A 72,089-nucleotide genomic window follows, 5' to 3' on the forward strand; every position below is an offset into this window, starting at 1 on the left:
TTAATAGTGTCAGAGACAGAAGCAGATATAGCATCCATAAAAAAATTAACATATAATATACATTATTATTTTGACTTTTGAAATAAAAGTCTGAATGGAAGACTTTTTGGAAGACTCCAAATAAATAGCAGTTGAAGAGTTGGAAGATTCAATTGAGGAATTATCTCCGAATGCAGCACAAAAAGATAAAAGATATGGGAAATATGAAAGAATAGGTAAGAAACATGAGGGATGGATCTATAGGACCCAATGTTTGTCTAATTCTTATGAGAAGCAAAAATGGTAAGCATGGAAGGGAGGCGATATTTAAAGAAAGAGTAGCCAAGAATATTCCAGAACTGAAGAGGCTCGCCTAAATTCTCAGATTACGGAAGAGTCACACACAGATATCTCAAGGTGGCCCGTTTTCTCACCCACTGAAGAGGGACTTGATTTGGGAAGCAGCAAAATGTCTTTTGAAGCCAAGTGTGGCAAAAAGACAAATGATCAAACTCAATTCTTATTGATGGTGAAATGTAAGTTAAATTAGATGTAAATTTAAAATATTTTTGCAAGACTCCACTATTAGTACCCACATACGCAGTTTAGCTAGCAAAATTTTCCATTTTCTCAAAACTTGTAAGTTTCCTTGTATGGGAGTTCATGTATGCTAGTTTCCTAGCATAGAAATACATGATCAAACTACAAGTCATGATGCCAAGTAAGAGAAGGATGCCTCTCCCACCCCTTCCCTTGGCTTTGCCACCCCTACAAATAGTTCCTCCAGGAGGTAATAATGCTTCCAGCATGAATCTGAAACTGAAAAAGCTGGTGTTCGTGCTGCCTGTCACCTACCAGACCCAATAAGCAGGGACAGGAATTGAATCTTTATGGGTGCTTTATTCAGATGGCCAGCAACCTGAGAAGACAGTGGGTTTGTGACCTAACAGACTGTCTTCAATTCCATTTTAAACCCACCCTTTTTTTTTTTTTTTTTTTTTTTTTTGCCCTGGCTGGTGTTGCTCAGTGGATTGAGTGCTGGCCTGGAAACTGAAAGGTCACCAGTTTGATACCCAGTCAGGGCATATGCCTGGGTTGCGGGCCAGGTCCCCAGTAGGGGGTGTGAAAGAGGCAACTGATCGATATATCTGTCACACATTGATGTCTCTGTCCCTTTCTTTCTCCCTTCCCTTCCCCTCTCTCTAAAAATAAATAAATAAAATCCTTAAATGAAATCATTTGACCCTTTTACAAGGAGAAAAAAAGTATAGGTAAGGGATTGGGAATTCAGGGAAAAACAGTAAGATAAAAGCTGCAGCATTCTTTCATCTGTGCCCTGGGCAGTGGCCTTTATCGGTGTCTGGGCCTGGGTCTGGGCCTGGGTCTGGGTCTGGGTCTGGGTCTGAGTCTCTGTCTGTGTCTGGAGTCTCACCCTGGAGCACAATGGCTCAGATCCTGTCCTGATTGTTTGCGGTTCTCCTGAGGCACAAAGGTGGAACTGCTTATGGTCTCCTGGAGTCAAGGTGGGTCATGCCTTCAGTTCCTGAAACGATAGCTTTTTCTATATATTGATTGCTAAGCTTATTAGCTATTGCCCGAAACTAAAACTTTTCCGGCATTTGAGTCCCCCATCAAATCCAGCTTCTTCAGTCTCACTATCCTCACTGTCTTATTCATTCCAACCTCCAAGCTTTTACAAAGCCCCTCCCCTACTCACCATAAAAATCCCAACATTTCAAAATACAGGACAAGCCCCCATCTTTCACACAAAGCCTTCTTTGGCCCTATCTCAATGCTAATATTTCTTTGTACTTGTCAACAGTATCATGCTTATTAGTTTTTTTTTTTTCCCTTCTACTAGAATACAGGCTCTCATAGAGCTAAGAGAGTGCCAAACATTTCTTTTGTGTCCCACAAGTACCTGTTAAGATGAAAATATCCCCAGGAGGGAGAACGAGTTTGAAGATTATCTCCAGAGACTATTTTGGTGAGCCTGGTCTCCTTGGACTGGGGAGAAGAAAGCGGGTGGATAGAATATATGGGGAAATGAGACAAAAGGAAGGGAGGGGTGAAGAGGCGCACTGGAGGCAAATGTCAACTATTCCACAACTCTGTTCAGGCCACCTCAGCATCTCTCCCGTGACCAAAGGGTCATAGGATCACTGACCTCCAGGCCACCAAGGAAGCTTTAGAGACCACCTTATTCCCTGGCACCATCAGGGTTGCCAAGAGAGGTAAGGTAACCTGCCCGAAAGCACAGTCTACAGTGGCTCCCAATGACAATACGCCAGCCCAGATTCTGCCCCTTATTACCTGTACTCTTTTTGGAGACTGAAGACTGATAACTATAACAACCTTCATTGAACTCTTCTATGTGCTAGATACTCTAATAAGACCACAATATGTTTTATCTCATTTCCTACTCATAGTTACCATGTCAAGAAATATTAAGTTCCCTTATTTTCTGATGAAGAAACTGAGGTAGAACTGTAGCAATGCATGCACATGGTGGTGGGGGTCCATGCAAATGGACCCCAGGAAAGCAAATGACACAGAGAGGGATGCAGGAGCCCTTTGAGTTTCTTTCCCCTCTCAGTTCTTTTCTCATTCTCTCAACTTGCAATGCCTTAAGTTGATACATTGTAAAATAATGCTTCTCCTTCAAGGCCTGTTCATGATGTTAGAGTGGGTCTGCCTCAGGCCCGCTGACGGGGTAGTGTGTGTGGGTTCTTGACTTTGCGCAGGAGAAGATCTCACGGCCCAAGTCCAGGTGCTTTTGAGAGTATGTGTATTAAAGCTGGGGACAGCGAAACAAAGGTTTAGGATAGAAGCAACAGGAGAGAGCTTAAGCAAGGCCGCTTTGGCTTTCCAGAAATGTTATAGGAAAGAAGTAAGCCCCTGCGGGACTGCTCTTAGCTCACTGAAAAGTCAGGGAAAAGGAGTCTTGGAGACAGGATCAAGGGGTAATTCCAAAATGTGCTGCCCTTTGCTCCCCTGGTTGCAGGTCTCCTGAGGACCCTTAGAGTTCAGGAGATGCAGGCCTGAGAGGGGAGAAAGGCATGGGCGTTCTTTGTCTTGAGGGTTTGGAAGGCTGGGAGTTTTAGGAGAGGTCTTAGGGGAGGATCTCAATAGAATATTCATCAGCTTTATTGTGCTGATGTGCTAAAATGAGATTTATTCCCTTACCTTCATCTGCTGTTGGGTGTGGTTGGCACATTTGGCACTAATTTGGTTTCTGTTGTCTATCTCCCTGAGTAGGGTGATTTATTTAAGCTATTTACCCTCTGATTGGGAGGAGAAATAAAAGCCATTTACTCTTCAGTGTCCTTGCTTAGAGGAGATACGATTTTGCCATTTACTAGATGGGCGTAAACTGCTTTGCCTTTGAAACGTCCGTCTCTGTTTCCCTATTCCACTTGTCCTGGTTTACGAGACTGTCTTTATTAAGTCATAGCCAACTCTCCCAGGATGATGATTTTCTCCTCTCTCCCCATGCTCGTTTATGCCTCTGGTAGAACACTTGCAATTTCACTTATATTAATAGTAACATGGGTGGCTCTGTCTTGTCCAAGTTAACTCTGTGAAGGCAGTACCTCATTTTGTTCATTGCCGTATTTCTGGAGTCTGGAACAGTGGCTAGGGCATTGAAGATAGCACATTTTTGGAGTGAACACAGCAGTATGCACATATATGTGTTCTCAATGAGGTGGGACCCTCCATGGCAGAAACCCAGAGATCCTGTGAGCCTTGATACCCTCTGAGGGCTAAGTGTGGCCGTGGACAGTGTCAATGAGAGATGGGCCACAGGTGGGGCCTCAGGGTATCAGGCATGGCCCTTACTCTCCCCTTAAATCTTTCTCATTGGTTACATTGGCTGCATACCTATCACCCTATCATTAAACCTTCACCTATATCCAGGGTCCCTATGAAATGTAAAATGCCAAAGAAAATTTCATTCACTTATAACCTGGACACCACGCTCTGCAGGTCAGGGAAGGTGTTTTTGATCTGGAAAGAGCCTCTGGGGATTTGGGAACCTGAGGTGGAGGATGAAGAAAAGAACTTAACTCAAGAGCTGTTAATTTGAAGTCTGTGGATGGGCTTCAGGGGACCTAGAATCCATAACTGTGTTCAAAGCATCACTCATTGAGTTCTGAGTGTATCTCTAGAGGGTGTTATTCCACAGCTTTCATTAGATTCTCAGAATGGGTCAGGGGCTCTAAAGAGAATGAAAAGACCTCCTGGCTGTTTGCACCCCAGGTTCCCTCATATCCCAGTGTGGCTCTGGGACCTGGGCCCACAGGCACCACTGGACGGCCGAAGGCAATGGTGCAGAAGCAGGAGATGGAGGAAGATGAGGAAGGGCAAAGGTAAGGGGGAGGGCCTGGAGGAGAGGATAAGATAAAGAGCAAGAATGTTGGATATCAGACGCAGAGCAAGAAGAGGTCATATGGCCCAATCTTCTTGTTTTATACATAAAGAAAGGAGGTCCAGAGAGGTTAGTAAGCCTAGTACATAGGGTCAGTCAGTGGCTCCCTTGCCAGAGATTGGCCTTACTCTAGGCCACCTCTATGGCCTCATAGCTTGTTCATTAAACAACAGATAAGCTCACAAGAAAAGGCCAGTAATGCTGCTGTTATCTGACTGTTTGGGTGGTGGCTAGGGGCCACTGCATTGCTGATCGCTGGAATTCAGATAGAATAAGAAAACATTTCCTGGGATTCTGTGAATGCATCATTCGTGGATGACCCCAGCCCTGTAAAACTTAACCTTCCAACTCTGTCCATTTGCCAACATTTACTGAGCGTTTGGATGTTCAAGGCCTTCACAGTAGCCTCCATGGGGTCCCCAGAGATAAATGCAATGTGAGTCTTTGCCTTGGACAAATTTATGCTGTGGTTAATGATGAAAGACATCCCACTGCTGAGGCAGCTGGGTGTGTTCTCTACAGGGCTGACTTGTTACCGCCCTTGCAAGAGGAAAGTGAGCAGAAAAAGGCCTTTTGGATCAACCAAGAGGGGTGACAAATTTTGGACACCAAGGCTCAGGAGTGACTTTGGATCTTGCCACGAGAAAGAGGTTTGGTGGCCTCTCTGGCTGATGGAATCAAGGCTGCCCTATGTAGCCCCACTTGAGGACCTGTCATTTTTACTCCAGAGTCACAGAGTCATACAACTCCAGGTACCACAGAGACCTTAGAGCCTGAGGAAAGACAGCAAGTGCACAGCTCTGAAACTTTCACTTTAACCCAAACCTCAGTGTCCTGATGTAGAGAGAACCCACTTCCTCAGCCAGGGCTCAGGGAGGCCTGAGAAGTGAACGAGGCCACAGGGCTGGGTGGCCATAGAGCTAGGGCTTGGACTCAGGCTCCTGGCCCCAAATCCTGCTCCTATGATATTGTCACTTCTGCCTTTTCCCTCAGTATAAAAGCCACAATTGGACTGGAAAAATCTTTCTACCTTATCTCCTTTGCTGCAAGACATGTTAGGTCTTGCAAAACCAAATTGAAATTGAGGGGATGGCAAACTTCTTAGAAAAATGACTTGCTGCAGGAAAAATACCCAGGCTTGCCCATTCCGTCCCCTCCGTGAGAAAGCATATGGGTGTCGGGCAGCCCCTTCACAGCAGTGCCTGAGGGCCCCACGATAGGCCTTTGACCCTACAATCCCCTGCACCCCCACCCTTGGCTCCTGGCCTGAAAGGCCTTCAGTGATCAAGATCTAGAAGGCTTTTCAGCTGTTCACTGCTGACCATACTTTAAAACGAACTCTCCTATGAGAGGATATCAGATACCATTGGGAAGACAACAGATGAGGTACCTAAGGGACAAGAAGCCACCCTCAGATGCCGAAAAATGAAAGCTGAGATAAAAGGGTGGCCAAGCTGCCTGGAGGTTGGCCACTAAGCTATCGTAAAAAAAGGAGTTTCTGCAACCATGCACTGAAGTCATGGGACCTCAAAGGTGAGTACAAAAGTGCCAGTGCGGCCTGATGCCCAAGGATTTGGGTCTACACGCGCACGCTGCTGCGGTTTGGGGCAGCTTGTCCATCACCTGAGAGGGTAACGTGCCATTTATGTACTGTCAGTTGTCTTCCTTGTCTGGTAGGTATGCTAGTGGCCGAGGTCTCCTAGCGGTGCCCTGTCGGAAGTCCGCACCAACCACACAACATTTATCTCTCTGGGTTTCCCTTTTTGGTTCCTATTGTGGCTCTCCTGCTTCAGAACAAGAAATTTCCAGGGACTGACTTGGGAGCTTTGTGGGAAGAATGAGTGGAACCCCAGTGCTGCGACCCCAGTGCCAGGGCACAGAAATCAGATTGTGGAGTGTGCACAGGGGTGACACTTTCCCACTCTTAAGTGACCACTGGAAAATGGCCTTACTTCCCTGGACTTCATGTTGCTGGTTCATTTTTCAACGGAATGAACTATATTATTAGAAGATCTCAAAGTGTCTTTCAACCTCTGATAACCCATGTTTCCTTGGTGTAGAAGTTCGTGGTTGGCTTTGCCTTCCTCGGGACACAGGACTCTCATTTTTTTTTTAAATCCTCACCTGAGGATATGTTCATTGACTTTTTTTTTAGAGAGACAGGAAGGGGGGGAAGAGAGAGAGAAATATTGATGGTGAGAGAAAAACATCGATCGGTTGCCTCCTGTATGCACCCCAACCAGAGGTCGAACCCACTACCTATTGGCGTACGGGACGACATGCCAACCAACCAGACCAGACCAACCAGAGGCTACCTGACCAGAGCGTGCCTCTCATTTCTGAATGTATCACCTTGTACAGTCAGGGTCTTTGGTAAATATTTAATGAAACTCTCCAGGACCCTGAGTTATAGAGTGACTTGGCATTTCAAAAACAAGAATGTGCCATATCAAACAGAGAGTAAGGTGGGCTTTTTATAGCAAGTAAGAGAAGGCTTGGGGAAGGAAGATACAGATATCTCCCAGGAGACTCATAGGCAGAACCAGTTGAGCAAAGGGGGACATGAGAAGAACTCATATAATAGAGAGGTTACAACAGGGGATAAATTCTGGACAAAGGTGGAAACAGTGCTGACTCAGGCAATGAATTTGTAGCGACCGTGTACAATGGTCTGGATGCTGTTCTAGGAGTGAGATATGGGTGTGAAGAAGACAGACACGTATCTCCGACTTTAGGGAACTCATCTTTTAGGGGAAGAAACAGAAGGAGGTGACTTTTAAGAATTAATGCCCAGTGGTGAACACATAATACAACATACAAGTGACGTATTATAGAATTGCACACCTGAAACCTACATAATTTTATTAACCAATGTCACCCCAATAAATTCAATAAAAAACTTAATGCCTTATTTATACTGTAAGGGATTTGAAGAAACTTACAAAAATACATTCAACTCCAAAGGATAAATATTAATGATTTTATTTTCCTGAAAACATCTCTTTAGATAAAATGGTGTGTATGGCTAATCTTACAGAGTAACCCAGGGTTAGCTTATGACCTGGCACTAAAGTATAACCAGGCAAAGGCATTTTGAGAAAGGACACAACTAGGTCCAAGTGTGCAGCTCTTCGGATCGTGGCAATTGATTCAGATACTAAGGAAAAGCTGCAAATGGGCTGGAGACTAGATCGGGCCCATTAGAAATGTTTTGTTTGGCATTATGTCAGATACTTTGAGAGGAGGGCTATGTTCTATAATACATTACAAGTCTGTTCACCTCATTTGTACCACCTGTGTAACCCTTGAGGGCATTAGATCTTGGGAATTCCCAGAGTGGATTGAAGGTCCACCAAGAATCCCCAATGGGTTTTTCAAAAGGTTTTTGAAAACAATTGGATTAGAGAGTTCAAGGTAATTTTTGGCAAGAGTCTCTCTCCCTGTTATAGACTTCTTGAGCCCATTCCCCTCAGGCCTTCCCTTTCAGTTCATCCTGCACACCCCTGCCAGGCAGTTTCTCAACTCAGTTTTTTTTATAAAAGCAATCCCCTGCTAAAAACCCTTCTTTGCTTCCAGTTGACTATAATGTCTCTAAATTCATCCTCATCTAGGTATATTTCTTGGCTCGCCACACCCAAACTCTGATTCCTCACTGACCCACAGACATCCTACCTGGGCGCCTGAATTTGCCTTCAACTGACCACTGGGAATATGCTTTGATCATAAACAGAGCAGAGGGTAGAGTTAAGGTCCATTGTAAACATTAAGATGCGTCGTAAAGGAAGTTCAGGAAAGTACCTTGAGTCAAGCACAAGACATTTTTTAGGGAATATCCTTAGAACTTTGTGACTGGACATGTTTAGGCTGGGATGAGAGATATGGGTTAGGAAAGTAGGGGGTAAGTCTAAAACAAGATTTTGCAGTTGAAGGACTAGGAAACTGAGGCATAGAAAGGTTGAGGTGGGAGATCGAGAACAGGAGGAAGTTGGATTTGGTTTTAGACCTAAGTGTGGAGTGATGGTGAGGCACCTAAATGGTGATTTCACTATGCATTTGGGGCTCCAGATACAGAGCTAAAGTGAGAAGACAAAAATAAAAGGTTTCTCTCTCTCTCATGCCCATTCCTTCCCCCCTCACCTTCCCCCAGGTGTGTTCTCTCTGGCTTTTTCCTAAGCTCTAAGGCCCTTCCTTTTGCCTCTGTAACTTGTTTCTTGAGCCTATACAGCCCAGTTGACTCACTTCTTCCATGGCTCACTTCTACCTCTGTGACTTTCTAAATAAACTTTTGCTTGTATTAAAAAAAAGAAAAGAGAGAGAGAACAAGCCCGAGAAGGAAACTGGGGGACTGGGGGGTGGTGAGGGGAAGGAGACCCAAACAGCAGTGAGAGCTAGAGTCAGGAAAAGTAATGAGTTCTCAAAGGAAATAAGCAGCATAGGGTGCAAAGCACTTAGTCTGGAGACCTCAGGGGAACTAGGAACAGGTACAGAGGAAAAAGAAGGAACAATGGGAGAAAAGGAAAAGCCTATCACAGCAACCATAGACAAAAAAGATTCAAGAAGGCAGAATGGTCAAATGGGTCAATGTCACAGGGTAAGATCGAGAAGAACAAAGATTAAGGTAAAGATTTAATTGGGCAGGAGGGAGGTCATATGGAACCTCTGAGAGTCTGGTATACGAGTGCAGTTGAAGCAAAAGCCAGGAGTTAAGAGGAAATGGTTAGAAAGGAAAAGGAAACAGTAGGCATGGGTTATTTGTTTGTTGACCCCTTGCTTACAGCCCTTCAGTGGCTCCTCATTTCTTTTAGGGAAAATTCTAATATCTTTCACATACCTACAAGGCTTTACACAGGTGTCCTTTATCGCTGCCTCCATCCTCACTGACATTGGCCCCCATGAACAGTGTTTAACCCAGCCTGTGATGCAAGAGATCTTAAGTCTCACTTGTCCTGGGTGAATCCCAATGAATTCAATAGACAATCTAATGTTGGTGGGGGTTGGGGGGAGGGTCTCTGAGGATGCCTCACTATGACCAAGAAGCCTATTCTTTGAGGAAAGTAATTTTGAATAAGGAAGGGTGTTGGGGATTGCATTTTTAAAATTGATTTGGTTGCAAGGGAAAAAGATTACCTAAACAAAATCTGCTAATGAAGTCACAGAATAACTCCACCTCTGGAATGAACTTCATATTCTTGTATTTTGATAATAAATTTGTCTTTAATTGGAACTTTAGTCACTCTACCCACTCAAGGGCAAGATGATAAGGTTCTATCAGTCCAAGCGTCAAAATGAACCTGAGACTCTATCAAGGTCAGAAATGCTGCACGTCAAGTTTGTTTTGACTTGTCCCCATGAGTCATTTATCCAAAGTGTCCAATCACATTATAAAACAAAGGACAACTCTCTACAATATAGCATCCTCTGAAACAACGGGAGTCCTCAAATTTTTCAGCCTCTTTGATTTCCACAGGACTTTAGCTCGCTTCCCCTGAGACTGAGGAACACAATATGGTTTTGGAAATGCTGAACCCAGTGCAGTATAACATCACCAGCGTGGTGCCCAAAGCTGGGCCTGTTGCTACCATGCCGATCCTGCTGCTCACTGGGTTTCTTCTTTTGGTTTGGAATTATGAGGACACCTCCTCGATCCCAGGTAAGTCATCATTTAGTTTTGTATCTGAGGGGATTGTTTACTTCAGCTTTTGGTCCATATAGAGAAAAATTTGTAAAAGATGCAGAGCAAACCTGGGGAGATGGCTGAAGCCCATGACAAAGTTAGCAAATGAAGACTCAGGCGAAAAATTTTATACCAATTATTTGCACATTTTAAATGAAAGTAATTTAAAAATATATTAGATAATCCCTTCTACTCTGTACTTCTTCAGATTCTTTTCTTAAACTGAGTCCTTTCTGAAGGAAAAAAAAAATATGGATGTTCTTTGGACATTATCTTTGCAGACCATGTTTCTCATAGTTAAAAAGATTACGCTAAAACTACAACTTAATTCTAACCCACCCATTAGGTTAACTGGGGGGTTTAAACCAAAAGTTTTCAGACAAAACTATGCAGCCAAACAGATTTGTCAGCTTGTCACTTTTCCTGGTTTCTATGCTTGCAACTAGACAGACTGATTGACTTATATTTGAAACTCATTGACACCATTTAACATGGCAAGAAAATATTGGACACGCACCCTGTGGATTCAGACTGAAATGACTGAGATCAAATGGAATTACTATGGTGTAGACAATGAATTAGTTTTTTTTTTCATGGAGGGGTAGACAGCTTCTAGTTAAGCTTATTGGTTTATTTTTAAAAAAAATTTTAAAGTGATTCACAGATACACATCAGAAGATGTGAAAGAACACTTAGATATAAAAGAACAAGGAAAGCAGTGACACAAAACAGTTGCTCTTTTTGGTGTCACTGGAATGCTGATTGTGATTCGATCATTCTCCTAGGTCCTGGCTATTGCATGGGAATTGGGCCCCTCATTTCCCACCTGCGGTTCCTGTGGATGGGGATTGGCAGTGCCTGCAACTACTACAACAAGATGTATGGGGAATTCATGAGAGTGTGGATATGTGGTGAGGAAACACTCATTATCAGCAAGTAAGTCTGTTAATAGAGCCCTCTCTTTAAAGTAAAAGCTGGGGTCTTTCCTAGTCACAAACAAACAAACAAAATTATTTTGATATCTTGACATCTTTGTTCCTAAGGCTATATCGTACCACTTTAGTGAAAGGGAGGCATTCCTAGTGAGCATTCTAATGCTGTAAACAAGTGAAATAATGGGCTTTGCTGAAGAAAGAGATACATAGGTAAAGAAATCTGGGAGAGCTGGGTAAATAGTATTCAAAATCTCTCTAATTAAAGAATGTGCAGAATCCAGATGGTTTGGTTTTGACAAAACATACTTTAGAAAGAGACATTATCTTTTCTACTTTCCCAAGATTTTGGTCTTATCCCTACAAGTGGTGTCATCCCACAAAGCAAAAGGTTGCCAACTCAATTCCCCTGCAGAGCACATGCCTGGGTTGAGGGTTTGTCCCCGGTTGGGGCTCACACAAGAGGCAAGTGACTGATGTTTCTCTCTCACATCAATGTTCTTCTCCCTCTCTTCCCCTCTCTCTAAAAATAAATAAAGAAAGAAATAAAGAAATAAAAAACATGCCTGAAACAAAAATCTGCCTGTACCAGTTTGTTAGTGTGTTTCTAATGCCAGGCTGCTGGACACTTTTAGAAGGGCAGACAGCAGGAAAACAAGCCATCCGCATGATGCCACCCTATTTATGATTGCATGCCAGTGTCCTAGCTGGGTGATCCTAAGTAGAGCAGGAACAAGACTGCCTATTAAAAGAAATAATAACTTTAGCAGGTTGAATTCACTGGAGGGTTAACCAGATAAGCATTGATTTTATAGAACTAACTTTGTGAAATACTAGTTTTCTTATTTAGTAATCACAGAAAATGGAGAATTTTAGAGAGAGCATCTTTGACTAGACTTTCAGCTATCTTAACTAGGTTTTTAACAAAACTATTTGCCAACACTGTCTCGTTAGTGAATTTTTACATTTATAATCCCTAATGGGGCTTCACCCACAAACTAAGGCTGACCAGGGTGTTTTACTGATTTATTAGAATTATTTGTTTGGATATATAGACTATCGCCCAAAAGTATAATGAAATATTTCTGGAAACTACCTTAATTTTTTTCAGGCCAAGATTACATTCATTATTTCATCAAATACCATGGTACCCTTAAAGCCCTATTCTTTGAACCAACTACATGAAAGAAGGAAGTGAGGGAGAAAAATGTGCTATCCTTCCAAATATTTTGAACTATCCCGTAACATTATTTCAGACCAATCTAACATCTCAATTTTTGCCTGGGTTTTTTCTGTTTCTGAAGTTTGGCGTCGTTGCACTTTTGAGGCAGACCATGTTTATAAACTAAGAATAAACAGCTTTAGGTAGGAATGTCATTTCACTAGGTTTATTGTGAAACCACTCTAATGCAATGGTTCTCAAAACGTGGTCACACCACCAGTGCATCAACATACCTGGGACCTTATTAGAAAGGTACATTCTTGGGTCCCACCCTGCCTCACTAAATAAGAAAGTCTGGGGGTGGGGCCCACTGATGTGTTTTCACAAGCTCTCCAGGTGATTTTTGAGGCACATTCAAGTTTGAGAACCACGCCCTCATGGCTGGACCACAACTACTCTTGGATTTCACTTGTCTTGGGTTACTGAACTTTGGTAAGCCAAATATAAATGAATTTGATATGTTCTCATTTTAAAAATCAATACTTTACCCACTTTTGCAACTGACTGCCATCTCAAAAAATGTCCTGGGACTGATGACATTTGGGCCTGAGGGACTGGGACATTTGCTCCTGCTCTTACCTCCCCTGGCACAGCAAGCTGCCCTCCAGCCCTCAAGGCAGTGTCTGCCTTCCTTGCCACCTATTTCCCCCAGCAGACAGGTGAAGCGCAGAGCTCTCCAGGTGATTCCAATGTGCCGGGGAGCTTGAGAGAGGAGAGAAGGTAAGATGCTTCCAGAGCAGAGAGGCCTTTCCCTGGGCTAAAGGAAACAGCTAAGTGGAGTTGGAGTGGGGTTTTGTCTTACTGTGTTACCCTCAGGTCTAGCTCAGGTGGTGGCATTGTTAAGACTAGACCTGGAGTGAAGAGTGATGTATGCCAGAAAGGACCAGGAGGCCAGAATAGAAATCACTCTCAGATTCTAAATGCTTAAACCACTGGATAAATTCCCGGCAAGCCCAAAGCCAGTTCCTGAAGTAGGACCCTCATTACAGTGAGGGGCAGGTGGTATCTGACCACCCTGCCCTCTGACTTGGGAAAGTCACCTTAGCGATCTGACCAAGGCAGGTGCTGATTCACGCTGGAGAAGTGGACACAACCCATCCTGCCCTTCCCCCAGCTCTCGCAGTTCTTTCACTACCCTGTCCTCATGGGCTTTTCACTGGTTGGAGTCTTTGTGTTCTTTTTCATTGCTTCTGAGCCACTCAATTTTGTTAAGGGCTGAACCCCCCTGTAGGAATAGGACATGTTTGTCCCCATCTCCTTTCCTCGGCTGTTCTTCAGGTCTCTTCCAGGACTATCTGTACCTCTTAAAAAAGACCCCATTGGGCCTCAGAAAGCTTTTTATTTTCTTTGAATAGTTTGCCAGATCTTTTTTCTTTTGTTTTTTTTAAAGGCTTTATTTATTTATTTATAAAGAGGGGAAGGGAGGGAGAAAGAGGAGGAGAGAAACATCTATCGGTTGCACAACCCCAGCTGGGGACCTGGCCTGCAATCCAGGCATGTGCCCTGACTGGGAATTGAACCCACAACCTTTCAGTTCTCCGGTAAGCACTCAATCCACTGAGCCACACAGCCAGGGCTCTTTTGAAAAGTTTGAGATCTGTAATCATTATAACTGTGTAGAGATTATGGTCCAACTCTTCCAACTGGTTTAGTCCTGAGTGGTGAGGGATGCAGAACATCAGAGAAGGGTGTGGGGTTGGGGGGTCAGGCATGAGAGCTGCTGGGATGTGGCCTGAGCAGCTCTGGGCTTTCGGGGAAGGTCCATCTAGTCATCTGTAGATAAAGTACGCACAATCCCCAGAGCAGGTACGTGCTGAATTAATGAGGGCCTACAGAAGTTATGCATGATACTATATGGTTTCTGTATATTATTTTTCATCATGAATACAAAAAAAAGAATGTGGCTAGCATCCATAAGGCAGAATTAATAACTGACATGCTAATTAGGGTCATATTTGCATATATGTTAGCAATTAACCTACCAATTAGGGTTATAGTAGTACATGTTTTAATATGTATAAATTTACAGGGAATTTATTCATTTATCCTTTAAACATATTGAGAATTTACGATATACTAAATACTGGATGACCCTAACTTATAGTCATTATCAGCTCTCCACATATTCATTAAATAAATATTTATTGAGAATTTACTATGTATACCGGGTATCATGAACAAATCAGCCAAAAAATCCCTACAGTCATAGAAAAATATAGTCATATTGTTAATATACCAAAAATAACCAAGTAAAATGTACAGTGTATCAGTAGGGTGAACAACCATCTGTTTGCCTGGGACCATGGGTTTCCCAGGATGTGAGACTTTCAGTGCTAAAACTGGGACATCCCAGGCAAACCAGATGGTTGCTCACAATATTATCAGGTAGATATGTGCTATATAGAAAATTAAAGTAGGGAAGGGGAATCGAGAGGGCCTGTTGTAAGGATGGGAGCACAATGTAAATAGGTGGTCAAGGCAGGCCCCACTGAGAAGATAATGACCTGTAAAGGAAGTGAGGGAGAAGGCTGTGCAGAAACTCAGAGTAAAAACACTCCAGACAGAAGGGACAGCAAATGCAAAGGCACTGAGGTGGGATACCAGTATGGCTAGTGGACGGGGAGTGGCGATGAGGCTAGAGAGGGACTAGGATACCCAATCTTGCTGGGCCTTGCAGGCCATTGCAACAACTCTGGCTTTTACTCTGACTGAGATGGAAAACCATTAAGACGTTTAAGCAGAAGAGTGACATATCTGACTCATTCTGGCTTCTCTGTTAGGAAGAGATGATAAAGGGACAAGGGATGGGTACAAAAAAAGTAGTTAGGCAAGAAATGGTGGGGGCTGGTCCAGATGAGAACGATAGAGTGATAAGGTAATGAGGTGAAATTCTGGGTATATTTTGAAGGCAAAGCCCACAGGTGCTATCAGATTGAACATTGGGTGTGAGAGTCAAGGTTTTTGCCTGAATACCAGGAAGAATGAAGACACTGAGTTACCTGAGACAGGCGGAACAGCTTCGGGATGGGGAGAAATCAGGATTGATCCAATTTCAGACATTTTGCCTTGACATGTCTAGTAGACACTTCCGTGGGATGTTTTGAGAAGCGAGGTCTGAGCCTGCAGACTGCCAACAGCACTTCACTGTCACCATCCAATGCCAACAGGAGTCCCCAGACTGTGGTGTGGGGACAGGATTAAACTTACTCAGATACATAGTTTGCAAACCAGGAAAAGGCGGCCTCCCATGGAAACTGAAAGTGTGCTCCTCTAAGGCAAAGGGGAGGCCCACTAAACAAAGTGCCCACCCTGGTCCCTGATTGATTCATTTTATGCAAATGAGAAATCCAAATTTGCCTCACTTGATTGGTTCAAATAGCACTGGTTCCTGATTGCCTGGAATAGCTCATCCTGACTGGCATTGTGGAGCTGCTTTCAGTGGTTGGTAAAGATGCAAATGAGAATATAAAAACCTACGGAAATGAGGGAGAAAGCCATGCAGCTCTGACTGGATGGGGCATGTCTCAGTCCATTGGTCAAAATATGATTCCAGTAACTCCTTCATAAGGTTCGGTCCCGTGAGTAGGAACACAGAGCAGGGGGCTTGGCAGCTCAGTTTGTGGCTTTTCCCTGATAATGCAGTTAACATGAAAACAATGGCTGCTAGTCTCTGATTATGAATTTTGGGCCCAGTTAACCACAAGGAGTCCTTCTTGGCAGATATATTTCTTCTTGAGGTCCACAAGACCCTCCACCATGGTCAGAACCTAGCAAAGGAGGCTAGCTAGAGAAAGGTAAACCAAGAGAGTATGGTGGTCTGAAAGCCAGATGACAAACACGTATCAGAGAAGAGGGAATTGTCAACCATGCCATGTGAATACAGAGATTTGAATGTTGCATTTAGATCAATAGGGAGGTCATGGGTGACCTTGACAAGACCATGGTGGGGTGAGGGAGTGGTGGAGGGAAAAGTCTGACTGGAGTAGAGATTGGGGTATTGTGGGGATGGGGGGGCAGAAGAATTGGAGGCAGCAGGTTTCAATAACTTTTCCAAGCAGTTTGCCATAACGTAGGAGTTTCATCCAGAGAAACAGAAGGGAAGGTCGACTATATGGTCGACAGATCCTAGTGGGTGGAGCTTGCAGAGATTTTCGTTGCTTCTGTTTTCTTAGTAAAATTGGAAATAAAGTCTTTAGCTGTGACTGAGCAGGAAGGAAGTGGAACATTTAAGAGAGAGGAGGCAGGATATAATAGTCATCTAGAAGCGTGAGTGAGTGAATGGGCTGGAGAAATGCAGAACTGTCAGCTGCACTAAGGGCCCACTTAACTTAAACTGAGACCTGGCAGCAGGTTGTGTGTATGAGGGGGGTGGGGGGCGGTGTTCCCAGCACCATTCAGCGGCCTGGTATAAGCACAGGGCAGGCTAAGAACTGGATTTAGCCAGGGTTGAGGTAACTAGGCAACAATGAGAAAGTAAGGAGAGGGTCAAGGAAGTTGAGGATGCATGGAAGGGAGTGATTTTAATGATAGGCAATAACATAGTTTCTCAGACTTTCTAGTGAGAAAAAGTTCAAATGAACAGGAAAGTTAAAAGAGCAGTCCTCCCATTCCGTCCCCTCCCCGCCCCCATCACCTCTGGCCATGGCATTGATCTTTTTGAAGAGACCAGGTCAGTTGTCTTGTAGGATGCTCCACATTCTGAATTTCTCACATTATTTCATTATGGTGTCGTAACATATTTCCCTATTCCCTGTATTTCTTTTAAACTGAAAATTAGGTCTGAAGGTTTAATTAGATTCAGTTAAATATGTTTGTAACAATACTTCCTTAGTAGTATGGGCACTTCATACTGCTTCACATCAAGAGATAAGGAAAGGTCCCACTATTAATGATACTAAATATGATCACTTGGCTAGGGTGGTACAGTCAGATCTCTCTGTTAAAAAGATATTTTTTCTCCTGCAACAATTCCAGTTTTTAAGCTGGGTAAGTGAGGATATTAGAAGAGCAAAGGACAGTAAAAAGGTGATAGGATCGATGGAACATAAACCTTAGGCACAGAATAGGTCTAAACAAGGCAAGCGTTTGTAAATGTTGGGGACCAATTATTCCATTAATTGTCCGTATTTCTAATACTCCTCACTCTTGAACCTGGCCACAACCACGTGAGTCCATTAAACTCAGAACAGGGGGAGTGGCTTCCTCACCACTTACAAACTTACCTCCTGTCTCCTATCCATTTTGAATAGACAATAGGTTTTCTATTTTTGAAGGTATCTTTTGACTTTAGTTACATTTAAAAGAGGACAATGACACCAGTTACCAGACAACTTATGCCACCCACTCACTATCCCTTCTGAGCTTGGGGACTCCCTCAGTCTCTCCTCAAGATGAGAAATCCTTACGCTCCCAAAAAGTCAGTACAACGTCTCCCTCAACTGGCTTTACAGTGTGTGTGCACAAGGAGCGGGACATCGTCTCTGCCGTGCCCCTGAGTGCCCGGAGAGCTCTGGCCCTGGGTTCCCTGTTCTTCACCAGCCTTCTCTTCTTCACTTTTCCAATTCTCTCTGGTTTGATAAAGCTGGCCTGCTTTTGATAAAAGACCCGGTTGAAGTTGCTAGTCGGCCAGCTGGTCACGCTTGGCTCGCTCTATCACTTCAGTCCTAGCAGCTTTGTCCTTTGCCAAGGCTGAGCCTCTGACTCAAAATAACTGAGATACTGCTGCCCCCTAAAGGACACATTGATTTTAAAAGTTAGGTCTTTTTTTTTTTAATTAATTAATTTATTTTTTCAAATACATTTGTCTCTGCCTACCACTCACCACTTTCCCTTGCCCCCTCCCTCCCTCCCTCCCTCCCTCCCTCAACTCTTCCCCTTTGGTTTTGTCCATGAGTCCTTGCTATATGTTCCTTGAAAAAGTTGGGTCTTTATTAACATTCAGTTGGGTTTCAGTTTGGGGCTGCTTCTTCCCTTTTTTTAAATTGACTAGTAATTCCTCAAAATAAGTGGACAGGCCAATGTGGTTAATGCAGTATACAAAATCTCTGGGGGTCAGAGCAGAAAAAGAGTGTCCTGATTGTCTTCTAAGCACTAAAAATTTGTAAATACAAATTTGTGAATAAAGAATATACAAATATACTTCCCGCTCTAATTATGGATCAAGGTATAGGGGATGGTAAGAAAAACTGAAATAAGAATTTCAGTCTTCTCTATAGCATGATTTTTCTATAGAGGACAAAATTTTAGCTGTTTGTCAGTCAAATTAATTCCCTGGAATATAAACAGAAGCATCTGGATTTTTGTTTTTGTTTTTGTCTCTAGGGAGAGGGAAACTTATCTAAAATTCAGATCATTTGATTCAATATTATCTGGAATCAAAAGAAGAGAATATTTTACTTAATACAGACTTCATATAATAATTCTGTTTTCATTTCTTGGTACTGCCATTATTTCAGGGGCTTTCTTTTAAAGTTTAACTAGGACTATAGAGTCCATCACAAATGTGAGGGTTTAGCTAATACTTAGCCCACAGCTTAATCTACTCAGCCAGCACAGAGTTCCTTTGGCCCAATGTCTCCTATGAGAATGTGTTTTTCTCAGGCATTAACTAAACCACCTCACCAAGGCAAAGTCATCCTCTTAGGAGCCGAGTGTCAACTTTGAAAGGGAGGAACAGGTGTGGAGATGGCCACTCCAGCTCAGTGCAAGTACTGGGCTGCCTGTTCAGAAAACCCTTTATTATGGTAGGAGAATTTGCAGCTGAGGAACAGAGTTTTCAGCGGACAAGTGAGCAGGAAGAACCAAAGTTTAACACATAAAAACTTGAATAAATATGTTTAGTTCAACAAAATTTTAAAAAAATCAGTGACCGTGTCTAAAGTGAAGATAGCATAATGATATTTTATGTCTCTTGAATTTGCACAATGGTGCACCGTGCAATTACTTTCCATCTTCTACCCCCAGCACACCAGAAAACATCCAGGTTTGCCCTCTTTTGTAACAGCAAAGAGATATTTATAAATACATGTTGCTTTCTTGCAATAATGTGGACATTTTCTTTCTATTCCTCTGTTCAAAAGTGCAATTCCTTTCCAATTTTAAGATCTCTGACTTTGAACTCCATTCTGGTGTCAGAAACATGGCATAATTTATAATCCTCGGGTGGAAAAAGCTGCGGGACATCTATTTTAACTTGACTTTGGGACATGTGCAGTTTAGTTCTCAAGCCCGAAAGTCAAGAGCTGTATCACTTTAGCTGCCTGTGGCAGATCCCCCCCAGAGCACACACGTGGGCTTGGCTGCTGCCCTGTTCACATAACTGAACTACAGGCTAATGGCAGTTTGTCCATCATGTCTTCATGTCTCCCATAGGTGCACTGCAGAAAACTACTCTGCCTTTTTTAAAATTCCCAAACCCTGCTCCCTTTTTCTCACTATCTCCAGAAAATATGGCTATCAGTTTGAATATACTCATGTGGAAAAAGTTTTTAAAGATTTTATTTATTTATTTTTAGAGAGAGGGGAGGGAGAGAGGGAGAGAAACATCAATGTGTGGTTGCCTCTTGTGCCCCCCTAACTGGGGACCTGGTCTACAACTCAGGCATGTGCCCTGACTGAGAATCGAACCAGCGACTCTTTGATTCACAAGCTGGCACTCAATCCATGGAGCCACACTAGCCAGGGCTCATGTGGGAATTTTTTGAAGTTGTAGAAAAATATATGGAGAGAAGTAAGCCTGCTTATGCTTACATTTTGTTGGAAATTTGCATTTGGCCGTGTTGTCCACATATAAATACTATGATATAGGCCTTGTAATTTGAAGAGCCTGTCGCCATGCCTCTCAGAGGAGTCTGAGTAACAGACTTGGAACATGCTTTGTTAGCATCAGAGGCGGTGGGTGACAAATGAGACCTGGTTTGTGCCTGAGCACCACTCTGGGGTCCTCTGGCTGAGAGCTCCATAACTCAGAGGCAGCACGCTCCAGATTTATATATAACAAGACTTGGCTGCGGAAGGAGATAGCTGAGGTGTGACCTCTCTCTACTCACTCACTCAGCCATAACCATGCAGCCCTGTCAGTGAGGATTTTGGGGTCTGGCTACCTGCACCTCTTTCTGCCCTGTTTTGTCTGCCTCGTATCCTCACTGCACTGACTTTTTTTCAGATCCTTTACATAACCTCATTTGATTTCTCCAAGTGGTGTTTGTGTCTGGTTTATGCCTACAATACAATATTGACATTCATGCAAACAATGGCCCTACGAACACCACGTGTCCTGCTTATTGTCTTCTCTATCCTCTGATAAATATCATCCCCTCTATCTTCACACCCTCCGCTTACTCACCAGACCGAGGGTTAGCCACATAGACCATTAACTCATGTCAACTTCGATTCCGGTGTCCTGACCCACGCTGTCCATGGCCACAGCTGTCCCTGAGCCCCCGTCCGGCAGCCTGTTTCTCTCGGGGCCCTGCACTAACCTATTTTCCAACCTCAGCTCCTTTCCAGAGAAAATGCAGTCACCCACAGCATTTCTTAATTTTTCTCTTGGCAGATGAAAAAAAGAATTTATGACATCTACCCCACAGTTCTCAACTTCATAAGTTCCCAACAGACGTCTTGTCTCCCAAGAGTCCTCTCCTTCCCCCGAACCCTCACACACACAGCGTTCCTCCCAGCGCTTGTCCCTCCTGGGCTGCTTGCACTCCCACCCAATAAACCCACCCTACCGTTTAGCCTAAAGAGAACAATTGTCCTGTCGTCCTTTATCCTTTTGATTTTGAAATTAGTTAACTTATTTCAATGATCTTTCCAGTACCATAGGTTAACAGCTAAGCACTCTTTTTTCTTTTTAAAGATGTTATTTATTTATTTTTAGAGAGAGGGGAAGGAAGGGAGAAAAAGAGGGAGAGAAACATCAATGTGTGAGAGAAACATTGATTGGCTGCCTCTCTCATGCCCCCAACTGTGGACCTGCCCATCACTTAGACATGTGCCCTGACTGGGAACTGAATCAGCGACCTTTTGGTTCACAGGCCAGCACTCAACCCACTGAACCACACCAGTCACGGCTAAGCAGCCTTAATTAAACATCTTTTCATGAGTCTCTCTCTACAGAAGAATTCCATATTGCTGTTCTAAAAGATAACACTCTCTTCACATGTGTAGATCCCTATGACTCCTTCAGGTAGAATTCTACTATTTTATTTTATTTCATTATTATTTTTTATTTTTTCCTTTTGTTTGACTGTATTGGGGTGATGTTGGTTAGTAAAATTATATAGATTTCAGGTGTACAATTCTATAATACATCATCTGTATATTATAGTGTGTTCACCACCCCAAGTCAAGTCTCCTTCCATCACTATCTATCCCCCATGCCATACTCTCTTGTACCTCTTCCCAGAATTTTATAACATTTTAAAACTCTTGGTGTTTTGTCATGCCCAAATGAGACGAGCAGGTGAGGACAGGAAGCAGCTCCTAGAGAAGGAAATGGGTGGGGAGGAGAGAGACAGAAGGACCTGCCTTTTCCTTCCCACTTTTTCTGAAGGATCTTCCCAGGCCTGAAAAGCTGAGCATGGTAGTGGGGATGTAGGTGGAATAGAGGAGGAGAAGCCGAGAAGTTTGAGGAAGCCTGGTTATTGGTAAGGTCCCGCCACTGCTATATCAAGAGCTATCTAATGTCTCCCCATGTCCTCTATCCTGGGAGAACTCTGTAACCCTAGAGACCCTGATAAGTCCTGATAGAATGCACAGCCCCGAGACAGCTACTGTCACCACCACAGACAGCCTGCCAGGACCAGCCCAGCTAGCCAAGCCGGGGGCCAGGGGTGCCCAGGAAATATCCTTCAAGCCCAGAGTGATACCTCACTGGAGGGTCAGATCTGATTAGAGACTCTAGGCTTATTGCTGGTTCCACACTGAAGAAGACTTCAGCAATTCTGGCCACCCCTGACTGTGAGGATCGCTCCTGCAGGGGCAGAGTGCCCGGAGGGGAACCGTACAGTAACTGGGGGGCTGGAGGCTCTCAGGACTCTGGGGGTACGGAGGATTCAAGCTTCTTAACAGCCTTGCAGCTCTGACCCCAATATCTTGGTGGCTTGAGTAATAGTTTGATGACTTGGGAGTGAGAGAAGAAAGGAAAATAAGAAATGATGTGTGTGTGCGCGTGCTCTATGTTCCTGATGCTGAAACAGAGAGTCAGTAAATAGAAATGTTTCAACTGGAGAGAGATGTCCTTATGCTAACAGAAGTGCTTTTTCAATATGAATCCTAGAAATCATGCATGGCAGTTAGATCAACATGCATTAGCTAAGAGAACTACCTGGTAGTCAAAATCATCACCAGGAATTCTTCTGACCCTTAAAAATTAACACCAAGGCTTGCTTTCTCTGCAGGTCCTCAAGTATGTGCCACATAATGAAGCACAATCACTACATCTCCCGATTCGGCAGCAAACTTGGGTTGCAGTGCATCGGCATGCATGAAAATGGCATAATATTTAACAATAACCCAGATGTCTGGAAAGTGGTTCGTCCTTTCTTTATAAAAGGTAATCAGGTGCCAGGCTACATTCTGCTCTTGTCTAGGAATGTGCCCGTTTTTTGGAAATCATTCTTAAATTCTGCTGCTTCACACTTTTGAAATAATGATCTGAGCTAATATGCACTATATATTTACTATATAGTAGGCACTGTTCTAAACACTTGATATTTTAATTCTATAGAAACCCCAGGTGGTAAAATACTCTAATCAGCTACACTTTATAGATGAGAAAACTGAGGCAAAAAGAGGTTAACCAACTTGTCCGTGATTCCAACATTAGTAAATGTTAGCCCAACAGACAACCCCAGAGGCTACATTTTTAATCACCGCAAATTCTGTTCCTCCTGTTAATACACAAAGCAATTTCATGGACGTAAAGAAGACATGGAGCTTTAAACTTAGGATCATTAAAAACGAATGAACAAAAAATAGAATTGAGCCCTGGCTGGTGTGGCTCAGTGGACTGAACGCCAGCCTGTGAACCTAAGGGTCACCGGTTTGATTCCCAGTCTAGGGCACACGCCTGGGTTGTGGGTCAGTCCCCAACAGAGTGCGCATGAGAGGCAACCACACATTGATGTTTCTCTCCCTCTTTTTCTCCCTCAGTTGCCCTCTCTCTAAAAATAAATAAAATCTTTTTAAAAAATAAATAAAAATAAAATAAAGAATTGAGTGTATCTGCCATATGTTTAATTTAAACATAGCAAACAACATGTCTGTTGAATCATTGACTGACATCCCAGATGTTTTAACAGAAAACAATTTGTGAATAAAAGAGAGAATCTTAGAACTGGGAATGACAGTATATGTCACCTCATCCAGCCTCTGAGTTTTGTAGTTGAAGTTTACAGTCCTAGGGAGGTTATGATTTTTGTCCAACATAGAGAGTAATGGATGAGCAGAGACTAGATCCCAAGCTTCCTTATCTAGTGAGTTCCTCCTTTACGATATTCTGCTGGAAATGAAGCTGTTGGAGACTTTTACATGAGCAGACTTTGACATTAACATCAAGGAATGTAATCATGCCTTGGAAATGTTGCCAGTGGTGGGGAACTGGGGTAGGTAGATTTTAGGTCTGACTGTGCACTGTCAACGTTCTTTCCCCAGTCAGCCTGGGGAAAGTGGTAGTGAATGTAGATGCCTCCCGCGTGGCTGCTGAGACAGGGAAAAGCCATGCCTGTTTCCACTGGGGGCCGGTTCCCCTCTGCAGAGTTGCTCATTACCAAGACTCAGCACAACTCCACTGGGACCCTATGGTATTAGTTTCCTATTGGTGCTGTAACATATTGTCACAAACTTAGTGGCTTAATACAACACATTGTCTTACAGTTCTGCATGTAAGGTCTGACATGGGTCTCACTGTGCTCAGACCAAGGTATTGGCTGGGCTGTGTTTCTTTCTGGAGGCTCTAGGGGAGGATCTGTTTCTTTGCATTTTCCAGCCTCAGAGGCCATTCACATTGTTTGGCTTGTGGCCCCTTCCTCTGTCTTCAAAGTCAGCAACAGTGGGTTGAGTCGTTTTTATACCACATCTCTCTGAGCCACCCTTCTGTCATCACATATCTTTCTGACTCTGACCTCAGCTGAGAAAAGTTCTTGGTTTTTAAGGACTTACAGAGTGAGCAGGCCCACCCAGATAATCCACAATAGTCTCCCCATCTCAAGGTCTTTAATTTTAATATTTGCCAAGTCCCCTTTTCCATGTAAGGTAACACATTAATAAGTTCCAGGGATTAGGGCCTGGACAACTTTAAGGAACTATCCCTCTGCCTACTATTCATATTGGGGCAGATAAACCCTCTTATGCCTGACACAACTGCAGAAAAGATTAATGAAAAGAGTACAGGCTTCAGGATTATGGGCTGTGAATTTGATTCCCAGCTCTGCCACTTTACTAGCCATATGACCTTGGACAAGTCACTCAGCCTCTCTGAGCTTCAGTTTCCTTATCCAAAAAAAGTAGTAAGCACTATAGAACTTGAATTCTAGAGTTAGTATGAAGAATAAATTAAATAATGCTGTAAGATCCTACAGAAATGTAAGTTTCATTTTACTTTGTCATTTGGTCCAGCTGTATTAGGAATATGTGAATTAGTATTTAGGAACAATAAACTATCATATACCTTTCTTATCTATTCTGACATGCAAGAATTAATAGAATCTCTAAATTCATCCACTTGTTTAACAAACTACTGTCTTCACATAATTGAACTAGGTGCCCAGAACACAATGAGAAACAAGATATGGTCCTGCCCTCAAGGAATTTATAATGGGGAGGGAGCAGAGTGGAAGCTCTATACTTCACCAGATACCATCCTCAGTGATGTGTTCTGGTAGAGGGGTGTGCAGAGTGCACAGAGCACAGACCAGTGGGTCATCTAAAGCACTCTGAGAGGTCAGGGGAGGATTTTCAGAGGAGTATATGCTTATGGTGAGTTTTCAGAGAAGGTAAAAACTGCCTATTTGAAGAAAGGGTGATAAGGACACATTCCACAGGAGGGAAAAACAGGATACTCCAAGGCAGAAAAGGATAGATTAGCATGCCCTGTCCAAGGAACTGTAAGTGGGCCCTTGGATGTCGCAATGGATACATGCCTGCACATATCCATGCAAGGTATAAGGCCAAGGGGAAGCCACAGGGCCAGCCACCAAAGACCCCTGCGCCAAGGCAAGTAGCTGAGTGTGTCTCAGAGGTTGCAGGAAATCATTCAAGATTTTAAGCAGGGTGACATAAACATATTTGTGTGTTAGAAAGTCTGCTCCAGTAGCAGAGTGAGTGACTAATAGGAAGGAAGCATGACTGTGAGCAGTGAGAACAGTTAAGAGCTACAGTAGAGACACAGGATGGATGGGAGGAGAGTACTGACGTAAGAGACGTTAAAAGACTAGAATTCACAGTCCTTGTAAATTAATAAAAAAAATCTTTGTGACTTTTGTAGATTAGTCCCATGTATGGAAGATCAGATTTTTTTCCTTCTTTTTAAAAATATATTTTATTGATTATGCTATTACAGTTTTTCTGTTTTTTCCTCCACTTTATTCCCCTCCACCCTGCACCCCCCTCCCACCAAGATTCCCTCCCTACCCTAAGTTCATGTCCATGAGTTGTACATATAAGTTCTTTGGCTTCTCCATTTCCTATACTATTCTTAATCTCCACCTGTCTGTTTTGTACCTACCAGTTATGCTTCTTATTCCCTGTACCTTTTCCCCCATTCTCCCTCTCCTTCTCCCCTCTGACCTCCATTTCTGTGATTCTGTTCCTATTCTAGTTGTTTGCTTAGTTGTCTTTTTTTTTTTTTTTAGGTTCAGTTGTTGATAGTTGTGAGGTTGTTGTCATTTTACTGTTCATAGTTTTTGATCTTCTTTTTCTTAGATAAGTCCCTTTAACATTTTAACATTTCATATAATAAGGGCTGGGTGATAATGAACTCCTTTAACTTGACCTTTCTTGAAAAGCACTTTATCTGTTCTTCCATTCTAAATGATAGCTTTGCTGGATAGAGTAATCTTGGATGTAGGTCCTTGCCTTTCATGACTTTGAATACTTCTTTCCAGCCCCTTCTTGCCTGTAAGGTTTCTTTTGAGAAATCAGCTGATAGTCTCATAGACACTCCTTTGTAGGTAACTGTCGCCTTTTCTCTTGCTGCTTTTAAGATTCTCTCCTCATCTTTCATCCTGGGTAATGTAATTAGGATGTGCCTTGGTGTGTGCTTCCCTGGGTCTCCCTGAGCTCCAATTTCTTTGGGACTCCTGGAAGTCTATTTCCTTCACTAGATTGGGGAAGTTCTCATTCATTATTTTTTCAAATAAGTTTTCAATTTCTTGCTCTTCCTCTTCTGCTTCTGGCACCCCTATGATTCAGATGTTGGAATGTTTCAAGTTGTCCTGGAGGTTCCTAAGCCTCTCCTCATCTTTTTGAATTCTTGTTTCTTCATTCTGTTCTGGTTGAATGTTTATCTTTTCCTTCTGCTCCAAATCGTTGATTTGAGTCCCAGTTTCCTTCCCTTCACTGTTGGTTTCCTGTATATTTTTCTTTCTTTCACTTTGCATAGCCTTCATTTTTTCCTTCATTTTGCGGCCATACTCCGTCATTTCTGTGAGCATCCTGATTACCAGTGTTTTGGACTGTTCATCTGATAGGTTGGCTATCCCTTCATCACTTATTCTGTTTTTGGAGCTTTGATCTGCTCTTTCATTTGGGCCAGATTTCTTTGTTTCATTGTGCCTGTTACATTGGAAGGGGCAGAGCCTTATGTATTCTCCAGGGCAGGGCAACCCAGGTCACTGTGGTGTGATGCTGTGCATGGGGGAGGGGTCCAAGAGGGAACAATGCCACTTGCTTGGCTCTTGGCAGGCTTTCAGTCACTTTTCCCACTACCCACAAGCAAATTGGGCCCTTCTAGAGCTGATTCCAGGGTGGGTGGGTTTGTGTACATTCTAGATACCTGTGGGTCTCTCCATGGAACTCTCCCGTGAGGCTAGGAGTTTCTCCCACCACCACAATCCCCACAGGTTTCTACAGCCAGAGGTTCTGAGGCTGAGGCTTTCTTTTCCTGCACTGGAACCCTGGATTGCGTGTTCTCTCTTGCTCTCCTGTCGTTCCTCTTGGTTTATTCACGTGCAAATGTGGGACTGCCTGGTCCACCAGCCACCACCTCGCCCACCTGGTCCTCTAGCCACCACCTGGCCCCACATCCTCTTCGCCCTCGCTGCCCATGCCCCCCCCCCCCCGCCCAGGTCTGGGTGAATTTTTTTTCTTTAAGAACTTGGTTGTCAGACTTCCATACAGTTAGATTTTCTGGCAGTTCTGGTTATTTTTGGTTTTTAAATTTGTTATTGTTCTCCTTTTGGTTGTGCAAACAGGCTAAGTGTATCTACCTATGTCTCCATCTCGGACAGAAGTGGAAAATCAGATTTTCTACTGAAAACATTACAAAAGTATATCCAAATGAAATGCCAAAAATAGAGGGCTAATTGTTTATTGAAAATCCTCTGCTGCTTGTGACATTATCAATAATCAGTGAGAGCCCTAAACATTTCTTGATGAATTTCCTTTTAGAGTTGGACTTCTTGTTGGTTTTTTTGATATAGTAGAAAGTTTGGGATAGGTTTTAGTATCTTAAATAGTAATAATAAAGGCATTGACTCACTGGGTGTGTCTATGGAGAAATAGTTAAGTTCAACTTAGGCAAAGCCCATACTGAGGGAAGAAGTGGGAGAGCCAAGAAATAGCTCGCGTTTCCTGAAACTGCCAAGAGAGTTGTCTATATTGAGAGTTACTTGCTCAATTACTGATTAATTGCTCAATTTCTTTTTTAAAATCTGGATAAACTTGAGAAAATTGCAAAAATTAAAGTCATATCTACATCAAACCACTACCTATCAGCAATTACATTTTGTTTATATGTTTGAAATTTGGCTTCAAGCTCTTGGACATAGAGGCAGATCATACATCAGCCTGGGAGAAAACCATTTCAAAATCAATGCTTGCAGGCAAAGTGTTGAGTCATTAAGGAATTATTTGTCCCACTTGTAGATGTGACTATCACCCAGGGAACAGCGTCCTGGCCTCTCCTATCTTCCAAGTCCTTCCTACAGTCTGGAAGTATGACACCAACCCAAACTTTCTTTTTACATATGAGTAGAAATCTTAAGAGTCTAGGACCACTCACTAGGCCTTCTTCCTTAATTTGCAAAGTCTGCCTTCAGTGGGTTCTGCAGCTGATTTGTTTTTTAAGAGAGAAATATGCCTACAAAATTCCCCAGTATTTTCTCTTGCATTTCAAGGACTCTGACTTTAACAGCAAGTCTGGATAGTAAAAAATATACAAAAAAGAGGGATTACTCTAAAGCTTAAACTTAGAACAAAGAGAAAAAGGGGAACTTTAAGAGTTAAACTCTCAAGATAGACCACCTACCATCAGAAGCCACTAGCCGTCCAGATGGTCAGGAGCAGAGCAAAGGGTGAGATCAGAGGCCAGTCTACTCTACCTGTTTTCTTGCATTCATTCATTCATTCATCCATCCATTCATTCATTCATTCCTCCATTTGACAAATATGTTTTGAGGGCCAGTATGCACTGTGGACTCTAAATATAGTGCTCATGGGAGGTTGTCACTGCCCTTAAAGGAGTCCCAGTCCAGTGGGGAATACTGCTAAGCAAACAAAGAATTCCTTAGCTGTTACGACACTGGTGGAGTAAAATAAATCTGGAAGTAGTTTGAAGAGAAACCAAAATAAAGAGAAGGGCACTTTTGGTAATGTATAAGAGTAACATTTTAAACATAAAAACTACAATGAAAAAGGAAGCACCTTATATGAAATAGTTAAGGTCCAATTTGACTAGTTCTGTAGCAATATCCTGCTGCCTGTTGAAACATAAAATTAAGTATCACCTTAAACAAATCCAAACCTTCTTTAGAGGAAAAATACATACCATAAATACGAAAAAAACACTGATTTGTATTTGTGACCAAAGTACTAAATGTTTCACTTGCAATTTTACAAATGATATGCCAGAGCATGAAGAAAAGTTTAATTTTGAATAGTTTATTTTAAAAAATCATTCATTTTTAACAAGAAAGGCAATACACTCTTATAGAAAATTAGGAGAATAAAGAAAATTATAAAAAAGCATATGAAAAATTTCACCCAGTTATTGAGTAAAAAATTGTGGATGATTAAGCTCCAAAACAGGAAAAAAAACAAAAGCACTTGATTGTATGTGTGTGTCCCGGAGTTCAGGATGGCTCACTCTCTGATGTGTTCCCTTCAGCTTTGTCGGGCCCCGGCCTCGTGCGCATGGTGACAATTTGTGCTGAATCTGTCATAAAGCATCTGGACAGATTGGAGGAAGTCAGAAATGAGTTGGGCGCTCTCGACGTGCTGACCCTCATGAGGCGCATTATGGTGGACACGTCCAACATGCTCTTCCTGGGGATCCCCTTGGATGGTACCGAAACCTTCATTCTTATGACTTAACATTCTGCCATTTATTGATCAAAGGGATGAGAGGAAGAGTAGACTCAAGTGAAAATATGCTGTTTTCTACATTGTTTTTCTTCCAACATCTCTAAGATTTCCCAAGATTTTTTCCTAGTGTGTCTGCCTTGTTCACTTATAAGGTACACATTTCTGTAAAGTAGGGGACCATCTATTTATTTTGTATCTCTTTTCATTGCTCTAGGAAATAGAATTCTACCCACAGCCAAAACTCAATAAATGTGATCAGTTTGATTGGTCGTTAATATACTCCCCCTCCAAACAGATATATTTAAGCATTTTCAGCCATTCTTTTGGGGCATGATATATACATACACACACACACATACATATATACACACACTTCCATGTGTAGATATACAAACACACCCCTCCCTCAAAGCTCTAAGTATGAAAATTTTGACTGTCTGCACGATGATGATAGTGCTGCTTGCTGATGCAGGAATCAATGATGAGAGCTACCATTAATTTACTATCTACCATGTACCAAAGAGCATAAGAAGTTGCTTTACATATAGATGGCCATTAAGCATTTTTAACAACCCTGGCAATTTGTCTTACTTAAGATGCTACTTTCCTCATTATACTATAGGAACAAACATTAAAACACATACATGCAATTCTACCACCACCTAAAAACAAACATTAATCACTGGGATTAATTCCATTTTGCTGTTGCCTAGCTTCATACAATTTTTCCTGAATTAATTTCTAGCAGTGTTCATTGATTCATACATTTATTTAGCATATAGTTATTGATTGCCTCTTTATGCAGAAACTATTATAGGGTTCTGAGGATAGAGCAGTGAAGAAGGCAAAGTCCCTGCCTTCAGGGAGTCTATATTTCCGTGATATACAGGCAGTAAACAAATAAATATTTATTTATTTATACACACACACACACACACACACACTTGTACTATATAACAAGTAATATTATTTTGCCTATAATATATTAAATGATAAAAAGTCATTTGAAGAAAAAACAAAGCAGGGCAAGGAGATAGTAAATGAAGAGGGGTGGTCCGTGGGAGTGGACGTGGCTCTTGTGGAGAGCTGGGTCAGGGAAGGCCTCTGTAGAGAAGACATCTGCCTGTACGCCTAAATGAGGTAAGGCCACAGGCTCCACACAGAGAGGAGGGAACGCACTGTGGTCATCAGAACAAACCAGCTGAGCTCTAACACCTGCTGCCTAACTGTCCATATTTGGACAAATAGACAAGCTCTAAGCCCTCCCCTTCTTTTCTCAGCTCTCTTTGCCTCATCTTCCCTGCTCTTTACTCCTCACAAGAACCACAGAAACCTCATCTGATTGCCATTTGGATGGGAACTTCCATTCACTGTGAGGAATTTGAGTCACACCCTCTTGCCTGATCCCCTTTCACGCAGAGGCTCCAACCCCAGCTTGCCTGTTCTAGACACATCTTTCCTCAGGCTAGGCAAGTACATATTTTATAGGTCCTTGCTCCTTGGTTCCCTGCTAGCCCTGATTCTTAGGAAGGATCATGTAAAGGGAATTGTAAATGTCTCTGTTAACTTTTGGATACTGACTATGATGTTAAGAACCTGCATGAGTCATGCAGAGTTATTTTATTTCCTTTCTCCTCACCCAGTCCTTGCTAAATTCTTTGTCTAAGAGACCCAGAGCAATGAAAAGAAAGGGACATTGCCCTGAAGTGGGGCAAAACTGGGCTCCACCCCAAGGGCCTGCTTGCCACATTGGCTGCATGGAGTCAGGCAAGCTTCTCAATTTCCATGAACTGCAGTTTCTTCATCTGCCAAATGATGACACTTTCACTCTCCTAGCAAGACTGTAAGGATCAAATGAAGTCTCTTTTGCAAAGCATCTTGCACAGTGGCTGGTATTTAGCAGTTGAAAATAATGTGTTCCCTTCCCTATTGTATAATTCAGAAAAAGCAGGGGTTTTCTCTGCCCTCAATTTTCAATTTAATTAAAAAACACTTATGAAGAGTTGACTATACATGAGGCTCAAGACAAGGCATTGAAGATACTAAAATGACTTGTACATTCTGAACGGAATATAAATATGAAAGCTATGTAATGAGTGTGATGGCAAAAAATATGAATAAAGCACTATGAGGTGAGAATACAATTAAAAGCTATTAATTAGGTACATACTCCAAGTAAATTATTCACTTAATGGCTCTGCTTACCCAACACCAAATGAAGTTAAAATGTGGCTGCTGGCTGCCTAACAGGAGAGTGGCAGGGCTCACTGCCCGCCGCCCCCTCCTCCCTGCCCCAGGTACCAGAACTGAGGCCACAACAGCCATAATTACTAATGTCCCTTTTATTCCCCACTGTCCAAAAAAAACAGGAGTGACATGGAGGCTCAGCCAGAGACTCAGAGAATCTCAGCATGTGAGATTCTAGGCTGTGTCTCCAGCACAAAGTTGAAAACTGGCAAATCTTTGAATCTTTGATCAGCTCAGCCAGTTTAGACGTCAAGCAGAATAAATTAGTGTTGATTTGTCTAGTGGCAATAATGTGGCTAGAATGCCCACTGAAGGGGGAACCTTGCCTAGCTTAGAACTCCAGACCGGTAGGTATCTTTTCCGCTCAGAGTACTCTTTTTGGGCTCGTTTTTGTTCAACTGCTATTTGTTTGTTTTTCTAGAAAGTGACATCGTAGGTAAAATCCAAGGTTATTTTGAGGCGTGGCAAGCTCTCCTTCTCAAACCAGACATCTTCTTTAAGATTTCTTGGCTCTACAAAAAGTATGAAAAGTCTGTGTAAGTAACACAAGTTTGGAAAATTTGTCCATGAGATTGGATTGTTTTTTCTTTGTGTCTTTGCTATTGTTGGCCTCTTCAGCAAGTTCTCTGCTCACTAGAGCCCACAAGGGAGATGTTGATTAGGTTGCTGATGTAACACTTTCTACATCAATTTGGCTGAATGTAGCTGGACCAGAGAGTAAAGGAAGACTTTGGCCAGGGCACCTTCTCAACAACGGGGCCAAGTGGGTTGTCTGAGAACTCCATATCTGCAACTAAAACATTGCAGTGTATTTTGAGTTGAAAAGAAGAGTTGGCTGAACATGTCATTGTTATCTATCAAAATTCTCTTCGCATGTCAGAAAAATGGAAACATGGAATCATTTTATAATTGTATTGCTTCTGAGTAAATTTAACTTAATTCAACTTGTAGGAACTGAGAGTTTCAAAAGAAATTTTTTCATAATGAACATAATGAACTTCAATAAAATGTATGGTTTTTTATTTTTGTTTTTTAGATGTAGATTTTTGCATCTTTCAGGGGTTCTGAAACCATCATTAAATGGTTTTGCTTTGGTCTTAGGCTAGTATAGCAGAAAACTGGACAAATATCCAATGGCCTTAGGTAATCAATGGGATTTTTTAGTGTAAGTAGCCGGCCATTAAGCACTGCCTGCCCACTCTGTAATCACCAGTGGAAAAGCCCATGGGATCTAGAGGCAAAGAGATGTGGTTTGTAGCCTGTCCCTACCACTTAGTAACTAAATGAACTTGAGAAGTTATTTAAAGTTAAGAAAAAATAACAAAACAACCCCATGACTTCCAAAGTGGAGAGGTAAGTTGATGAGATCCTATATGGAAGAAAATTAACACAGAGCCTGGGCCACAGTAGACACTAAATACATTAGTTTTCCCTTCCCCTCTGTTCATATTTTCCCCATATGTTCTTGACCACCTTAAATCCTCCATTTCTAAAAGTTTTCAAACTTTTTTGAAGACCCAACTTTATCCTGTTTCTGTATTTTTAAATTCAATAGGAATAGTCTCTAGGGAGGAAGCCAACTTGATGTTGCTTTATATATTTTCATATGGTTAATGAGTATTAGATAGATGTTTGGAGACCCTTTTATACATTTCATTTCATTTCTACCAGAGTTTATTGTGACTTGAATTAATGACATAAAGGATTCATCATTTCACTGAAATAAGATTTGGTCATGGTTCTTGGTTATTAGTTTAGCTTTGGTCTTGGCCAGCAGGCCCATAGAAACTTATTGCATGAGACTGTATAACAGTTTCTCTTAGGTTTCTGTAGAAATAGCTTAGCAACATTTTCTCTATATATAACATTTGTCAATGGTGTGTGCACTAGTTTATATCTCTTATGTCATAGAGCAATAAAGACCCAGAGAAATCCTTTAAGTTCTTCCCCTCTATGCCCTTGCAGTAATGTCAATATTTTTATTGAGGTATAATTGACATATAACATTATATTAGTTTTAGGTGTACAACAAAGGGATATTGCAAAATGATCATCACAATAAATCCAATGAACACCTGTCACCATAGATGATATAACTGTTTTTCTTGTGATCAGAAATTTTAGGATCTACTCTCTCTCTTAACAACTTTCTTTTTTCTTTTTTTCTCTTGATAACTTTCAGGTCTGCAATATGGTATTCTTTATTATTTACAGTCATCATGGTGTACATTACAACCCCAGGACTTGATTACTTTATAACTGAAAATTTACACCTTTTGACCACCTTCATCCATTTGTCCATCCCCCCACCCCTGGCAACTCTCAGTCTGTTCTGTTATCTATGAGCTCAGGTTTCTTTTTTCTTTTTTCTTTTTTTTTAAGATTCCATATATAAGTGAGATCATACAGTATTCATCTTTATCATGCTAATACTTTAAAAAATATACCTATGAAAATATACCTATGAAAAGGATCCTCAAACATCTACTCCCATCCTTATTTAATTTTATATTTTTGCTTCTTTTAATACAGCAATGTTGTTCTCTACTTTTTATTTTGGCAAGGGTAAGGCTTTTCAGTCACAGAATACCTTACATAAGTGTTTGTATTACATTTAATATAATACAGAATATTGTCCCCTGAGATTGGGGAAAAACACACTTACCGACGAACACATACACTTAAAGACAAAGCCAAGAATAACAGATCTCAAGGTGGCCTCATCACTCATCTAGTCTAATCCCTTTACTTTAAAAGATACATAAGGCTCAGAGACTTACAGTAGGTTATGTAGAAAGAGAACAACCTGGTCTAGAACTCGACCCTTTGTCCAAAGAGCTCGTCACTCCCCGACACTGTCAAAATACCTATACACATTTATTCAGCCATTCATTGATTCAACAAATATTTACTTAGTGTTTATTATGTGGCAGACACTGCAAGGTGTGAGAATAAATATCAAGATTAATAAACAGACACTTGAGTTTACTGGGTAGAACAGAAATCTCAAACCCAATAGTCTTGAGGGCCAGGCAGATAAAAGTGGGTTGGGTGGACATAGTCAACAGAAAATGGAGGTGCCCATGACAAACTGGAAAGTGCAGGTCCCCACTAAAGACATTCAATGGTTTTGGTTTGGGTTTTGGTTTTTTCGTTTATACACTGCACTGGCCAAATAAAAAATAAGAAAACATGATTGGACTTAGCTTTTGGAACCAGTTTTTAACCCTTAAATAGAGGTTACAGCCTTGATTTTGTTATCCATACCTAGACACTCTAGTTCCTTAACATGAAGTATAATGTATATGTAATTTAAGGGTATTTGTGAAGAATTAAGTATAAATTCAGTTATTCATAAGCACTAATGGTTTTAATTAAAGCAGGTTAATTTTATCTAAACAAATGGCAAATGAATCCATTTTTCTACATGTCTTAATTGAGTCCAGACAGATTATAGTTTCACTTTTTCTTTTCCAGCAAGGATTTGAAAGATACCATGGAAATTCTGATAGAAGAAAAAAGACACAGGATTTCCACAGCAGACAAACTGGAAAGCTGTCTGGATTTTGCCACTGAGCTGATTTTTGCCGAGGTACTGACCTGAGCTAACCATACTTCATGCACAACAAATGTGTTTGACTGTTTGGGTATAAGTGTGTTAAGATTTCCTCTTGTGATCATGTTGTATATTTCTGCTTTTAAGTATCTGCTCCAGGTCTTCTATAATGTCCAACTCAAATGGCCCATTCATTAGACATTCTAGTTAAAACCAACCTTTATGACTGAAGCTAATCTGTGCCTGCAAAGTACCAAATATGGAAACAGGGCAGTCCAAAGACACTAACTACAAAGATAACTTGTTACTAATAGTTCCGCTTTGAGCTGAAGATTATGAAAAATGTTCACAGTCAATCACAGAAACACGTTAATTTCTATTATTTCATTTTGGTGAGGTTCTTGATCCTTGAGCATCACCTCCCCTCCTTTTGTGAAATTTTGATTCACTTTTCCAAATTTTTCCCCCCTTTCCATTACACAGAAACGTGGTGACATGACAAAAGAGAACGTGAACCAGTGCATATTGGAAATGATGATCGCAGCGCCGGACACCATGTCTGTCTCCGTGTTCTTCATGCTGTTTCTCATTGCAAAGCACCCTAACATTGAAGAGGCAATAATGAAGGAAATTCAGACTGTTATTGGTAATAATTTATCAAATAAACAATAGCGCTTAGAAAACAATACCTTCAGAATATAAGCTTCTTATGTCCTAAGAATCTGATGTCAAACAAAATCTTTTTTATAATCCATACAGAGGACAATAAAGCAAGTCCTTTTGTCACACTTTCATTATGCCAGATAGGTTAAAAAAATACAGTTTTTTCTGTGTTTTATTTGATTATAAAAATAATACATGCTCATTGATGTAGACTTTTCTCTCCTGACCTTGCACAGTCGCTATGAAACAAGTTACTTGGTTGTGGAAAGATACTATCTTTTAAACACCATTTCAGTGCTGCTTGAAATAGTTGACAGTAAGTTAAGTATGTGAGAGAAGGGGTCTACAGATGCACCCCGACATCTACAGATGTAGGTAGGAAACTGCCTGGCAAGTTAGATAGCAAGGGGTCAGAATAACACCTGGGCTCCAAATTCCACAGTGTTCCCTCAAATGTCCCTGTCAGGTTACGGGCCCTGTGACAGGTGCAGTGGCACAGCGGTGAACGAGCCAGTGTCCTCCCTGTACTCACGGGGCTCAGGGATTGGTGGGGAGGAGAACTCAACAAGCAAGCTCAGTGGAGTGAAGGGAGGGGACCATAGAATGATGGCATTCAGGGAACAAGGCGGGGGAGAATTATTCTTGAGACCATATCCTTTAATACAACTTCCTTGAGAAGCGGAAAGTGTTTGTGCCTCATTTTGTCCCCCTGACACTTCAACAGACCTCTGCAAAGATGAAAAAGCAGCAGAACCATTTGCACAAATGTCCATGCTGCCTCTCGAGACACACAATGGTAACTCCTTCCTAGGGAATGCCTTTGCTTACCCAGATAAAAACACCCCATTAGACCCTTAAGTGTACAAAGAGCAGTATGTGAGAGGCAGGGCTGTTAGAGTTCTCTGACCAAATGAGACCTTTCCTGAGTGGCACATTTGTACAGGAGACAGGGCTGCCTCAGGACCCTCATCTGCTTTTGATTCTGCAAAGGTGGTAGCCCATTTGAGGCTCTGAATGTTCTGAAGTTTTACCAATCCTGGGAGTCATCCGAGCTTCTCTGACTAGTGTCAGGCCAGTCTGAGACAGTGGGGGTACCCTTCAACCTCCAGCACACCTGGGGCTGATCCGAGGCACCCATTTTGTTGCAGTAGGAGGCAGGGACATTTCTTGCCACTCAGCCACAAAAGGTGGTGTCCTGGGCAGGTGACTGTACAAGTACCCAGAGAAGAAAATGTCATTGAAACTAAGGTCACTGTCTGACTTTGACTAGAGAAGGAGTGAATGTCTCCCATAATTTAGAGTAGGAGACAAAACTCTAAGACCTCAAAGGCCAGCCAGATAAATGTCTGAAGCAGGCTAGTAGGTCCACATGAGACTGCAGAGGGGGTGCCCCTCTACCGGGCTTACTAGCCACTCAACTTCAGCCCATTGTTGCCATGGGGTGATGTGAGTTCAATGTTACCAGGTTTTTAAATTTTTTATAAAAATCCAGGATTTTCTATGAAATTTCCCAGCTTCTAAAATACTTGGCTTCAAATCTGAATTTTTATAAAATGCTCTGTAGGCCAAATATAATATATTTTTCACAGGTTGCTGGTTTGCATTAGAGTTATAAATTTTTTTCCAACCAAGAAAAAACTGTCCTGCGGAAACTACAGGAGTTTTAATACCCACCACATGTTGAAACTAACATTACCTCTTTGTCCTTTTTAATCTATTCCCACAGGTGAAAGAGACATAAGGATTGATGATGTGCAAAAATTAAAAGTGGTGAAAAACTTTATCAATGAGAGCATGCGGTACCAGCCTGTTGTGAACTTGGTCATGCGCAAAGCCTTACAGGATGATATCATCGATGGTTACCCAGTGAAAAAGGGGACTAACATTATCCTGAATATTGGAAGAATGCATAAGCTTGAATTTTTCCCCAAGCCTAATGAATTTACTCTTGAAAACTTTGCAAAGAACGTAAGTGCTTTTCCTTAAAACCAAGTATGCCACTCTTTAAGGTGTCAGCTGTTAAATCCTCTCTAGTTCAGTGTTTGCACCATGAACATTTCATTCTATTTACTTCGTCTCCTCTGCAGCCTCACCAGAAACCCACATTTTCCCTAGTTTGGACCATGGTTACTGCATTTGTCCCTAAGTCAAGGATGCTGGGTCTCCAGCAGTAGGAAGTCTCTGCACGGTGGCCACATGATAGGTCAGAATGTTAAAAAGTCAGGACCTGAATTTGACTAAAATGAGGCAAATTTTGTTTAACCCAACCAACCCACTTTTCCATGTAAAGTTACTACTTTGTCATCATGTCAATTCACCTATAATAATAGTATCTCAGCAAAGCAAAGTCCACTTCTGCTTCAGATGGACATCAAATGAGATCAAAAGATTTGGTTTCTCCAGTCTTCCTTTGGTTCACAAAATGGCCCCACAAGCACTCATTCCCATTCTAAATAGGACTCGGTCATTAGAAGAGCTTTGGCTTTTTCTTTTTTTATCTTTGAAGTATACAGGAGACTCTGCTTCCCCTATGTCAAATTTTAGGCAATGATGTTTTTAACCTGTATTATCCAGAGAGTTCCCTCAGTGTCTTCTTTTTCCACTGGCGCATGGTATAGAAAGATGATAATTCATCTAGTTCTCCAATTCTTTCTGTTTCTGTATGAGCAACCCATGCCATGTTGACAGTTGGTCAGCAAAAACTTATTGGGAATCTAGTGTGTGACAGGCATTATGTGAGTAGAGATGTGGACAACAGATGTGGTACCCATTAATTTTTTGCATAACTAAAAACATTTAGATACTGATAGATCAGAAATCTGTATCTTTCCCTAAATTTGTCATTTGTCATTAAACTATATGACATAAACAGTCTTTGCTTTGGTGATTTGCAGAACAGTAGTAAAGCCGTGGCTATCCCAAAGAACTAGTTGAGTAACAGTGGCTGTAATAAAATGGTCTGCATTGCTTTACCCAGCACATTTACATGAAAGGCAAAACTGAGTACTGTCCAAGGTTGTGTGTGTACCATAGGGGATGAATGAAACTGGATGGAGAAAGGGGCTTACCTGAGTTACAGTCACTCTTCTCAGCAAAGGAGCAGTGTGGCTGAGACCCCAAGCCAGAGTATGCTAACTGACCGGTATGTTCAGAGTAACTCAAACAGAGACTGTATGATTCCAGCCTTTAAAATCCTAGCTAATTGTCTGATCATTTTCATAGGTTCCTTACAGGTATTTTCAGCCATTTGGTTTTGGTCCCCGTGGTTGTGCAGGAAAATACATCGCCATGGTGATGATGAAAGTCATCCTGGTGACAGTTCTGAGACGATTTCACGTGCAGACATTGCAAGGTCAAGGAGCGTGTGTGGAAAAGATGCTTATGAAAAATGATTTGTCCATACACCCAGATGAAGCATGCAACTTCCTGAATATGACTTTTATCCCAAGAAATTCAGACAAGTGCCTCGAATGCTGAAGAAGATTGGTCAGTACCTACTCCGGAGCACTTCTCATCAGTAGTTTACAAGAAAACCATTCATCTTTGCCAGTTAGTATCATCCTCATAGTGAACATTAGGTGGTGTATGGCATTTTATAGGCATACCTCTTATGGGCTGTCAGCAAACCAGGAGACATTGGTCATCTGATTTTGTCCAAACCAGAGAATCAAGAGCAAGAAAAAAAAAACACAGAAGCCAAGAGTTTGCAGGGGAAATGGTCAGCGAAAAACTGCGGCCTTAAAGGCCCAATTCCACAAAACGTGTTGGAAAACACAGGCCATCAGCAAAACTTACATCCAGCTGCCTGTGGTTTCTCCACTGCCCTGCCCCAAGAGCAGCTGAAAGTCTAGGGCAGAAGCCCTCCAGTCCATTAGAAAGAGCAGGCCAATCTCCAGGTGCCTGGAGTCAAACACACCTGCTAGTGTGAATAAAAGTGTCTGATTTGGTTTCCAGTGGGATTGGGGACTACAGTATTCATAGATTTTGGAGAAATACAAATTCAGCATTTTACTTTCCCTATTAATTATATTCAATTAACTCTTGTTTATCCACATGTGACCTGTCTGTAGCAAAAATTAAGTTGGAGACTACCCTTTCTCAGTCTCTCAATTCATGCCTCAGCCCCTTACCTCTGCTATAACAGGTATAGATTCAGGTAATACAAGGTAACTTAATAATTACTCAAATAAAATATATAGTTAGGACCATTTATCTGTTGTAGGAATAGAAAGTCACATAATGCATTTAAAATTCAAAAGGTTTTTTCATGTTTGCATTGTTGCCTAACTCTATTACTATGGGTAACCAAGAGATAGCTTTAAATAATGGCATCTAGTAACTCTTACAGGAGCTCCAGTGATTTGGGGAGGAGAAGTCCTCTGAATCTACATCTAATTCTACAGCCCAGTAGGTTCAAATATCTAAGGAGTGCTATTCCCATTGCATTGTCTTTCTCCCTTGACATTTTTCTCCGTTTTTTCTATGACCCCAAAGCCAAGGGCAACAGATTGTAGAGAACATGATTGGTGTGGAACCCCTGAATCATTATTTATCCTACCTCAGATTTAAGAGTTATTATGGAGATTTAACAATTGTGTAGTTTATTGAATCATCATACGTAGCCACGGACAAAATGTATACCTGTGAATTAGCTCAGTAGAGGGAATAAATAGATTAGTTAATTTTTTAAATACCTCTTGTGTTATGATTGTTTCAATTGAATGTCATTTAAAAGCTAAAAAATTAAACTCATTTTCAAAATGTAAATGTTTGCCACTGAGTCAACCGGCACCGCAACATTCGAATATTTTTTTCATCTTACTCTTTGGCAATAGGAAAACAGCTGAACATAAAATGAAGGTATAAGCTCCTTGAGAGAAGGAGCTCTTTTCTCTCTTTTGTAATTCATCCCATATTTACTCTCAAGATCAGTATTGAACAGACACTCTTGCTTCTAGATGCTCTCCACTGACCCTAGAAACCAAGTAAAGAAGAGGCAGGTATTCTAAGAATTCAAGGATGCACATTAGTAAAGAAGGAAATATTTGAACTTAAAATTACTTGGCTCACCTATATGGCCCAAACATACATGCAAATATGCCTGTGTGCCTGGGTATTTCTGTAGTCAGGTCTATAGACAATCATCTAAATAATTTGGACCCCTGAAACCAAGGCTAGGATTTTAGACTTAATGTATCCAAGCTATTACTAACACACTGCTTACTTCGTTCTGTCTGGAGCTGCACAGCAGAGAAAACCAGCCTGGATCAATGTACATCCCTTGGAACATCTATTGCCTTTTATAAACTTACATGTAGCCAAGGCCTATTTCTATACAGTCCAAGAAAAATGGAAGGTTGATGTAGTTGTACCTACAAAATATTGATACAAAAATAGGCTGGGTCCTCTCACCCATCTGGACCTCAGTAGACCTATCCATTAAGTATGGATTCCACCAGAGGTGCCCTACAGTCATTTCCAATGCTTTTGTTCTGTTATTATTTTGCTTCATACACATAACACCATTTTTCCCCTTTGGTATCTAAGCCCTAATAACAAATTAAGTGTATAAGACAATCTCACTTTAAGGTCAAACATGCAATTTGGTCACTGAACAGATGATCTGGGCATCCAGTGTGTGTCAACTGGCAGATTGTAAGCCTGCAAACACTATGTCTGCATATGCCCTAACTTATTAATGCAGGAGCATGAGTAAGTTTATGGAACACATTTCACTCACAGATAGTCACTTTATGCCCTATTTGAACTTGTGAACAAGCCAATGGATTTGCTGAAGCAAATAATCTTTTTTTCTGAGTGGCCTTGGTTTCATACTCAAACCAACTGGATCACTAAGAGCTCAATAGTCCCTCTATTCCCTGCTGAAATTAACCCTTTCCCTGGCCACCAACACTTCCTCTCTGGCATGCTTGTCACCTTCCCAAAATGCAGCTTGCTACTTTTACTAGCTCACATAGCTCTAGAAACAACCAAAAAAGAGAAATGAACTCTCAGCAGAAATCCCTGCCCAAGACAATGCAGAAGTGGCTGACACAACTTTGTGTGTGGTCCTTGAAGCAAGTGTGAAGAGGAAGGAATTGTTATCAATCATTAAGGTGCCACAATTGACAGCTGTTCATTCACCAAGTACTTACCATGGACCAGATTATCTCATTTAAGCCTCACAACAATCTTGCAAGGTAGAGATTATTCCCCGTCTTGCAGGTGATAAAACTGATTCTTCAAGAGTAACTTGCCCTACCCACTTAGCTAGAAATTTGAACCCCCTGTCTTATTCCAAAGTGGTGTTTCATCCTTTATGATATCAAATATAGTGTAATGATAAATGACTATATATTTTAATTGGTATAGGTATTAAAATTGGGGTGGGGTAGAAAACCAGACATTCAGAAAACCGGTGAATTTTTGTTCCTATCCTAGCCCTGACTGGCCACTCCAGCATGAAAGTAAGTTCAGAAACAAGGACTAGGGACTTTGGCCTGTCTCTTTAATCACCAGCCCAGGGTGGGCCAAACCAGTTGTTTTGATTTGACTATATTAAAGAATCAAAGTCAATTGACCAGTATGTTTTCTCTAGCCATCCATGTTTTTTATTCATCTCAGTGTCTGCCACACAACACAAACTCAATAAATTTTTGGTGGATGAATAATGAAAGAATCTTTGAGCCAGTAAGAAAAGCAGGTTCTATTAAATTCACAAGAATAGTTGGTGCCACATATATACGTTCTCAAATGTGGTCTTTGCAGTCTACTAAATACCACTCAATAAGCCTAAGACAATGAATAAACTGGCTATGCATTTAGAAGAAGAAAAACAAAGCCAGGCAGTGGGAGCTGGATAATCTTTCAGTTATTGTTACCAGAGAGGGTGTTCATACTCATCAGGAGACTGGACTAGATGTACCTTAGGACTCTGCCTACAACTTGAGACTCTACAAGTCCATGGGTTGACACTGCCTCTACAATCAAGTAGTGAGGATTAGAACATTTACTAACAGAGGCCAAAAAGTTGGTCCTATGGAACACATGTCAAAAAAGTCAACCTTCAACCTCTTGCCTTAATAATCAGTCATATCTATAGGATCACAAATACATGGTATTTTGTGCTCAATGATCTCACTTGATTACACCAGTGACCAGGAGAGGTAATACTATGCATATCTGCAAGTTGAATTAATTTCCAAAAAAAATTTTTAAAAAGCACATTTCATCCTATTTCAATGCAATTATTCTTGGTTTTCCTTCTTAGGTCTCATTCTGGTCTCGTTCAGTAGGCTATATTGCCACTAATCTTAGATCTTTTGCAGGTCCTTCCACACAAATCTTTCTGATAGCCCCTTCCTTACATAGTATCCCTCAGTTTGGCTCTGGTCCAGTGCTCAGGGAACCCCTGCCCTGTCTCCTGGCCCCAGACCTGCTGTTCTCTCCCCACAAATCTGGTGTATGTTTGCTTTTTGTCCTTCTCTTTCTTCTTCCTCTGCAGATCTACCTTCCATTTTTTTCATATTTCCCAGTCTTCCTAGACTTCTGTTATCTCCTTCCTTATTCTCTCACAATCTCTAAGCACCTTCCTGAATTGCTCTGAGCAAAGGTTACTGATTCAGTGGTTTCATTAGCCCTTTTAGTCTGAGCTGGTAAAGCTGAAGAGCCCCCCTACCACCACCACTTTACCACCACAGGCTCTTACTTAGATGAGGTGTGGCACTTCCTCCCTGAATCAGTTTCCTCGAACTTCCATAACAAACTGGGAGGCTTAAAGTGGGGGAAATGGATTCTCTGATGATTCTGAAAACCAGAGTCTGAAATCAAGGCAACAGCATGGCTGCCCTCTCTTTGAGTCTCTAGAGGAGAATCCTTCTTCTCCAGCTTCTTCTTGGTCTCTTTGGCTCATGGCCACATCACTCTAATCTTTACCTCTGTGATCATGCTGCCTCCTGCTGTCTGTCTCAAATTTGCCTCTGTCTTCCTCTCATAAGAACATGTATCATTTCATTGGAGCCCATCCAGGTAATACAGGATGATCTTGTCTCAAGATCCTTAATTTCATCTGCAAAAAAACCTTTTTCCAAATAAAGTCACATTCACAGGTTCCAGGGATTTAAGTATGGACATATCTTTTGGGGAGGCATCACTCAACACACTACACCCCTCTCACCCCAGAACATGAATGGCCGTTTTCTTCAGAGCAGTGTTTCCTAAACTTGGATGTGTATCTGAGTTGCCTGGGTGTATGTGACACTGCTAATTCTGATTCAATAGGTCTGGGTGGGGTCTGAGATTCTGCCTTTCTATCCAGCTCCCAGATCACACTGATGTTGAGGTAGGTGGCCCAAAGTGAGCAGAGTTTGCAACAGTGTGGTTCACAAAGCAGCAGCAGCACCTGGAACCTCGTTAGGATGGCGATTCTCAGGTCCCACCCACACCTGCTGAGTTTGAATCTGTGCTGCAACAGACCCTCAAGTGCTTCATTTGCATGTTAAAGTTCAAGTAGCACTGATAAAACTAGAAGGCTTTCCTTCCTACTATATACCCAAGACCCCTCTCACCACACTCTGCACTTGCCCTGTGTAGCCTCAGCTCTGTTAAGTCAGGTCTTCAATTCCCTGCATGGTGGCAATTTCCCTGGGCCTCTGAGGGGAAGCCCCTGAAAATTAACCCCATCCTCTCTTGCACTCAGTTCTATTGCACCAACAGCCCCACCCTAAGCCCCACGCCAGGCAGCCATTTCTCCCAAGACTAGGAACACCAACACTGTATGATTCCAACACGGCAGCTGTAATACACAGGGAAGCTACCAGATAAAACCTTGTCCTGCTTAAAGAAACCACTACAAAACTTTCCAGGAATCTTGGTCTTCCTTCCTGATAGAGGGATCAATTAAATGCACTTTCCCCACTCTTATGATGCTCACATCAAACCCTTTACTTTCAAGGATTCAAACTATAAAATGTGTCCCTTCATACACCCCAGTGAATTTAAGAAAGTAGGTTCCTATAACAAAAATCTACTAGGCATCTGTCATCACTACTTATATGGTTTCCTTGCTCAGGGAGTTTTCTGTGACAGAGACCCTCCCACCAGCCTGCTGCCTTCACAAGAGGTGCATAGTCAGTGAAGGTTGAACTTAATCAACCTAGAATTAAATCCTGGCTCTGCTAGTTAGCAACTGTGTGTACTGGGGCAAGTTGCTTAACATCCCAGAGACTAGTTTTACCCATTTGTAAAAAAGGGTGTGACTATATACCCTCAGGATCTTTTGATTAGATGGACCCCGAGTATTAGACAGAATCGTGCATGTAAGGGTCAGCACAGGGGCTCAGAGAGGGTCCATTTCCTTTCTCCATTCTTCCTTTGGTCCTCTTCTCTCCCCACAGCCCTTAGAAAAACAAATGAGCCAATTGCCTCTTTCCTTTCTCTTCCTCCTCTTTCCTCTTCCTGACTCAGTGGTCTTTCAAGTAGTTCATTGTGAGGAAAAGACTGGACCTAAATTTTGTCTGAAGAAGTCTATCTACACTTATCTCCACATCAAAATAAAACTATGTCAACTTTTTAAAATATCTCTCAAACCAATTTTATAAGTTGCCAGAGCTGAACTTTTTCCCTAATACTTAAATAACCTCCATCTTGCAACAGAAATGATTTGTACTTGCCCTATTATTCATTTATTTAGTCAGCAAACATTTACTGAGCACATGCTATGTGCCAGGCTCTGTTCTAAGTGCCTATTCCCTTGCAACTTATATATTGAAACAGAAAATAAATAAGTTAACAGATAATGAGCAAGATCATTTCAGATAGTGGTAAGTGCTATGAAGGAAATAAAATGAGTGATGAGATATGATGGGGGAGGAGCTCTATTTTATTTTTTTTGATGGGGAAACAAAATATCCAAAATTTATTCTCCAACAGTCAGCATCAGCAGGTACAATTACAGGGTTCTCTCCATACATCATACATTCACAAGGTGCAACAGTGAACAAGGCCCTGGCATGTCCTCTGTAACAGCATCCACTTCACAGTGTGAACAGGTACTATCATTGTGTTCACTTACAATCCCAGGAGGAAAGGCACAACTTGGAAAAACAAACAAACAAAAATGTTTCCGGATCCTAAAGTCAGGTACAATCACTCAGAGACCAACTTTTGACATTCTTGATCTACATTTCCACATTGAAGGGGAAAGACTCCTCCATGCAGAAATTAGGGTCTTTCCTTCTTCCCCGTTAAACCATTAAAGCAACGTTTATTGTTTGCTTAATGTTGCATACACAGAAAAGGGGATTAAGAAAAAAATCACAAAAATATCTTGAACATCCAGCTGCTCCCACCAATACATCAACTCAGGTTTAAGACAGGCACTAGGAACACTTTCAGTGGTCATAAAACAGGAAAAACAGAGACTAAGGCTACAAAAACATACAAAAAGTTTAAAAACATAAACCAGGTAGATAAATTAAAGCTTTCATACCCAGGACTTGCCTGTTCCAAATTCATAGCCTCCATACAACAATACTCCGGGCGGGCGGGGAGGGGGTGCGGGGCGGGAATCTTCATAATTACGTGGCATAAGTCACATCAAGGAAATTTTTATAGAAATTAGTACGTCAACCTCTAATAAAAATGCCCCTCCATGAGCTTCTTCAAGAATGAAAAACCCATTTCTTTGATAGAACAGGCACTGACAAGCTAAATTAAGTGACCTGAGGTCCCCTGCTCAGGGGCCCACCTGGCCTGGTGCTCAGGGAGAAGGTGGCACCCAAGAAGCACAGGGAATGCATTGGCACTCTTAGGGCTCCACCTGAACTATACTTCAACAAACAGCAACACACACACACTGACCCCCTAAAGACTACAACCAGTCCACTTGAGGGCACCCTACTGAAGGTCCCAAGGTTGAAGGACTTTTGTAATTTTACAACCTTAGTTTTAAAAAAATAGTACATTAAAAAAGGGGGGGCAGGTTTGGGTAGCATACCAAGCAGGTCCCTAAAAATGAAAGACATTGTCTTTATCCACATCTGGTCACCACAGAAGCATATAGCACCCATTCCCCTGGTTAGGCTAAGCAGTTGACTTTTTCCGTGTGGTTCAATGAGCTCCAACTTGAAACAGGTGGTAGTCTTTGGAAATAGTGACTCTAGCTTGTACAAAGTTTTCATGGTACACAATTTGTCTCAAGTGACAAAGCTACTTTGCAAGACCCGCTTCTTTCCAAAATTAAAAACAAAAACAAAAAACTAGTCTGTGTTTTTGTATGATTTTTTTTTTTTTTTTTTTTTTTTTGGCAAAGCAGGATTGCAATATTGTGGTTGTAGGACTTGCCGGAGGTTGTGGTCACAACTATAAACATTGTCTGCATATCGGTAAGAAAAAAAAGGAACAGGAGGAGATGGGTTCCTTAAAAAAACAAAAACAAAGAAGATCCACTTGGGGAGCAATCACTGCATTTTTCCTTCTGAATAGGTTTTCCCACAGCTTAGCCAACCACTATCTTGTTTTCTCTCATAAAGTGAGGGGACTGGTATTTGGAACACAGACAATGGCACCCAGCTTTTCCACATGGGCACTGACAGCTGACTGACAGCCGACTGACAGCCATCTGTCTTGGCGATGGTGGTGTTATTATTGACCACAGGGCTGGCCCCCAGGGAAACCAGGAGGATAGGAATACCTCCACCCTGGATCACTGAGATTTTGTCGGTCTTCATGGCCATCCCACCATTGAGCATGGTGGTGCACTGGTTCCACACAGCAGGGTCCACGTTCACAGAAGGGGTCATGATTTCCTTGGAAAACATCTCTGGGACCCTCTTTGCATCCATTCCTAGAAGAGCCACGGTGTTCTCGATGGCCAGCTTCCTCCCATGGTGAGCAGAGCTATTGTGGCACCATGCGTCATACAGTAGACCTACAAGTTGTCTTTGGTGGTGGAAGCTTGGCCACATATGTTGCACACAAAAGCCTTCTCCCCTGTATGAATCTGCTCATGGATCTGGAGGGTGCTGGCCAATGATATGCTCTTTCTGCATCACGTGCAAGGCATGTTGCTTGCTCTGGCAGTATGGCTGGGCCACCAGCAAAGGTGTCATGCCTGGGGACATTGTTGCAGGCCCAAGCACACTGGGATCCTCAACTTTGACATAGAGATTGGCTGGGCTCAGGCACATGTTGATGGGAGAGTGCCCTGACCCAGCCCCAAGAGGGACTCTATTTTAGTATCAGATGGTTAGGTGAGGCTTCTCTGAGATATTAAAGTTAATACCAGATTAACAAACAGTAACCAGTCAAGATATGGGAAAAAAAAGTTCTAGATGGGGGGACAAACAGCAAGTAAGAAGGCCTTAAGGTGGGATCAGAGTTGGTGTGTTTGAGGGCTCACAGGAAGTGTAGTTGCAGTGATGTGATCAGAGGTTGATGAGGTAGGCAGATTCTATGGACTAGACTCCTAACTCCCAAATCCATATGCTGAACTCCTAACTCCCAATGTGACTATATTTAGAGGACCTTTACAGAAGTAATTATAATTAATGAGGTTATAAGATTGTGACCCTAACACAATAACCTTAGTGTTCATATAAAAAGAGACACCAGAGAGAACTTCTTGCCAAGATGGAGGCATAGGTAGAGACACCTTGTCTCCTCGCACAACCAAAAGGACAACAACAAATTTAAAAACAAAAAATAACCAGAACTGCCAGAAAATCTAACTGTATGGAAGCCCAACAACCAAGTAGTTAAAGAAGAAACATTCATCCAGACTGCTTCCAAGACCTACATCCAAGATTACTCTATTTAGCAAAGCTATCATTTAGAATTGAAGAGCAGGCGAAGTGCTTCCCAGACAGGGTAAAGCTAAAGGAGTTCATCATCACCAAGCCCTTATTTTATGAAATGTTAAAAGGACTTATCTAAGAAAAAGAAGATCAAAAACTATGAACAGTAAAATGACAACAACCTCACTATTATCAACAACTGAACCTCAGGAAAAAAACAAAAACAAAAGCAAACTAAGCAAATAACTAGAACAGGAACAGAATCACAGAAATGTAGATCAGAGGGGAGAGGAAGAGGGAAAATGGGGGAAAAGGTACAGAGAATGAGAAGCAAAATTGCTAGGTACAAAATAGACAGGTGGAGGTTAAGAATAGTATAGGAAATGGAGAAACCAAAGAACTTATATGCACAACTCATGGACACGAACTAAGGGGCTGACGGAATGCTGGTGGGAGAGGGGGTGCATGGCAGAGGGGAATAAATGGGAGGAAAAAAATGTAACTGTAATAGCATAATCAATTAAAAAAAATATATATATATATATATGAGAGACACACCAGAGACCTCTTTCCACTACATGAGGACATGAGGACACATGAGAAGGCAGCTCTCTACAAGACAAGAACAGTCCTCACCAAGAACTGAAGTAGCCAGACCTTGATTCGGGACTTCCAGCCTCCAGAACTTTGAGAAAATTAATTTCTATTGTTGAAGCCACTCAGTCTATAGTATTTTGTTTTGGCCAATTGAACTGACTAAGCAGACCATGCTGGCACACAGGGGCCACAGTAAGAAGCCAGATTTTAAGCAGAGATATGCTTGGTCTGGCTCATTTCAGCTCACAAAAGTCAATTGTTGAGTTTTCAGGAATTTTGTGAGTTGTTAAAACATCAAGTTGGCGCCTTGAGATTGGACTTAGTGGGAATATTTACATCACGGAAATTGACAGATGCTACAAATCAAAGCTCTTTTCCCTCCTCTCAGATGCCCCTCTCCCTTCCAAGAAAGCCTGTTAAACATTTACCAGTACACTAATAATGAGCAATGTAAGTGCAATAGGAAGTCACCAAAGGGTTTAAGAAGAAGGATGACATGACCTAATTTATATTTTGAAATAATCACTCTGGCTTCTGTGTGGAGAATGGCTCCTGAGGGATGAAAGTAGAATCTGGGGGATCTAGTAGGAGGAACTTGACCCCGTATCTCCTGACTTCAAATACTTTTTTTATTTTACTGTCACAGCCAAGGCCTGCACTTAGTATTCTCTTCCTGAGGCTGTAAAAACTCTGCCCTTTTAACCTTTTGCTCCCAAGGCTTGATTTCCTACACCTTCAATCAGCAATCAGCTCTCTTCCTCATTCAAAATTACTATTGGTATCAGGCTTCATAACTGACACCTCCAAATGAATCAGAGCCTCAAAGACCCTCAAAGTGGAAGGACCTATAGGACCATATGGCTCAGCCCCTGCCCTACCCCGACTCTGCTTAGTGTGGAAACTGGGGCCTGGAGAAGTTAAATGGCTTGCCCAGTGCTGAACAAAGAGTAGGGGAAACACATAATGAACGCTGGCTCCTTCTCCACTATTGTTTCTACTACATGGAGAGACTGAGCAATAGTGAACACAGAAGACCCGTCTTGCTGTTCTTACTTCAGTTAAGGTCAATCACATATAAAAATTTGTTTTTATTATAATTAAATTATAAATTATAACACTCAGTCTTTACGAGCATGTTTCCCAATAAAATCACTTGGGTTAGAAGCATTTACCAACAGCAGATCAAGAAACAATCCTTATGGAACAACCTGATCTTTACTCAGTCTCAGGAGGACGTACACTTAATGCTGACAACATTCTCAAAACTTCTAGTTACTTATGATCCAAATATAGATTGTTTAAAAGTGGCCATAAAGGCAATCAAAGAAGCTTCCTTCTCTTAATCGTGAAATAAAGAAGAAAGAAAGGAAGGAAGGAAGGAAGGAAGAAAGGAAGGAAGGAAGGAAGGAAGGAAGGAAGGAAGGAAGGAAGGAAGAGAAAGAAAGGAAAGAAGTTAATCAACTGCTTTTTTCAAAAGATCTTGCAGTCATAGATCATGGAAATAAAAGTGGCATAAGTTCATGATGATGAGACAACTGCATATTTTATTAGGAATTAATCACATTTCAGGGTTTCAGGAGAAATTCTTTGTAGGATTTTTACTGTTTTCATAGATATATGGAATGTTATTATTGGAGAGGAAACAACCACCATCTACAGAGCCTGAAGACTTAGGGATTAAGAACTCTGCCTGAAGCCACATAGCTCATGGACAGCAAGAAAAGGAAGAGGGAGGGTTTCCTGATTCTTAGTTAGGCATGTGTACTAAACTCTCAAGGAGGTTGGGGCTGTACTCTGCCGAGCGCAAAGGGCTGCTGGCTGCCTCTGCAGTGGTGCTGCCACCCAGGGATGGGGTCTAAATTTCAGTTCAGCTCTGGAGGCTGCCTCCCAGGGCAGGGGCCTATCTGCCCTCTGCTCCTGGCCTGACCTTGGCCTTCCCTTCCCGAAGTGTAAATAAAGCAAGATGGAGTCTCAGCCTGGCAATGCAAAGCAAGGCAGAAATGGCAAAACAATGTTTTGCCCATTGATGAATGCAGCTGACTGCTTCAACACTTCCTTCCACCAAGGTTTGGATGGGGGCCAGCCTGGCCTACTTGGCTCATACTCAAGATACTTTTCTCTTCCCCATGAACCATGGTTCTATATTAAGGGGGAAATTGAAGGAAATGACTTGACATATTAAGTTTTCAAGTCATCCTTGTGTTTCTAAGAGACTGGAATTAAGCTTGTGGTAATAACAGTCATGAGATGCTCAGATAGGGAAACATGAATGGAAAACCCACTTTTTTCTTTTTCCCTTTTTAAAAATGTGTACTATTGGAAAATATACATAACATTTGCCATCTTTATCATTTTTAAGTGTACAGTTCAGTGGATTAAGTGCATTCACACTGTTGTGCAACCATCAGCAACATCCATCTCCAGAACTCTCTTTATCTTGCAAACTAAAACTCTATACCTATTAAACAATAACTTCCCATTCTTTCCACTCCATAGCCTTGGCATCATTCTACCTTCTGTCTCTATGATTTTTGACTACTCTAAGTACCTCATATAAATGGAATAAAATCAAACAGCATTTATCCTGCTGTGACTGGCTTATTTTACTTAGTATAATATCTTCAATGTTCATCCACATTGTAGCATGTTCCTCCCTTTTTAAAGCTGAATAATATGCTCCTGTATGTATATATCACATTTTGTTTATCCATTCTTCTGTTGATGGGCACTTGGGTTGCTTCCACCTTTTGACTATTGTGAATAATGCTGTTATTAACATGGGTGTATGCATATCTGTTCAAATTCCTACTTTTAATTTTTTGGATATACACCCAGGAGAGCAACAGCTGGATGATATGGTAGTTCTATTTTTAGTTTTTTGAGGAACGGCCATATCATTTTCTATAGTAACTGCACCATTCCATCATCAGTTCACAAGGATTCCAATTTCTCCACATCCTCTACAACAATTATTTCCTTTTTTAAAAGATTTTATTTACTTTTAGAGAGAGGGGAGAAGAAGGAAAAAGAGAGGGAGAGAAACACTGATGTGAGAAACAATTGGTTCCCTCTCATGCACGCCCCAACTAGGCACTAAACCCTCAACCTAATCACGTGCCCAGACTGGGAATATGGCTCATTCCCATATATGGCAGAATGAGTGTGATATTGTCATGTTATAGAATTACATGCTCATGATTGTGTAATAAAAGATTTTGTAGTAAAAGAGGGGAGTTATTTGTGCTGGACCCCTGTAGTTTGAGCATTTGCCTCAGGAGAACAGGCGTGGAATGACCATGGTCAAGTCACAGATACACGGAGTCAGCATTTAGATATTCTAAGGCAATATAACATGACCACGTATTTCAATCACATGATCAGAGGACTTCTCTCACTAAAGAGAGTAGAAGCTGGTTTGGGCAATTTTTTTTAAAAGATTTTATTTATTTATTTTTAGAGAGAGGGGAAGGAAGGGAGAAAGAGAGAGAGAGAAATACCATTGTGCAGTTGCCTCTCACACATCCCCCACCAGGGACCTGGCCCACAACCCAGGCATGTGCTCTGACTGGGAATCCTCATCTTGTTCAATCTACTGAGCCACACCAGCCAGGGCTGGTTTGGGCATTTTTTTAAAATTTCATTTTCTAGTATTTTAATTGTATTGAATTTTCTTAAGTGTCAGTTCATGATGTATTGAAAATTAAGAAAAATAATTTGTTCTTCACCACAGAAGCCTCTGTCTAGGGCTGAGTAAATGTGTATACTGTGTGTGCTCCAAAGTAAATAACAAAAATTCTTTGGAAACTCTTAGTTCCCCAGATAACGCCAAGGTTGAACATGAGGTCGTGCTAACAGCAACAGCTATATCTGGCTGGTTGTAGCTCCCAGCCCTGCTAGCATGGGAACTCCAGCCCCACAACGTCTCTCTTGGGGACTTCCAGGCTCCTCAGCTCTCCACCACTAGATCACAACTTTCTGTGCCTCTCCGGATTTCCTTAGCACCAGCTTTCCCCAGAACCTCAGACATTTGCTCAAACGGAAAGCAGTTGCCATATTCTCATTTCTTGACACCTCCAGCTAACTCTGCTTCCCTTGGATTATGGGCCTGGCATGAGCTCATTCTGCCACAGCTGGAGCCTTATCGGCTCTGCACCCAGGTCCCACCCGATCCGACCCATGGGGTCACAGCCCTGCTCGTTGCTCCTGGATCCCTTGAAGCACTATCTTTAAGGTGTGGTGTCCGATTTCCCCATCAGCTGCTGGAGAGGATGAGTGATCCAACTGAGAAGTGCAGAAAGGGATAGTGGACAGGGAGGGGCTGATAGGTTAAGTTCCTCTACCTCCCTCCTGCCAAGTTCTAACCGTGATGGTTCTGCATATTTTAAAAAGCTCTTCCCTCACACCTTGTTTTAGTTTTTCACTCTACCTTTGTGGTGGGTATTACCACCACCATCTAATAGATAAGAAAACTGAGGTTCAGGTAAGATGAGATTCATCCGAGGCTGACTCCAACTATGCCACATACAGGTACAGACCAGTCAGTTCTGGACAACACAGGCCCAGCTTAGACTATGATCTGCCCAGGAGGCCCGAGCAAGAGGCATCTAGGCATACGTAATAAATCCAAATGCAGAACTGCTCCAGGAGAGGAGATACTCTTACTGGTTGCTCTCAGCAGGAAGAAGGAGTGAGTAAGCCTGTTTTCACTGAAAGAGCCTTCCTCTGGGACTAATAACCAGTGTCTGGAGCTCCCACGCCTGGCAAGCTTCTGATGGGGCAAGCCATGGGTCTGGTGTAGATGACCTGGCCCTGGGTCCCAGCTTAGCCACATGTTGGCTATGTGACTGTGGATTTCGTAGTTCTCTGGGAGTCAATTCCCACACACAAATGTGGGTGGTAGAAATGCCTTCTTTACAGAGTTGTCCTAAGATCACAGAATTCCTGGTAAATTATCACATTGGGCAAAGGCTGGTTATTATATCAAACTCCATCTTTTGTGCCTTCCCCCACCCCTGCTCCCCGCAAAGCCCATATAAACTGTTGTTTCCTGCTCCTTCTCTCGTTCTATATCCCGAGTTTGGTCTTGCCAGTGGATGGAGGCATGCTGGCCCAAATACTGAGGAGTACAGCCCAGTTTACATTCTGAACCATAGGATTCCCATCCTTGATTAGTCTGAACCTGAAGACGCCATACAAAGGCCTGACTTGGGGTTAAAAGAAATGGGTGGCACCTGGTACAGAGCAAGTTACCCAGCCACAGGGGGATGCAGGGCAGCAGGCCAGGGATGAGGGTTGGGAAGGAGGTTTGAAGTGAGAAGGTGAGGTTCAAGAAGGAGACCTGACGGAGGAAATCTTTTAAGGACTTACAGGAGGAGGTTTAGGACTGAAGGGCCTTTAGTCTATAGAGTCCTATAGTCTAATGTCTTGTTTTGCAAATGAAGAAAAGGTTCAAAGAGGATAAATGCCACTCTGGTAGGTGCCCTGTTGAGACCAGACCCAGATCTCCTGACTATTGTTCCATTGCTTTTAAAACTGCCCTTTAGCTCCTCCACCCTATGCTAAATAACCACACAAAGATTTGCCAAACCAGCAACCAATTTTAAACAATCTATCCTAAGACATTCCTATTTGTCAGAGCACAGGTCCCAATTTGAGGTCTGGGTAATACGCCATCCCCCTAAATCGGCAGAAGGGCCAAGCAGTGGGCCACCACCTCACCCCCATTGCAGATGCTCTTGCAACAGCCTGGGAGAGAGCCCTTCTATACTCACATTGGCCAGCAGAGGGAAGACATGGGAAAGGTTTGTCAGGTTTGAAGTCGGGACACTCCCAGCAAAGGGGAGGGCAGCCTGCTTCTCACCAACATGGGCTGTCAGCCAGGGCCCAGCAGTAAAAAGCCTGTATGAGTGATTTTACTGTCTAGTAAAATGGAAATACTCATAAGTGCTCATTTGCTCTATCATTTTAGATTCCTAAGTGTCTGACTGCCTCCAGAAAAGGCACTTGAGTTTAAATCATCACCAGGCCATAGAGGAGCTGCGACATAGGGAAGGTTATTCTCTACACTTGGATTCCACATTTGAAAACGAAGGGAAACATAGTGCCCACCTGAGAGGGTTGTTGAGTGATGCAGATTAGGATTTGCTTGCCACATAGTAAGCACTTGATGTATATTAGCCAGCAGCAAATAGTGATTTTACCTAAATATTTAAGTAAATACCATAAATATTTATTTAAGCAAGTAATATTCACACTTAAATATTTATTGAGCACCTGCTCACCTAAGGCCCTAAGCCAGGTGTCTAGGAGATAGAATAATTAATAAGACACTTCTTCAAAAATGTCACAATGATTATCTTCTATGTTTCATCTATTTTGTCTTTTAGCTTAATAATAGTAAATCTCTTTGATTTCCTTTATTGTCCTTTTTATGAGGAAGCTCAGCACCAAATCTGAAGGCCAGTCTTGGCTGTGGTTTTTTTCTCCTATGGCCAGCAGATTTGCGTTCTTGTTCTTGTTGGTTCTCATATTATATTTCTTCTCATACTTCACTAATTTACAGTATAAATCTTTGCCCTGACCTGCTCTGTCCAGAGGTGTAGGCTCGCTTGGTCAGAGACTGGAGCACTTTGGGAACAGTACAGTGCCAGCCCCCACACTAACAGGGCCTGAGGGGAAGGGGGATGAAGCAGAAACAGCAACAGTCAAAACACTGCTGAGGAAGACAGGAATTGAGGCTCTGTGGGAAGAAAGAGAAAAGTGGGTAAAAATACAGACCCTGCCCAGAGTCACCTCAGTGTGGGCAAAGAAGGAAAAGGAGAGAAGGTGGTGGAAATGTATGTTAAAAAGCATAGGTTAGGAAAGAACTTGCGTGGTATTTACTGCAGGGGCAAGGACAAAGAGTGGGGAGAGGGAGACACCTAGCAATAGGTTTCCCATCAAGACACAGAGAATAGCAGGGAGCAGAAGTCACTGCCCCACCCCCACCCCAGTGCCTGGCAGAAGTTCCCATGGACATCTGATCACACAGCTGTCTCCAGGTTCCCCTGTGATTGTCAACAGGCCTTGGGGCACTGGTGTTCATAGCACCTCCCCACCCTCCCACCTCTCCATCCCCACCTCCCAAGAACCGGGATGTATATAAAGAGCCAGTCACCACATATGTTAAAAATACAACAAGGCTACCACTGGCCTTGCTCAGGACACACTGAAGAGGTCTACAGATGGGCTGGCATGCTCGACTTAAAGGAAGAAAAGGAACAACAACAAAAACATTTGCTAATCGTGGCAAAAAAGAAGCAGGCTGACCCACCTGTTAAGAAAATGTCTTGGCCAAACAACTCAGAAGGTTTCTTTCAGACCCCACAAAATATGGACCCATGTGGGCCAAAAGTTGTATGCGGTAACCATAAATCGGAAACTGCCAAAACGTCTATCCATTATAGAACGCATAAGTAAACTGTATTTTCTAACAGCAACGAGGATGAACAAACTACATACAACTGTATGGATGAATCTCATAAACAGATGTTGAATAAAAGAAGCCAGACACAAAAGAAAGAAGACTATATGGTTGGCTTTATGTAAAGATTAAACACAGCAAAACTACGGTGTTAAAAGTCAGGGCGGCGGTCACCCCTGGGGGAGGAACTGAAGAATGCAAGTTGGTTTCTGTCATGTTCTTTTTCTTGATCTGCTGCTTACATGCACATGTGCTTACATGTGTTTTCATTTTGTGAAAATTCATTGACCTGTATATTTTGTTTCTATAAGTATCTTAGATTTCAATAAAAAGTGAAAACAATACCACAAGCAGATCCTGGGGTCTGGACACGGCGGGTCCCAGGGAGAGCAGTGAGTCATGCAACCCCCACCCTGGTACCAAACAGGGTCAGACAGTGACGCGGTAAGACAGTGACACAGGCAAACAGTCACTGGGGTAGTGACTGGGGAGGCCCAAGGTGGTGGCTCAGGAGGCCCGGAACCGCCCCTCCCACAAGCAAACTCAAGTGCACTCGCAGAGCCACAGCAATTACTCCCGCGAGACAACTGAGGGCTGAAGGAGCAGCTTCTGAGAAGCAGCCAGAGAAAGAGACGGATTGGGGAAGGCCTGGACGCGCCCTCCGGGAGGCAGAGGGAGCCGTCTGGGCTGAGGAGCCCGTGGGCGCCATTGCTCCTATGTCCCCTCCACTTCGATATTCATTTACCTGACTACTCTGGCCTACCTGCAAGATCCACGGTGCCTTCCCAGCTACACTGCATGGAGCCTTTTCCCCCACCAACAAAGAGAACCAGCAAGAACGGGAGGGCTGCACCGCCAGGCCTGGACAGCCCGTCTGCCTCCCCTCCGCCTCCGGAGCCAGAGTGGGTCCAGCCCGGGGGCCGTGCCCCAGGGGCTGGGAGCGCATGCCCAGCCCCAAGCAGCTGCCCAAAGCAGCTGCCCAAAGCTTCGCGGCGCGTGGAGCCTATGCGGAGGTCGCCTCTACACGGGGCCTCCTGTCTAACAAACCAGAGAGGGACTGCGGAGAGAAGGCTGGGAGCCACGGGGAAGAGGGCAGTTTCCCATTTGTGGCCCCGGGGTTTCTAAGCAAAGTCCACTCTTCGCTCTACTAAAATCTGCCCTAGGAGGCCTGGTGGCCCTCATGGGGCAGGCACATCCAGGGCCCCAGGTTTGGCCCTGTGTTCAGCTTCCTGACCAGGGTTGGGGAGGACAGTGAAAGTCTGGTTGGACTTTTGGAAGGAGCTTTTATCAACCTGAAAGCAAGTAAGGGTCAGCAGGGAGGGATTCTGGCAAAGCAAGGGCTATGGGCACCCTCTCCAGCTGCTTAGTGCCTTGGGGACCAAAAGAAAAGGTCGAACTGTGAGGCGTAACTACTGGATTCTGAAGAATTGGGGTTTAAGTCCTTTCTCTGCCCATTTCTTAGACCTGAGACCTTGACAAGTTATTTAAATTTCCCAAGTTTCATTTCTTACACTTTAAAATGTAGACAATACCACAGTACCTACCATTCCAGCTGGAAGAGGGCTGTGAAAATTAAGTAAGGTGATATACGTTCAAATCTTAGGACCAGCTCTGCCCTTTACCTAGGCTGAAATGCAGCTGTTTTCAATGTTACTGTCAGAGGGAGACTCCGCAGCTCCCGGTGGAGGATGCCCTGAGGAAATGCTTGTGGCTCTTGGGTTTTTTGATCAATGGATTGCTATTTTTACTATTATTTTCCCTTAACATAAGAGAGGCATTGTAACGCTTACTAGGCAAAATACAACCCAATCTAAAAACAAGTCAAGTTTTTGTTAATTTATCAAAACAAGAAGTATATACTTTAAAATGCTTAACCATGTGAATGAAGGATTTTTTCCTTTTGGGGAAAGGTAATTTTTTAAAAGAGAAAAAGTATCTAGGGATAAGAATTATAATGGCTGGCATTTATTGAACACTTGCTCTCGGTCAGGCATAGTTCCTAGGGCTTAGCATTTTCACTCTTCATGACAACCTCATGAGGTGGGAAATATTCTCTCTCCTCTCCAGTTGGGAAGCTGGGATTTAAACCTGGGCTAAGACAATCAACCCCGCTATATACGGAGCACCGTAAGAGAGCCTGATGCTAGATCCTAGCGCGTGGGGATGGAGATCTAGATGGTGGACCTCAGGTGCTGGCAGGACCTTCAGGTGGCGCTCTCCAGCCGGAAGTTGAAAATGTAGAACTGAGGCTAAGGAGGGGTCAGGTATTTTATCTACTCATCAAATATTTACCAAGGGCCTATGATGTACCTGGCCCTGTTCTGGACTGATAAAACAGGCAAAAATCCTTACTCTCATTGAGCTGAAATTCCAGTGGGGGGGGGGGGCAGCTAGATACTAACATACTAAGTAAAATGTACAGTATGTTCGATAGGGATAAGTTCTGTAGAGGAAAATCAAAGACGAGAAAAAGGATTTGGAGAGCTGAGGGTGGGTAAAAATTTACTTAGGGCGCTCAGAGGCGGCCTCAGTCGGGGGACATTTGTGTAACACCTGGAGTTAGGTAAGGTAGTAGGCCACGCAGCTATAGGGAGGAAGAACATTCTGGATGGAGGTTAAGAGCACCCGCAAAGGCCCTGCAGGTGAGATGGAAGCTGACAGGTTTGAAGAGTAACAGGAGGCCACTGTGTCTGCGCCAGAGGGATGAGAACAAGTATGTCAGAGCCGAAGCTGGAGAGTGGTGGGAGGTGCTGGGCAAATAGGGCCTTTTAGGAGGGAAATAGGGAAGTTTCTGAGCAGACCAATTACATGACCTGATTTGTATCTAAAAGGAACCACTCTGGCCACTGAGGGGCAATGAAATGTATGACATGGGAGAAGCAAGGAGATCACTTACGGTGCCAACTGCAGTAATTTAGGTAAGACATTTAGGTGGTAGGCTGAGACAGAGTGGTAACTGCACATGATGAGAAGTGGTTAGATTCTGGATGCATTTTGAGGGTAAAGCCAATGGGATCTGGGAGTCTTCAGAAACCTTCAAGGCTGTCCTTTAAGAACTATTTCAGTGTGGGCCTCAATCCTAATAACGTTTCTTAGAAAGCCATCTCTTTCTGTCTCCAACATAATAGTACCCATCAGCCATGGAACAAAGCCCTAGCCAACTGTCATGTCACTGTGCCAGCTTTCCCTCTGTTCCCGTGGATTCTGGGCCCCTCTCTACAATGTAGAAAGTAGCAGCTAATGAGCATCGCACGCTTCTCTACCTCCCCTCAGTATTTCTCTCAGGATGGAGGCAAATGTCACCAGGAGCAATGCTCCAGTTACTATTGCTTCACTGAAAACCACCCCAAAGTTAGTGACATAAAACAATATTATGCTCTTGGATTTTGTGGGTCACTAACACAGACAGGGCAACATGTGGGTGGCTTGCTCCATTATGGCTGGGGTATGAGCTGGGAAAACTCAGTGGCTGGGGGAAGCTGGAATCATCTAGAGGTATCCTCACTCGTTTGGGTCTGGTTGTTGCCAGGGACCTCACCTGGCTGGTGGCCGGAACCGCTTCACAGAGCCTCTGCCTGCAGTGTGTCTGTGGGCCACATGCTGGCGGCAGCTTACCATGCTGGGCATGTACATGCACGAGCCCCAGACCTGTAGAGGCCACCTGGTAAGGAAGGGGGAGCCCCCAAAACAAGGTCAGCACACAAGATGCCAAAGCTAAGAGATAGAAAGAACTTAACCACTGAACTAATCTGGAGTGCTCTACCTCCAACTTCCGTTCAGAGAAAGAAGATAAATTTTCTGTACGGTTTAAACCAGTTTGAACTGAGTTTTCTATTATTGCTGTTAAAGGTGGGATGACTGATACAAGTCTCCTAATCTGCCCCTTCTTGGTTGGACTGCACACTCCTGGGAAGGGAACAGGGGCTGGAGTGACAGATGAAATCCTACTGCCAGCAAACAGCTGCTGCCTCCGGAGCAGCAGCTAGAGTCCAGGGTCCTACATGAGCCTCTGAGCAAAATACTTGGCATTTCATCTGTAAAAGCAAACAGACCATGCTCTGTAACTGTCAAGAATGAATGCCCAGGTAACTCGATGGTGGCAAACAAAAAAACAAAAAATTACCCTAAAAGGGAGAAAACCCTTCAGAGGCGGCTCTATCACTGACTCCAACTCCAAAGGAACTGCTTTCCGTAAGCCTGTGTGTGATGACAGTAGACGCTGCCAGCGCCCCAGACATGTCCCTAGGACCTTCCGGTGCACTCTAGCCAACCTCAAACCGCCAATCTGTTTGCCTGTGCATGGGACTTGTTTCCAGAACTGAGGAAAGCCCCTCAGCTCACACGCAAGGAAGTTTCACAAGTGCTGGAATTAACACCCCAGGGAGCAACTCTTAACGTGTGCTCCTGGAATATGTGTAAATGCCCCAGCTCGCCAACTCTCTCCCCCTTGGTAGAAGCATCCTGAGGTGCATATCTAACACTGCTTTCCAGAGCTCCCCGCAGGACCCGGCTCTGTTTGCCAGCTGAGAGGGCTGGTGTAATAGCACAGGCTTTGCCGACTGTTTTCCTTCCCTGTGTCACTTTCCTACTGGTGACCTTGGCCCCTCCCAAATCAGTGACCTGTGCTCAAATCTGCTTCTGGGAGAGCCCAAACTAAGGTAGTGATCCCTGGGGAGCGGTTGGGGGATATGAGAAAGGAGGTTAACAGGGGCATCCCTGAGGGATGCAGTGACAATCTAGCCACTGCTGCGAAGTGCTGGAGGCATGAAGCTGAGAGGCTTCTGAAAAGGCCGACTGGGAGATGAGCCTTCTAAGTGTTCAAGGTCCCCTGGGGGATCATAAGTGCCCAGCTGGTGAGGACAGCATAAACGGGGTTCCGATTGGATTCCAGTCCCCGCAGCGCCCCGCAGCACCATTTCATACGGATGATCCACTCATCCACTCAGCCCCCTCTCCCTGCAGCTGAGGGAACCTCGCAGCAGTGATCAGCATCAAGAATGGATCCTCTTTTGTTCTTATCCATTCAATGTGTTTATTTTCAAGATTGCGTTTGTGGAAAGCATTTAAACAGCGCCATTTAGAAGAAAACAAAAGTCACCAGATGGAAAAATAGAATAAAAATTATGCACACACAAAAAATTCCCCCAGCTACATAGGCAGGGCGGCAGGAGTTATTGTTGTCCTGCTGTTGTGGAATAATGCAGCTGTGTTGGAAAAGCGATCTGCTTTTGACAGCCTAGAATTTTCAAGAGAGAACTGAACACAGGTCAACAGAATTCTGTGCTGCAATTCACTTCTTGAGGAAATTTGACAAACCTTCCTTCTTCCCTCTAGTAAGGACAGATTACCATATATATTGAACTATAAAGTACGCACAACTTTTTCTTGGAATAACGCCTTCTAGTTGGCCCATATTTTATTTGAACAGGCCTTACTCTCAAGAGCCCAAGGAACAGCCTTAGCTGCAGTCTGGCTGCAAACCAGATGGATATGAAAGCAAGAGAGGTGGCAGCTGTTTCCAAGGCTGAGACCAAGACCACCTCCTACCCCTTTAAGAAATCAAAAGAACCCAACTGCCTTGCCCCTCTCCTCTAGCTAACACCAAGCCTATGCTAGGGGTTGAAAAACTTCAGCAACATTCCAAGGGTGGCAGAAAGGCCAACTTTCATTCACGCATAAGCCCTGGTCATTGCTTCTTCCCTGTTTTTCATTCTCCCAATGGCCAAGGGAGAAGGAAGACGGCAATGTGAAAAGGCGGTAGAGTCAGGACTGGTGTTCTGGGTCCTGTGAGGAGGAGTCTTAACATGAACTTTCTCTGGACTGACCTTAACTGGACTCCAGCCCTCACAGACAGCCATGCTGGATGTAATGTGTCTGGGACATTCCCCGCTCTGCCCAGAAGAGGAATCTGGTCACAGGCCGCAGCAGTGGGACATTATGGAGCACGGCGGCCCAGCAGCAGGAGGGGCATATTGGCCATGTAGTCAGGCAGTCTCCAGCCTGCCACTTATCAACTGTGGGATGCTCAGTAATGTACTTAACTTCCCCAGCCCTCACTTTGCCCATCTGTAAATAGTAGCTCCTACCTCAGATAGTTAACTCGAGGACTTAAAGAATATAAAACACAAGTGCCTAACACATCATAAGCTCTCTATAAATGGCAGCTCCTATTGTTGCTGTGGGAATATGGCTGTGGTTTCCAACACTGTGAGCAAGTAGGGGCTAATTACAGCTGTTTTCACAACTGCCATTTTTAGGGGCTGTTAACATGATTGTTAACTGTGGGTATTAGCGCAATGATGACTGTTAGAGGACCCAATTGCGATTTCACATTAAGAAACCAATCACATTAAGGAAAGAATGTCATGTTGGGCACTGGGTGGGTGGTTCAGACAGCCGGAGAGTGTATGGAAAGTTACTGGAAGGTCCAGCTGCCATCAGGAGGGCTTGCTAGCAAAGCAGCTCCTTTGGCTTGGCAAGGATCAGGAGCCAGAGGACAAGGAAAGCTACAACAGGCAGAATTCTGAGTCCTGGAGCAAAACTAGCACATGTCATCTTCATTAACAACAAAGTCACAAGAAAGAGATTTTACAGAGGCAAAGGCTCTCTAAGGAGACAAGAGGTTGAAGACTGCAGGCAAAGACCACAGCCATCTCTGTTGCATACGAGTGTCCTCGGCAGGCCAGGCCTCCCTGAGCTCAGCCGTGACAGCGGATGCAGGGCCCCTAGGCACCGGCCCCAGGCCCTCCTCCATTACAATTCATGTTTCTAAAGCATTAATCTGAATCTTTTTCAGTAATAATAAGCACCTTCCTTTCCACCCTTTTCAGACACATAGGATGGACATGCATGGCTAGGAAACGCCAAGAGTGCCCTAGTGAGAAAACTCTAGAAATGGGGTGGGTTCTTTGAGGAAGAGAGGTAACAGAGATTTTGGTGGGGCTGTTGAGGATGTGTGAAGATGAACATAGCAAAATATCGTGGTGTGATAATGTGATTATAACAAGAAATATAAATTTGCTCTTCAACCCCATTTCCAGTACAGAGCTCCTAAAAACCCTTAGAACTTCCTAAGTGATAAACACAGTAAAGATGGCTTGATATTTATAATGAACTCCTTTCAATCACACTCGAGTTTATGTTAATGACTTGACTTTGAGAAAGCACCCAAGGTTTGGGGCTCTTGGCCAGGAGAACCAACCATGTGATTAGAGAGTTGGAACTTTCAGCCCCATCCCAAGTTCTGGGGAGTGGAGACGGGCTGATGATGGAGTTCCTTCAACAATGGGCAATGATCTAATAAGTCACGGCTGTGTAACCAACAGGATATTGAGGAAGTGATGGTATGGGACACTTGAGGCTAGGTCATAGAAGACATGGTGGATTCTCCCCTGCTTCTCTTGGATCACTTACTCTGGGAGAAGTCAACTGCTATGTTACGAGGGCAGTCAAAAAGCCCTGTGAAAAGTCCATGTGTCAAAGAACTGAGCAGCCCCCACCAAAAGCCAGCAGCAGCCTGGCATGTGAATCAACTCTTGGAAGCAGATTTTCTAGTTCACCAAGCTTCAGGTCACTGAAGCTCCAGTTAACATCTTGACTGTAATGTCCATGGAGACCCCAAGTCAGAACCATCAGGTAAGCTGCTCCTGAATTTTTTACCCCCATAAACTGTGAAAAAATGATGTTGTTATTTTTAAGACACTAAATTTGTTATGTGACAATAGATAACTAACACTTTGACATACTCAGTCCCTACCTGATACAAAACCTAAGGGTCAACTTGGCATGCCCACCTGTGACACCTGGATGGTCCATTCTCTCCAACCTGTCAAACTCCCATCCTCAGAGGCATTGCTTCTCTCCTCTTCTTGCCACCTTTTCCTGGACTTATGTGAGAGTCTGTACCCTTCCTATGGATTAGACACTGATGGTAGTTGTAATCAAAGAAGCAAACCTTCTTCATTCTGCTTGAGGAGTGATCTCTGCAAGCTCTTTCTTCTCCCAACTTGCCCAGGTAAAGTTCTAAATTCCACACCACCTCACCCCTAGGTCTTCACAGTCTGTCATCTATTACAAAGTGGGCCTGCAGGTTTTCTGGGCCATGGAAAGTGCACATGTGAATTAGCTGGGAGCTGAGACAAAGACTCCCGTAGCCAACTGCTATACTCATTGGTCTCACTCAGTAGATGACACTTGCTCATTAAAACTGGCTCCCTCCAGCCTCCTGGAACAGAGAAATTGAGCTGGAAAAGATAGAACTCCTCCAATCTCTTCCTGGTATTTCTATGGCAGCGGTCCTCCCCAAAGCCGAGGAAGTCGTGTCTGATCCGAGGGGCTGGAAAATGCGCACATATGATACTTGAAAACTTTTCTGCTTACACTGAGATCTTTGAAAGTGAGATCTAGGAATGTGCTTCTGCTCTTTTTCTGATTCTGTAATGGCTTTATGTCCCTTCAAAGAAGGGGCTTTTTAAATTGCCATTTGGGCAGGGAAGAAAGGTTCTTAGGATAGAAGGAAGAAAATGATGAGCACAGAATGGGATGAAGGAGATAAATTAAAAATTTTAACATAAATTGTATGAAAGGGTTCTCCAGAAAAAGAAAACCAATAGGATGAGATTTATTATAAGGAATTGGTTCACACAATTATGAAGGCCCAGAAGGCCCATGATCTGCCATCTGCAAGCTGGATGGAAATTCCACACAAAGTCCAAAGGCCTAAGAACCAAGCACACAGATGGTTTCAGTCCCAGTCCAATGGCAGGAGAAGACTTGTTTTAGCTCAAGCAGTCAGACAGAGAGAGAAAAATCCAACCTTCCTCCACCTTTTTGTCCTATTTGGGCCTCAACAGGTTGGATGATGCCCACCTACAATGGGGAGGGCAATCTGCTTTACCTAGTCCACCAATTCAGATGCTGATCTTTTCTAAAAACACTCTCACAAACATGCCCAGATATAGTGTTTAACCAGATATCTGGGCACCCTGTGACACAGTCAAATGGATGCACAATATCAACCATCACATAAATGAAAGCTTTTTTATGGAGCACATGCCACTCCCCACCTCACATCCAATGCCCTAGGGACAAGGACTTCTATATGCATACTATGCTGTTTTCTTCCTTTTTCCGTGTTCCTCTGCCCAGAATGACCTTTTCTCATCTTCATATATAGCTAAGTCTTAGTCATACTTTAAGACTAACTTAATCAACTCTCAAGTGTGTCAGGAGCCACTCTGGACACTTTCATACTACCCTATGCTCTCACCCACTGTGCGTTGCCCCCATAACCCTCTCTCACATCACCGACTCCATGTGTACCTATCTCTCCCATTACTCTTAGTGGTTCTTAGGACAGAAGCTTTGCCTAAATCACTTCTGTATTCCCAGCTCCTGTTTAAATTCTAGAACAGTGCCTAGCAAATAGTAGATGCTCAATAAATGTGTGCTGGGTGAAAGAGTGATTGAATAAATGAATGAATATGTAATATGCACTGCACAGTGGAACACCATTACGCCCATTTTTAGACCCATGTTTCTTAAGCTGTGAACATTAGCCTCAAGTGATATTGGGGACAGCTCCCTAACCCTGTGACTTCCTACTCTTAAAGCTGATCTTTAAACCACTACACTCAGGAGCAAGAATTCCATTTTGTTCAACTTTTCTAACTCAAATAAATCTAGTTTTGACAACTCTGTGGAATGGTGAGAAATCCAATCTCAGTCACATTTGGGGGTGTCAAAGTATAATTTTCAAAATGCTAAAAATGTAATTTTTATATAAATATATAAGGAGCATGTGTTGAAAGATTTACATAACTCATTAATGAGGAAAGGCACGATGAAAAAGCTGGTTAAAGAATGACACAGAAAATGATACTGTATAGAGTCAGTGATAAAAGGAACCAGGAATAAGATTGCTAAATTAGATATAAAACTTGGTGAATGCCCTACACAGCAATAAAACTTTCACCCTTGAGGTTACCTTCTCTACCAAAGAGGAACATTTACATTTCAACCAGGCAAAAATCATTGATATTTCAGTTTTCTACAAGTTAACATCTGACATTTAACAGTCTCGGCCTTAATGACCTTAAAGAGTGTAAGTTCAACAAAGTTAACTTCCCATAGAGAAAGCAAGAGAATGCTATCCTGGAAATAATTCTACCAATAAAGGGATTAAAATTAAAAGAGAGAGCATTAAGGTGAAGCTCAGGGATTTATACATTTAAAACAATGGTGAAAATGAGACTAAACTGGATGTAGACACAATGAATACATACAACAGGGGAGCAGTCCAGCGCATGGCCAGCTGGTGAATAACGGGCAGTAAAGAGAGACTGTAATAGTGACGCCAGTGCTGACGTGTATGCAAAAAAAGGTAGAAATCGAAGACCTGATGTTCTCAGGTACTGATCTGATGAAAAGACTAACAAATTATATTGGAAAAATTCCCAAAATATGCCTTGATAAAGTGTTAACTAAGGAGTTTGTTGGGAGGTTAGAATGTGTGCCCATCTCCTCCCTCTGGGATGCTCTGCTAGGAGAACTGTCTACACAAGAGAAAACTGTAAGTGTGAAATAATAGGAAGCTTTCTGCTCCTTTGCCCACACCATTCCCCCAAGCCTAACAAGGCCTGCAGCACAGGCTGGGTGGCTCACGGGGCGGGGCCAGCGGGGCTCAGGGGCCCCGCCCCAGGAAGGAAGCCTTGCCTGTGTGCACTCTCCACACAGAAATGGGAGATGCAAGAGGTCTGAACACCAGAAATGCGGTGACAAAACTTGGCCCAAACTGATTGGAACTGAACTGAACTGAGTGCCTTAGACAACATTTTCTCACAGTTCCGGAGGCTGGAAAGTCCCAGGTAAAAGTGCTGACAGATTCGGTTCTTGGTGAAGGTCCTTTTCCTGGCTTGCAGGTGGCAGGCTTTTCATTGTGTCCTGATATGGTGGAGAGAGGAAGCTCTTGTGCCTCTTCCTCCCCTTAGAAAGGCACTAACCCCATCATGGTGACCCCAGCCTCCTGACCTCATAGAATGTTATTACCTCCCAAAGGCCCCAGCTCCATATGGGCTCCAACTTACTAACTTTGAGGGACACAAACTTTCAGTCCCTAAGAGCATCAGACCCCAAAATTTTTAAATTAGGGGTTGTGGTCCTACACTATACCCAGAGATTACCAATGTTAACATTTGGTGTCTAATCTGATTTTTAAAATTTCCCTGTTGTTGGATATTTGGGGAAATGTTTTCAATTTTCCTTATTAGAAAAAAAAAAAAAACAACCCTCTGCAATGATTATTCCCATACGATAGATTCCTAAAAGCAGAGCCAGAGTGAAGGGGTGTGCATGTTTTCAGGCTCTTGAAACATGTTGCCAAATTACTTTCCCGCATTGTTGGCCAGCATTGAAAAAAGGCTGTCCTGGCACAACTCACTCACACTGAAACTTACTGCTGCAGCAGTATTTTTTTATTTATACTAACCAGCATGTGTGAATAGTATGCAAGTAGTTCAGAAATGTATACACCTCTGCTGCCAACTTTCAATCCCTTTCCCCTAAGGGAGGTTAACCATGCTTCACTTATTTTCCCTAAATCTCTCTTAGCCTTTGTCACTGCCTCCACTAACGCTCTCCAATCCTGTGCCTTCAAAGGCCTGGTAGGGATAAAAATTCTCATTACACCACTAGATCTGTCCAGAAAAAGCCCAGCCATTGTTAATATAATGAGAATGGTTTGTGCAACATCGATGTAACCTGGCAGCCAAGGAGAGTGGACTGGAATGCGCATGTGTGAACAATGATGACTTCACTGTACCAGTCAGTGGGGGCAGTAGATGCCGTTGAGTGAGCATGTGTACGATATGGCTATCGCATTCAAAATGGCTGAGCGAGCAGAGCAACGAATCTGCGTCAAATTTTGCTTTAAGCTCGAACATTCCTCTGCAGAAACTATTTGGATAATTCAGAAGGCTGCAGCTATGGGCAACTAGTGATTGGCAGCTTCATCACAACAATACACCTGCTCATGCATCACATCTCATGCAGTTTTTTGGTGAAACATCAAATCATCCAGGTGACTTAGCGCCCTTATAGTTCAGATTTGGCACCCTGCGACTCCTGACTTTTCCCAAAACTAAAATCGCCTTTGAAAGGAAAGAGATTTCAGACCATCGATGAGATTCAGGAAAACATCGTAGGGCAGCTGATGATGATTGGGAGAACTGTGCGAAGTCCCAAGGTGCCTACTCCGAAGGTGACTGAAGTGTCATTGTCCTATGTACAATGTTTCTTGTATCTTGTATGTTCTTCAATAAATGTCTCTATTTTTCATATTACATGGCTGGATATCTTCTGGACAGACCGTGTATTCAGGACTCAGTCAACTCTCAGCTGTTCAATTTCTAGACTTTGTTAATCCTCATTATTCTAAAGCAGTTAAAAATTCCCTTTCTACCATGAATTTTCTTATTTGAAAAGGATATGATATCCCCTGGGTATCAGTCCTGGTTGAGAAGCTAGAGAAAAGAAAGATCAAAATGTGTAAACCCAATTAGATCTCTCACTGCTGATGGGATCTGCTAGATCTTACCCAAACCAAATGGCTAGGGCCACATTTGAGGAGACGCCTGCTGCAAGGCAAGTCTCCTCTGGCTTCAGCAAAGACTTTGCCCTGTAAAATGTTTATCCCAAGAAAGATACTCTAGCTCCACTTTAGACTAGACCTCCTGGGGCAGGGTGTAGGGTGGAGACAGGCCCTCTGTGTTGTTGCCCTGGGAGCGCCACGTGAGTGGAGTAAGAGCTGTGGGTGGGGTAGGGGTGTTCTAAACAGATCAGGACATGAGTTGTCCACTGTAATAGCCACTGGTTCTGCCTGGGAGGGCCCTCATCCTCTGAGAAATCCACTCTCCTGAGCCCTCAGCAGGTTATCGTGGAAAGGAGAGGAAAACAAACAACGCTGAGGAGGTTTGTTATAATTCTGCTAGGTAGGTTGGATCTGTTCATTTTGGATGATACATTCCTCAATAACCACTCTGTGGTCACAGAGATGAATCTGACCCAGACACAGCCCAGTAGAGGATAAACCCTATGATACAGTTCCTTTTAAAGCTTTCCCCTTTAAGTCATAGTTTGCCATTGTACAAAGTCATGGTTTATGGCAAGAAACAGGCTCCATATAATGGAGCAGTTTGTGTAAATTGCAGCCCTTGCAGGAAGAACCCATCAGGTTGTGCAAACTTCCCTGCTTAAACAACTGGCTCCACAGGAGAAAATAAATGAGGGACAGGCAGAAAGGAGCCTCAGGCATCCTCTCTGCTTCCTGTCCCAGCCTCTGACTCCTGGCTTCCTTCTCTGGCCCCTAAGCCCCAGGTTCCCCGACCATCCACAATAGTTCTATTCCATCCCTACTCACATCAAAACACCAGGACTCTGCCCCACCTTGTCTTCTAGACTTCTCAGGTTCAAATCCTACTCGTTGGCCTTTATTTCTAGCTGATCTCTAAGAACATTAACTCCCACTGCCTGAGAATCTCTCTTCCATTTACCAAAGATATTAGAAAGATTATTGGCTCCATTACACTATTCAGACTTGACACATTATTCAAACACATGAAAAAAAGTAATCAGATCAGACTTTCATCTCCCAATTATACATAGACTTCATATGTCAGGCAATATGTTTTTAAGTACTATGTTTTTCAGGGATATAACTCTCATACAACTGAGATTTGGCTGTGCAAAATACGATTTCATTGCTGATACTATTATTATTATTATTAACATTTTTAAAGTGTTATCATTTTTATCCTTAATTTGTAGCCAATTATCATTTGGCAATAGTTTCTTATTATCTTAACATAATACTCTTAGGCCTGATGCCTATAAGTTTAGCCTAATTTGCATCACCAAATGATACAATATTTTAATGGACACCCAAATAGCTATCTTTAGATTTAATTATAAATGTTTCTATTCTATGAAAGCCTATAATTTAAAAAGGACATAAGATTCAGCATGTAAGCACATCTCTTTGAAATACTCTCTAGAATTTTTTCCTTACAAATTATTTTGTATCCTGGTGATATAATTCCAGTCAAAGTTGTTCCCTAGTATGAGAAACACCTACACTGGACAAGTATATTTTAGACATAGCAATACTACTTAGGTTGAGGCTTTCCTTGCACAAACAACTTGCAGATTGCAGCTATAGGGTGTTTCCTGAGCTGTCACGCCTGTAACCCCTCTTAATTAAGAACAAGTAATGAAAAAGTGAGGGAAAAGTGTTGGCATTGGAATGTACGCCCAGGTAAAGGGCATAGAATTGTAGATGGAGGTAGCCTTGAAATGAACTGAAAGCCTCTGACCAGAGAAGCAGGAAGGAGAAAGTAGAAGACACTGTTTGTGCTGCCTCCAGGAGCAGAGGGTGGGCTGAGCGCACTTGGACATCCCAGGGCAGAGATTCCAGCAAAACCTCCTTCAGCCCCTCATCCCGCTACTGTTTCTGCCGGGAGAGCCAGCGAAGCTCAGGTCACACGGCTGCTCCCACCGATGCTCAGCTAAAGACACATCTCATCCTATGGGGAGCTAGCAGAGACATCTGCCCCTTGCTGATAATTCTGGGCCACTCCTGCCCCCAACTAAACATAGACATTCCCCACCCTGGCTGGATCTACCCCCTGGCCTGTTCCATGGTGCTATTTAAATGAAGCAAACAAACAAATTGTTTTTAGGGCTAAGGAACACATTGGGCTCACTGGGAGGCTCCGACAGCTCCTGATGGAATCAGCATGGGCCATAACACAGACTCATTAGTTTTAATTCCTGATCTGCTACCAACAGCAAGGCCTTAAGCAAGTCGTTTAACCTCTCTGAGGCCCCCATTTCTCCACCTGTAAAATGCAGATAATACCATGTGGGGATGTGGTGGGCTGACAAAGGAAAGTATTATGAAAACACCAGCACAATTATCAGTCTAGCAATATGTTGATGTTAGCCTTCAACAGTTTGTA

General features: G+C 42.8%; 1 protein-coding gene across 1 annotated transcript; it reads left to right on the top strand.

Annotated features, from left to right (window-relative positions):
• The first annotated feature begins 9,913 nt into the window (after nucleotides 1-9,913).
• On the top strand, nucleotides 9,914-39,702 carry LOC129063733 (aromatase). The gene is made up of 9 exons (XM_054564796.1): nucleotides 9,914-10,058; nucleotides 10,868-11,018; nucleotides 22,637-22,791; nucleotides 29,563-29,739; nucleotides 32,428-32,542; nucleotides 35,484-35,598; nucleotides 36,046-36,208; nucleotides 37,952-38,193; nucleotides 39,448-39,702. Exons 1-9 carry the CDS (start codon nucleotides 9,914-9,916, stop codon nucleotides 39,700-39,702), a joined length of 1,518 nt encoding a protein of 505 aa, XP_054420771.1.
• Nucleotides 39,703-72,089: the final 32,387 nt, after the last annotated feature.

Source organism: Pteronotus mesoamericanus, unplaced genomic scaffold (genome assembly GCF_021234165.1).
Source record: "Pteronotus mesoamericanus isolate MK-2021 breed Mesoamerican mustached bat unplaced genomic scaffold, CSHL_Meso_final contig_164, whole genome shotgun sequence".
Taxonomy (NCBI): domain Eukaryota; kingdom Metazoa; phylum Chordata; class Mammalia; order Chiroptera; family Mormoopidae; genus Pteronotus; species Pteronotus mesoamericanus.

What these genes read in the sequence shown, in the direction of transcription:
- LOC129063733 (XM_054564796.1), top strand. Translation starts at nt 9,914, where the DNA reads ATGGTTTTGGAAATGCTGAACCCAGTGCAGTATAACATCACCAGCGTG. An exon ending in GGACACCTCCTCGATCCCAG is followed by an intron (nt 10,059 to 10,867) that starts GTAAGTCATCAT and finishes TCATTCTCCTAG; the next exon opens with GTCCTGGCTATTGCATGGGA. An exon ending in AAAAAGTATGAAAAGTCTGT is followed by an intron (nt 32,543 to 35,483) that starts GTAAGTAACACA and finishes TTTCTTTTCCAG; the next exon opens with CAAGGATTTGAAAGATACCA.